The following is a 72,089-nucleotide window of genomic DNA, read 5'->3' on the forward strand; positions in this document are numbered from 1 at the left end:
AGCTGGGCTAGCTCATCCAGATATAGGTTGAATAAAGAGGGGCTGAGCGTGGCCCTCTGCGGCACTGCGGCACTGCATACGAAAGTGAGAACGTTTTATATCTGAACTTGTCTAGCGTCACAGTGCTTTCCCTATTGTTTGGGAATGATCTGAGTAGATCTAAAGCTGTACCTTTGATACCCATAGCCTTAAGGTGATGGCATAATATCAAATGATCCACCGCATCAAAGCCGCAGTGAGGTACAACAGGATCAAGGCTGCGTTTCCACTGTCATCCAGGATGGTTTTAAGTTCATCTGTGGCTTTGATCAGTGCAGTGCTCTGATCTAAAACCAAATTGAGTTGAATCCAACACATTATGTTCCTTCACGAATTGTGTAAGTTGGATATTCATGATTATTTTCAATGACCTTAGCTGGGAAAGGAAGTCTTGAAATAGGTCGGTAGCTGGACGGAATGTCAGGATCAAGGTTAGGCTTTTTTAGAAGAGGAAGAATAAGTGCTTTCTTCCAAGTCAAGGGAAAGATGCCTGATAGAAACATGGAATTAAAAATATTGATTAGGCAATTTGATACCAGCTCATGAATTTGTTTAAGAACTGAAGGCGGACATGGATCGCTCGGCGATCTGGTATTAATGGACAGAATAAAATGTTCTATCTGGGTTACAGAGGACAAACTAAAAATGGACAAGTCAGAGTGGGAGGTATTATTTACTAAAGTTTTCTGCGACATTGGGTAAAGATTCCCTGATGTGTTGAACATATTATAGATATGCTCCACCTTATTCCTAAAAAAATGGCAATGTTGTTGCAGAAGGTTTGACTGATGGTGTACCCTTTGACGAATGATGCATTAATACGTTTACTAATAACTTTAAAGAGTTCTTTAGGTGAATTATTAGAGGATTCTATTTGAGCTGTAAAATAGACTGGGGCATATTCTCAAGAATGTGTGATAACCATTGTAAAAGTAAATTAACACAACTTCCAACCTTGCAGTGTATCGCGGGAAAATGACACAGTGTTAACCAAGCATTCTTAACACGGCGATACCATGCAATAATTTCCAAATAACGCACCAACTGACCTCGTTAAAATCAATGCAATGCCGCACAAATGCGAATCGCGAGTGCAAAAAAAGCTGCGATAAGGCCAATCACGATACTAAAATCAGCGAAAGCCTGCTACAGGTCTGCAATTCACACACGTCATGCGGGAAAAATCACCATAAAAATAGAAAAAAACCTGACAAATGCCAAACAACAGCGAAGCACAATGGATGTTGTTGGAGAAAGTACGGAGGACAACCAGAACCCCACAAGCCCCCAGGAGGACCAGCCAGGGACCTCGGGGTCAGGGAAGGCTAATGAGAAGAAGAGTAGGAAGAAGCGTTTCAGTCCACAGGAAAACAGGATCCTGATAACAACTGTTTGTCACCTCCACTGTGTCATTGGCAACAAAAAATGGACTATGGCAGTCCATCGTGGACAAGGTGAATGCAGTGGGAGCGCTGAAGAGGACAATGGAAGAGGACTGGAATTACATCAAGCACAAAACCAAGCTGAAACTCGCCAACAACCAGAAGGCAGCAATGAAGACTGGAGGTGGGAGTCCTGTGCCACAGTAGGAGCAGGACGACATGGAGGAAATGGTGTCCACAGTCATCAGTGTGGAGATGGTGACTGGAGTCGGGAGACCGGAGACTGCTCAACATGACCGGACACAACAGCAACACGGTGAGTAACAACCAGGGGCCGGGGAGACGGAAGGAGATGGCCACAATGGCACACATGCACAAATGAGCTGAGCACATCTGTGGACAAGCCATACCCCAGACCCCAACTCCCACCAAGAGACCAATGTACCCAAGTATGCAACATTTCAACACTGTACAAGCACAGAAGGCAAAGGCACATCGTAGAAAAGGGATAAGGGGCAGTGAAACAGAGCAGCAGGGGCCACACTCTGAAATGCACCACATACACATAACATGCAGAGCACAGCAACACTGACAACAATGTGGCACAAAGCGCAACACATCCACAACAGAACATAGGACACAACTGGTGCTGACTGGGTGTAGACACTGGCCAATCACAAGTAGCATTGCAGGGAAATGTGAGATGACAATGTACAAGTACAAACACACACATGTCTGTTGTCGAAATGTCCATTGTCCCCCATCAAATAGGCAGCTCCTCCCAAACAGCCACGATGTACACAGTCATGCGACAACACACATGTGAACACATTGTTAAACTGCATCTCCCCTTCACATTGCAGAGGGACAATCAACACCTCCTGCAGAGCAGCCCGACCCTCTCTTCTCTGATGACGAAGAGTACCATCACAGCTTCGACTCTGATGCCCTCCAAGAGTTCATTGATAGCCTTTGCAGCCCACTCCAGGAGCAGGGCAGCCCAGTTGAACGAAGAGACCCCACCCCCTGCAGAGGCCACACAGCAGGCAGCACCCACCACCACGGCTGCCTCCCAGGACCCCCACAAAGAACACATGGCCTTCCAACGCCCTGTGTTGGGATGCCAGGAGCAGCTGGCTGAACAGGTGCGGGTGGGGTTCGACCGCATGGCAGACAATCTAAATGCCATATGTGGGTAGCTAAGTCCCATCAGGGACCACTCACAGTCCCTAACGGACACCCACAGTCCACTTCATGCTCTCTAATGAACCATGGCTGACATCACCATAGTTCTGACTCCGAGACAAGAATGACTGACTAGTCAGAGTGGCTCCAGAGAGGTCAGCCAGGAGGTGGGAAACATGCGGAGGCTCATGGAGACCATGGAGCGGGCCAATGCGGAAAGAGTGGCTTCCACGGCTGCACACCAGTGAGCGGTATCTGGGTTCCTCAATGACCTCAAAACCATCATCATGGCATTGCTGCCACAAGGCCTGGCACTGATGCATGCTGCTTCTACCACTACATCTACATCTCCACCCCTGAAGTGTCAGTGCCACACAGTGCGGCAGACCTTCCACCCCGGCCCCATAGGTATCACTGCCACAACCGGTCCCCGGTAGCTTGTCTCCTTTCTGGTGAAGAATTGGCTTGGTAGTTTAGTCTGCCCTGTTCCCATGATGCACTGGGCCAGGGACAGACTGATTTGCATATAGCCAGGTTCTGAGCTGGGATGGTGCAGTGAGATAAATAACGGTGATGGATCAAGCCCTGATCTTTGGACTGGGTAAGAGTGGTCTGCTTAATTCAAACACTCTGTTCATCACCACCCCCTTTTCTGAATCGTTTTTGGCCACTATAGGTGTGGCAGGGTATACTCAGACATGAGTCCCTTTCTCACTGCACCATCAGGATTCAAGCAAGCCGGGCCGAAGAAGGCTGGAATGCCAGAAACCGGTCCCCGGTAGCTTGTCTCCTTTCTGGTGAAGAATTGGCTTGGTAGTTTAGTCTGCCCTGTTCCCATGATGCACTGGGCCAGGGACAGACTGATTTGCATATAGCCAGGTTCTGAGCTGGGATGGTGCAGTGAGATAAATAACGGTGATGGATCAAGCCCTGATCTTTGGACTGGGTAAGAGTGGTCTGCTTAATTCAAACACTCTGTTCATCACCACCCCCTTTTCTGAATCGTTTTTGGCCACTATAGGTGTGGCAGGGTATACTCAGACATGAGTCCCTTTCTCACTGCACCATCAGGATTCAAGCAAGCCGGGCCGAAGAAGGCTGAAATGCCAGAAACCGGTCCCCGGTAGCTTGTCTCCTTTCTGGTGAAGAATTGGCTTGGTAGTTTAGTCTGCCCTGTTCCCATGATGCACTGGGCCAGGGACAGACTGATTTGCATATAGCCAGGTTCTGAGCTGGGATGGTGCAGTGAGATAAATAACGGTGATGGATCAAGCCCTGATCTTTGGACTGGGTAAGAGTGGTCTGCTTAATTCAAACACTCTGTTCATCACCACCCCCTTTTCTGAATCGTTTTTGGCCACTATAGGTGTGGCAGGGTATACTCAGACATGAGTCCCTTTCTCACTGCACCATCAGGATTCAAGCAAGCCGGGCCGAAGAAGGCTGAAATGCCAGAAACCGGTCCCCGGTAGCTTGTCTCCTTTCTGGTGAAGAATTGGCTTGGTAGTTTAGTCTGCCCAGTTCCCATGATGCACTGGGCCAGGGACAGACTGATTTGCATATAGCCAGGTTCTGAGCTGGGATGGTGCAGTGAGATAAATAACGGTGATGGATCAAGCCCTGATCTTTGGACTGGGTAAGAGTGGTCTGCTTAATTCAAACACTCTGTTCATCACCACCCCCTTTTCTGAATCGTTTTTGGCCACTATAGGTGTGGCAGGGTATACTCAGACATGAGTCCCTTTCTCACTGCACCATCAGGATTCAAGCAAGCCGGGCCGAAGAAGGCTGAAATGCCAGAAACCGGTCCCCGGTAGCTTGTCTCCTTTCTGGTGAAGAATTGGCTTGGTAGTTTAGTCTGCCCTGTTCCCATGATGCACTGGGCCAGGGACAGACTGATTTGCATATAGCCAGGTTCTGAGCTGGGATGGTGCAGTGAGATAAATAACGGTGATGGATCAAGCCCTGATCTTTGGACTGGGTAAGAGTGGTCTGCTTAATTCAAACACTCTGTTCATCACCACCCCCTTTTCTGAATCATTGGAGAAAGGAAGGCACCACCCACATGTGAGGCACATGAAACAGCAGAGGACAAAGAGGCGGCTGAAAGTTCCATTGTGGTAAGAAGGACGCAGTAGCATTCATCTCTGCCATCTGGCTGGTTTCAGCTTGGTTCTGCCCTCTGTATCATCACCTTCCACTGTCCCTAATACACTCTGCGACACTCACCTTGAACCTCGCAATGGACTGCCAGATTCTATTTTATCGCCAATGACACAGCAAACAGACAGCGGACTGAACGCTTCTTCTTCCTTTGGACTTGTCATTAACTGAAGGACTCTGGCTGGCCCTCCACGGGCCTACATTGTAAAGTGGGGTTTGCATGGCCCTGTACGGCTCCAGATGCAACACTCCACTGAATGTGCATTAAACATTCCGAATCACACAGATGTGTCGTGTCTATGGTCTTTCATGTGTAGTAGTATTGATGAATGTAGGGTCAGTGAATTCCCCCTACGTCCATGTGGCTCATGTCGTTGGACTTGGGTCACTGGGTGACACATTGCTGAATATTTTGCGGGTGGCTCCGAAACAACAGCGACACATGCATTTGTTACTTCCTTGTCCAGCCCCGTACGGAACCACGCCCAGAGCCCTGGGGTCTTTGTTCAAACCCTTACGCTGGACTGGCATACGCCAGGCCAGCCCACTATGCTTATGCTCCAGGGGGCACAAAAACGCTACATGTGCCAGGAATTCCCTGTAGTGATCTGCTGATCACAGGTCTAGTTGTTAGCATGCCTTGGCCACTCCCTCACGGCTAGTTTACACCCACACCACACCCATCCAGCACACGTGTCATAGCACATGTGACTCTGCCAATAAAAAGAGCCGGGCGCACATGCCCAATGCCATTTCCAACCTCTCTCGGGGTGTATCCGTGTAGTGTGCATGTAGGCATGGGGGCCCAGGGGCCTGTGACATCACATTCCACAGGCCCGGAGGTGACATGATGGCGTCCGCACCACAATACCCAAACAGGGAGTCCATGACTAGCAGGGCACAGACTTGGTGGCACCAGATACTCTGCGGCCGGCACAGGCACACCTCCGCGGGACGGTGATTTTCGGTGCACTGAGGTAGGAGCACCTTAAGTGCTGAGCGGGTGTGCAGCCTGCGATGATCCCCCGTCCCGGCCATCCGGACGGCTCAGGTTTTGTGTGTCCTGCTGAACCGCAGTGTATGCCTGAGCCAGCGGGCAGGGCGGGCCTAACGCCACGTGGAGGCGCCTCCTGGATCACAGAGTTAGTGGCACCTATAAAGCTGAGCAGGTGTGCAGCTTGCGATGATGCCGGGTGCACTGGTATATCCTCTGCCATTGCAAAATCAAGACCCAGTGCCAAATGTGAGACCTAGTGGCCTGCGGAGCGGGGCTGCATGATGTGGAGGGTGCCATGTCTGTGGGCCCCGGGCTAGTGGCTTGCAGCGGTACTTGGTGGGCCCTCTTTTCTACACGCCGGTGGCGGAAGGTGAGCAGTGAGGCCTGGGTGTGCAGGGGCAGCATGCACCACTGGGTGGCGGGAGGGGCTGGGGTGCAACTGCCTGGGTGCGCAGGGGCGGGCATGTACCACTGGGCAGGGGGAGGGGCTGGGGTGCAGCTGCCTGGTTACACAGGGGCGGGCATGCACCGCTGGGTGGTGGGAGGGGCAGGGTTGCAGCTGCCTGGGTGCGCAGGGGCAGACAGGCGGTGATTTTGTTTGCAATTGTATGTACTTTGCCATTCATGTATCAGAGGACTGGTCTGTCTCAGATGTGGGACCTGGTGAACTGCACTACATACCGGCACATGGTTGGAGACACATCGGTGGCAGCAGGTGAGCAGTGTGGCCTGTGTGCGCAGTGTTGGCACTCTCTCTCCCTGTTCTTCTCTTTTTTCTCCATCTCTCTCTACCCCACTCTGTCCGGCTATCTCTCTCTCCCTCTCTCTGTCTGTCTAGCTCAATCTCCTCCTCTCTGTCCGTCTAGCTCTCTCTCCCCCTCTCTGTCCATCTATCTCCCTCACCCCCTCTGTGTCTGTCTATCTCTCTCTCCCCTTCTCTGTCCGTCTATCTCTCTCACCCCCTCTGTATGTCTATCTCTCGCTCCCCCTGTCTGTCCGCCTATCTCTCTCTCCCTCTCTTTCTCTCTCTCTCCTTTGCTCTCTCTCTCTGGCCCTTGATGTGTGCAGGGCACACCTTCTCATCAGGATTTTTGTCTTGCAGGCTGTGACCTACTGATTGTCCCAAGGGTGAGGTTCTGTAATTCTCGAGTCTGACTCCATTTTGTTCTGTGCCACCATTTTGTGTTGCCCTCACGTAGGCCGGTGAAGGTAGCCTGACGAATAAAGTGGTCTGGCCTTCTAAGTTCATTTATACATTAACTAAGGTTTCTTTTTGACTCTGAAATGAACTGTAAGAAACTGACCTCTTCACCTGAAACTGACCTCGCAAAGCCAATTTCCCTGATTGATCTTTGTCTGAGATTACCAATCAATGTTCAGGACATCGTTAACTTTTAGTTTCCTTGCACATGCCTTATCTTGGTCATCATCTGCTACTGTTTCTTTTTATGTTTCTTCATTACATGGGTTATGCTTTCAATTATAGGTTTGTCCGGCTTTTGGAGGTTGAATTTGGGACATTCTTAATGATCAACTTTTGGGTTGGGATACTGTACATGTAATCATGCCATGCCCTGCAGTGCCATCTAATTCAGATTAACCTTTGTGAACTATGTAATTATAGTGTTTTGCCGATATCCTGCTAAAACCCCAAAGGCTACTCACCTGTTGACCCTCCAGATTTTCCATTTGTTTAGGAATGTAATTGGTACAACTCCCTGACATGCCTGGGGCAGGATATAGAGTATATAAGTTGTGAAGTAAGACCATTCTAGCAGACTGCCTCATTCAGTTGCTAAGGCTTCTGTGTGACGTAGTCTCACTCATTTGAGTTTAATAAAGATGTTATTTTATATTCCAGCTTCTGTGTCAATTTCTTTGTATTAGTGAGACCCGTGAGAAGTGGATTTTTGATTTCTACGAATGGCGCGGCCAACGCGGGCCTCATCAGAGAAGTGGCTATCTGAGGGAGTGATCTTGTCAGAAGACAGAAATCTACTGAGGAGGACAGGACTCTACTAAGGAGGTACTCTGTGCACGGAGGTTCTGGGGATTCTTTGTCTCTGCAGCCCAGTATATTTCTGATCCTCCTGATTTTGATCCTCCACATGATGTCACTCCTAACTGAGAACCTTTTTGACGTGAGTATTTTAAAAAAGACCGTTAGGTCATTTAGAACTTGGCAGTTAGAATTTGGACAACCATTTGTTTAGTATAGCTTTGGAATTTTGGAATTTGTGTTGGCAAACTTTGGATTTGTATAGGTTTGTATATGCGAATTGCAATTTGTGTAGGCAGGTAATAATGAGGAGATTTTTCTCTATCTGATTTTGTTGAACGGTGCACGTACGAAGAGTACTTTAAGCACTATTTTGGGTATAATATTGCATATTCTGCAGTATTTTTGGCATGCCTGTTTTCAAAGCTCACATTGAAGAATGTGTTGCTTTTTCTTGGAGGTACCATGGTGAGATGTGAATGTAATAAGCCGGCTCCCTTGAGGGAATATCTAAGTAGGTTTAGGTATAAAAACATATTTCTTCCTTGGTGATTCTGTATCCCCAGGGAATTAAAATATGGAAATAATACATACAAGGATCTTCTGTTCTGTGCAAATTTATGAATGGAGATATGCAGAGCGATTTTTTCTGGTGTTCTGCCAGCCAAAGCTAGTGAATTGAGTGTATTGTGGCTTCTAGGAAATAAAGGTCTGTGGGGCTGTTTTTGCAGTCTTTTGGAACACCATTGAGAAGCGTTTCTTGTAAATATGACTTACAACTAGTATTTACAAATGGTTTGGTTTCAGTACAGTCTGTGGGCTGTCCTTTGTTTCAGTCCTAAGTGTTTATCTGTGGGTTAAATGTGTGTTTAAATGTTTATGTGGCTTTCCCATTAGTGCAACTTCTGTAAGTAAATAGCGATGGTGCTATTTATTAAATGAATGGCTAAAGCGCGCCGTATTGTGTGTCCTGAGTGTTTGACCCATTTCTGTTTATGTCTGAAATGAGCTTAATATGTGTTTGTGGTCTTTCTTGTTGTCTTCAGTCTGTTATGCAAAATGTTAGTTAATTAATAATTATTAGAAATTAAATAAAAATCCTGAAATGAACCATGTGATATGCTAAAATAGCTATATGTTGCTATATAATTTATAGAGTAAGCAATTACACACATGTACAAACTGTTAAATGCTTAAAAAATAAAATTTAAATTCACATTCACTAGGAATAAAAAAGCCCTCAAAAACGAAATTGTGTATTTTGCAAAAAATAAACTTTCAGCATTTTCCTTAGATACATTGTATTAGATATTAACAGGCAATAACATCATCTGAATGCATTGGATTTTGCTGTATTGCACACGCATTTTGAAACTTGAAATGTCTTAGTTTTAGTTTTAAATAGACAGCCACCGTGCCCACGTTTTCAACACTAAGAAACAGCTGTTGCTGCCGCTAAGCAAGCAACACGAAGCAATCACGAATAGACAGGAATGTTTACTCAGGCAGGACTTCGCCCTCAGTTAAACACGGGTGAATCTTTGCATTTCAGAATGTTGTTTTAAAAAGGTTCCAAAACTAAGGTTCATTATTTTGTATTGCAGGAAGACATTTCAATTAAGGGTTTCCTCTCTTTAAGCATTTTTATAAGCATATTCTTGGTTCTAATGATAAAATAATTGTCCTTCTTTAAAAAAAGAAAAGTGGCACAAAAATGTGTCATGTTTCAAGTTAGGCTTATGTGCTTAGGCTTGTGAATGAATGCGTCTAAAATTATAGGCAAGGGATGCAGCTTGCTTTTATATGTGAAATTATCAAAAATGATTGAGTTTATTAAAAATAATTATTAATTATGAAAAATAATAATTAAAAATAAGTGCTTCTAAATTGTTTTTTAAAAAATATTTATAAAGCTTAATACTTATACTATGACCTCCTAGCATTAACATTTAATTTAAGTTATGTTTTACTGCATAATGAGGACATTTGTATGTGGAATTTCACTTTGTGCAGGCGTAAAAACTCATTTTTCTAAGGAATTACATGAGATATGTCTAATGTCCAATCTCTGCAATCTGTAAAGAATATTCTGAGGATGATTAATATGTAGCACAATTTTAGGATATTTATTTTTTAGTGCCCCAGCAGGTGGCAAAGTCGAAATTTGGTGAGGGCACTATTTAGGCAGTATTTTTTTTCATTTAGAGTAGCTTTTAAAGTGCCTTAGGCTTCAGTAAATGCATACATTTAGGTATAATACAAATTTGCAGGTTGTTCTCATTTGGGGTTGCTTTTAATGGCTCAGTGAGCCAATATGCCCGGTGCAGAGGTTTGAGTTTAATATCAGGGTTGAAGGTTTTAACTCTAGCTGGGCCTACTGAGACGATCATCCATTTAAGGTTGATGAAATGAGTACCATTGCATAGGGTGGCAGCAAGCATTTGTTCTAAAGCTGGTACGTTGTGTTGTTGTGTTATGTGAATTATTCACAGTAGATGTTTTTGAGTCTGGGAATAGGAGTGGATTGTGGCCCCTAAAGGGAGTAATATATATGGTATGTGGTTTTGGATAGGGTTGGTTATTGCAAGTTAGAAAGAGTTAGGGAGGTTTTTTGTCTTTGACAGCTTCAGGGTGAAGAGAGGGAGGGCTGAGGAGAAGCAGATTTTGACCTTGAGGTCAGTAAGGTGAGGGTTAGCAGTATGTTGAAACAAGATGAGTTTTTGTATGACTCCTTTGAAGAAAAAATGTTTGTGTGTTTTTCACGTTTTTGCATTTTGTCCTTCTATGAATTGTTCCTGCTGGTCCTGTGTGTCAGAAACGACACAGTAAGTTGTATTTGACAGCTGATCACCACTAACTGGTGACCAGTTGTCAAAAGGAGGGTGAGGAAAGTAAAAGAAAGTGTACTTTTAATTTTAAGCCTGACAAATTAAACAGGCCCGAATATTGGGTTTTGGGCTGTGTGAAGTGCGTGCGTCACCGCTCATTTACATGTGCTATTGTAATTTGTCTATGCTTTTTGTGCTTGGTATACAGCACGTATATCTGATGGCTTGACATGTGTGTTTTTTTATTTTATGTATGTTTTTGTTTTATGTTGTTGCTTCTGATACTATTACAAGTTTTCCTGTGTTGTAAGGATCGGATCACCACTTTAAAAGCGTACCATTCAACATGCAGGGTAGATACTGTAGTCGTATTGAGCTCAAAGTATTGCCTGAACTACTTTACAATTACATGTTGGAACACTGGGTCCTCCAGCGCCTCCACTCTTAAGCACCAGTCAGGAATACAGGAACATCCTATTTCCTAGTGCAGAGATAACAGTACTGATTTATGGTCCAAGATTGTCCTGGCCAAATATTTTATCTCATTCACCACTACCTGCACCCCAGTTGAGCATAGAAATGAGTCTAGGCAGATGTGTGGGTCATGTAGGCACGAGAAGAATGAGTAGTCCCTGTCTAGCGGGTGGGTGAGTCTCCATGAATCAATAAGCTCCATTGCACTTGCCATCCTGCAAAATTTCCTTGCTAGCCTGCTGAGCTGGGTGTCCCTCAAGGGTTGATGGGATCTATCTAATGTAGGTTCTGTGTCACACTTATAATTGCCGCCCAGGAGAATAGAGTTCCTTAGATAGGGCGCCAATACCTGGGACAACTCCTCCACAAAGCTTGCCTGGTCCACATTTGGGGCATCAACACTAACCTTATTCAAGTCCTGGCCTGCTGGACTCCCCCATACCACCACATATCATCCAGCCGGGTACACCACTTCACCAGTTTTTTTATACGGGAACCCAGGACGTACCCAGATGAGTGTTCTGTGTGTAAACACCGAGAAAGTGTTATAGTAAGTTTGGCCCTACCAGTGCCTGTGAAGTGCTAACCCTTTGGCAGCTGTGAGCTGTGTCTCCTGTAGCAAGGCCACATGCGCCCCCGCCTCCTGAGGTTGGAGTATACTTTGTATCATTTGGTTACATTGTTGAGCCCCCTCACATTACAAAACACAAGAATTTATACTTCAGGGAGGCAACATTGGTACATTATCATGAGACACCCACCCCCATCTGCCCATCTCAGAGTCTCGGCCACGTGGATACCCAACCAGTGCCACAGCTCAGCCTAAGAAAAAACAAAACAGTCCCAACTTCTTGAACGCAGCACAAGAAGGTAACATACCCCCATCCAAACATCATCACATCTTCAACCACACGTCCAGTCAATGCATGCAAACAAGGTAAGGGGACAAACACCTGTACACGTGTTTCCCGTTCTCACTCCACTCCACCCATGTATACCTTTGTCAAACATCCATATGGCCGAAGGGCCGACCCACCTATAGGGGGGAACATCCATTACAACGCAGATTTTAGACCGCAGTGGCATTACAACGTGGGATTTACAACGCAAGTCATTCCCACGACTTGCGCTGCAGAGCGCTCTAGACAAAGGAATAGTAGATTTACTATTCCAACACCTTCCCTACTGTACGTAGGCTGGTGTTGGAATAGTACATTTTACTATTCCTAAGTCCAGTACCCTACAGCGCAAGTCGTGGTAACGACTTGCGTTGTAAAACCTGCATTGTGATGTACCGCGATCTAAAAGATCGCGTTGTAACATCATACAACCCCTATAGGTTACTGAAGTCTCTGAAGGCACTGAAGATATTAGCTGCCCGCAGGCCGCCAGAACAGCCACCCTCAATCCAGGATCTACAGCTGGATTCAGAGGAGATCATCCACTGTTCAGGGCATTACTCTGGGCAATGCAGCATTGGAGCCCACTGTGGATATTGAGGCCCCATCAGAGTCAGTGTCTCTTGTCTCATAATCTCCCGCCATCATGAAATGACTTGCCCCATCACACTCAAGATCAGCTCCACCGCCACTGCCTTCAATTGGTTTTGCTATGTCTGTGTTTTAGAAGGTATTGTTTGGCCACCACTGCGTATCCTCCTCCTAGATGATTTCTGAGAAGGCTGACATCCCTAGGCCCCCGGGAGAGCCCTCTGATGCGGTCAGCTATAAATCCATTTCCAGGCCTCTTGCAGTGAGGTGAAAAACTGAACCAATCCTTTGTGACCCCCCCCCCCCCCCCCCGCAATTTGGCCGGAAAGAGCATTGCATACTGAACTCTCATCTGACAGAGGCTTTATTTAGCTTCTAGGAATGTGGCCCACTGCTTCTGGACGTCTCTATTAAAGTCTGGGAACACCATGATCTTCTGGTTGTCAATGTGCAGAGCCTATTCTGGCACTGAATATGATCCCAATCCTTATAACGAAGCAATTTGGTTACCCAGGCTGCACACCAGTCGCTGCTCGACCCCAAGGCCAGAAGGTTACCACAGTCCCATCCGTGACACGTTCAAACCTCCAGATGTCTAGCGCCAGCAATGTCCAGTGGCTCGTGCAAATTTCCAGGAGCCCTCTAAACCCCCCGCCACCCCCTCAAGTTCCACTCTCCCAGGCAGGGGTCAGTTCCTCCAGTCCACCCTGGCTCCCTTGGTGCTAGTAAGCCAGTCCCCCAGTCCAGAACCTGGCTCACCCCTGCTCACTTCTTTCCTCCTTGGGGAGGCAGCAAATTCAAGCGACCCAGGCTGATAGTGCCTTTCCTTCTCCCCTCCTGAGGACCTTTTGCTGTTTTCCACTGCAGCAGCCTCCCCTGGCAGTGCGCAGGCCTATCAATTTTTCAGGTTGGGGCCCCTGGCTCCGATAACTAAGGCCAGGCCACTGTTCAGCAGTCACCAGTGTGGCCTGCTCCTAGGCCTCACCACATCCTCTAGATCTCCAGAGGGGGGGCACCTTTATGTGAGTGCCACCCTCATCGCACTGCTATGGTCCATCTCATTGAAGGCACTCAGTTTGGAGCTCTTCCTTCTCTGTGCGATTCACCCCGGGGGTGGGCCTTGCATCATCTGCTCTGGTCAGGAGTCTCTCCTCGATTCCCACTGCTGGAGCGTCACCTTTGTCTCTGTGCCCTGCAGGCCCAACATAGTTCCCTCTAAGCTCAATGTGTGCTAGATGGGGCCCCCGCAGTCTTGATCAGTGGTCAGCGCTCTGGGGGAAGTCTTCCTGACTGCAGCACCTTTATAACTCCCAGTCTTTTCATGGCTGTGCCACCAACATCTTGGTACTGCGTGGCTAGAGTCTCCAGCACTGTGGAAATAGGTGTGAGGACAGTAACTTAGGCCCCGTCAGGTAGCCCCTACCTAAGCAGGGCCTCATAATACAGTGGGCAGTCCCCTCGACACAGGAGCCCCACAGGATGGCACTGGTTAGGAGTATTTGGCCTGGATCACGAGAGCTCCGAACCTCAATCCATTGGCGCCAGGCACAGTCAAATTTTCACAATTTTTGTTGAAAAACATACACATCTTAACATGTATGCTAGAAACTCACATTTTGCCATGTAGCTCCAAAACAGCTAACAGGATTTTCATGAAACCAAGAAAAGGCAGCAAAAGACCACTGAACCATTTCGGTTTGGTCATTATCCATTAAGCTTGTTCAGAGATGCACACAAAGGAAAAATTCCTATGTGGAGTCATATTAAATTGTTTGATCTTTCCTTATAATTTATAAACTGCATGCCAATCAGTGGCAAATTTGAAAATGTCTTAGATGTTACTGTAAAATGAGTTCTCTCTGTTGCAGCAGATTGGTCAAGTGGTGTCCACAATTATTACTGATACAAACATTGAATTTCCTATGAACCAAGAAGTTAACCTTAACAGCAGAGGAACAACTACAAGTAGGTGTAAGCCCCACCATCCCTAAAAGTAATGGGGAAAATATTATCCTTTTTCAATTCTCCTCTTTGACTCCACTTCTTTGAGCTGGAGAAAGTTCTATGGAAGGGAAGCCTTTAGTCAGAAAAAAATATCTATTTGGAAAATTCTTGAAAACCGACTGCATGGCGAGTTGCTATTTGGCTGGGTAGTAATGCTAAATTCCTGGCTTTACAGGATTAGTGAGCATGTCATCTTTCACTAAAGCTTCTGGCAGGAAGTCAAGTTAGCAGATTCATTTATACTGCAGCAAGGGACGGATCCCTTCTTCCCCTGACAGCTTCTGGCTTCCAGTCAGTAAACAGGTGATAAGAAGCCAAAGAAGCATGACAATTGTCTGCATCCTCTTACCTCATTTCACCCAGAGCTTCTCCGGGGGTTGTTACATAAGCAAGAGCAGAGAAACCGTCATGAAAGGTTGGCAGGGGACGCGGTTCCTCATTTGTTTGTGCTTTGTTACATTTTGCAACTTAGAATATTAACCGTTAGTTTGGAGTCCTGAGCCTTTTCTTTTTAGCTGTGAGCAAACTCAGACATGGGAAGCACAAGAGATGAATGCTCCTGTGCACAGTTCCAGAGCAGTCCTATGTTTTAATTTTCATAGAAAAGAGGCTGAGCAGAGCCCCATACTCTGAATAATAATTTAGGTCCAGATGTACTAACATTTTGTGTCAGGGTTGCGTCACATTTTTTAACGCAGACACAGGCGAAATGTATTTCTGAATTGACTAAGACACACAAAGCCCGATATGCGTGGCTTAGTAAAACCAAAGGTATCGTAAGGTGCGCTGCCTTGCGCTAGTTTGCATCAGGGAGGCATTCCATGGATAGAGCATGGGTGTTCCCATACATTCACACATAGATGCTGAAGCAAATCTAGATTTACTAAAGTCAGCAAATCTGAGTTTGCCCTGAAAGAGTGTTCCTATCCGACGCCGGTGAAAGGAGGAGAAATATCTTCATTTGTCCTTGTTTCTTCCTCTTTCTGTGTGTGGTGCTGCAGCATGCACACAATAAGGAATATGTCTGCAAGTGTTGATTATGTGCAAGAAGGTATCTCTTCCTACACAAAAACAATCATGCCCATTATGTAGGCACCCATAACCATAGTGCAATTTTGCCTGGTTTGGCAGTAGGATGGCTGAAGTGTGCCAGCACCATAAGAGTAGAAGTGTGCCACATCTCAGTAGAAATGGTTCATTTCTGTGCTCTATCTTTTATGTTATTTTGTTGCGTTGCATTGTGTGAAAATTAGTAACATTTATTTTTGCAAAATAATACAATTCATCCATCTATACACATCTCCTTATGTACATTGTTCTCCAGTTCCACACGGGGACAATGAACATTTTCAAACTGTTCCTAAAAATGACGAATAACTAAATTCAGAAATCTTGAACAATCCATAACCTCTTTCAAGTAAACCAAAGGTTTGGGGAACTCCATAAACCCAAAACAAACTACTATTGCCCGTGCCTCAACCATTTCATATGGGGTCACTCCATATATCAGACTGTCTCCTCAATATTTTATGTAAAACCTATTCATACTTCATTGCTCTGAGCTCTCATTGGCTTGCCATAAAGCCTCATTGGCACGATGTGTTTTAAAAATAGATTCTATTTTAATTCTTCACACATAACTCATTTACAAACTAGAAAAGTATTTACATGTCACAAATTAAAACAGGATATCAAAAATACTTTTCCAATTTTAACTACTTCACTCCCCTCTCAAACATACTTTATATTCATTTTGTTTACTCATCACTCATCGGTTTGCAGTTGGATCAAAAACATTTTTGTTGATGCATATCAGTGGGAGTACACTCTTCAAAAACACCTTACTCAGGAAGATTCCTGATATTCTCAATGTAATACAACTTAACACTGATTTTGCAGCGGATAATTTTGTTCAGGAGGCCACCTTGATCTTCACAGCTTTACCACCATAGTCTTACCCATGCTTCAGGTATTTGGAATATACTTGACACTTAATCCACTTTCCTATCTAACAGTCATGCTTTTTAAATCATCATCCCCAAAGTTGTATGTTCCCAGCAAAATACTAGAATGTGCTATTGCTTGATTCCTTGCCAATTATAAGAGAAATGGCCAGCAAGGGGTTTTATTGATTGTCTATTTTACAGCACCATTAGGACCTGTATTGAATCATCAAGGTACCTAAGTCTGAGATTGATCAGTGGCTGTCTTGGATTATTTAATTTTTAGGAAAAGAAGTCCAGTAAAATCAGGCCAAACAGTGTTCCCACACTAACACGATATATACAATGAATGATGAATAAAAATGAGAAAAACCAGGATTTTGTATTATCTGAAAATTATTATTCAAATCAAATAGTACATTTATATACAGAAAATAGGGTACATACATGGATATTATTTAGATATTCAAGGTAATAGTTGTATCTTCCTTTGACATATCTAAACATTAAGTCCAGACTGCTCAAACATAAAGAACATTGATTTCAACTTAATACTCAGAAGAAAATCAAAGTATGACAAGGAATCAATAAATGCAGGGATGGACTAAAGTAGTCGACGTTTCGGTCTTTTTGAAGATTTTCACAAGACCATCATCAGGACAGAAAAGTTCTGTATACAATTGATGACCCTTTTTGCTTCTTAAATGTACGTCTATTTAGATTTAAGACGACAGCAGCACTTTCAATCGTGGCGTTGTTTAGGGGCAAAGAATGATTCTTTTGTACCAAAATTTCACTCTTATTCTACATAGGAGTGCTGTCTATAATTTCCGACAGGGAATCCAGATTCGGTCGATTTCCAAACACTTGTATATTTTTCGAGTTTTGAATGTGACCGCATCAAAAAAGGCTTCCAACGAGTCCGGTAACTCGTTGGAAGCCTTTTTTGATGCGGTCACATTCAAAACTCGAAAAATATACAAGTGTTTGGAAATCGACCGAATCTGGATTCCCTGTCGGAAATTATAGACAGCACTCCTATGTAGAATAAGAGTGAAATTTTGGTACAAAAGAATCATTCTTTGCCCCTAAACAACGCCACGATTGAAAGTGCTGCTGTTGTCTTAAATCTAAATAGACGTACATTTAAGAAGCAAAAAGGATCATCAATTGTATATAGAACTTTTCTGTCCTGATGATGGTTTTGTGAAAATCTTCAAAAAGACCGAAACGTCGACTACTTTAGTCCATCCCTGCATTTATTGATTCCTTGTCATACGTTGATTTTCTTCTGAGCATTAAGTTGAAATCAATGTTCTTTTTTGTTTGAGCAGTCTGGACTTAATGTTTAGATATGTCAAAGGAAGATACAACTATTACCTTGAATATCTAAATAATATCCATGTATGTACCCTATTTCTGTATATAAATGTACTATTTGATTTGAATAATAATTTTCAGATAATACAAAATCCTGGTTTTTCTCATTTTTATTCATCATTCATTGTATATATCGTGTTAGTGTGGTAACACTGTTTGTCCTGATTTTACTGGACTTCTTTTCCTAAAAATTAAATAATACAAGACAGCCACTGATCAATCTCAGACTTAGGTACCTTGATGATTCAATACAGGTCCTAATGGTGCTGTAAAATAGACAATCAATAAAACCCCTTGCTGGCCATTTCTCTTATAATTAACCTTGCCCGAGCCCGCAAGGGTATATTGGTTTGCTCACCTACATATTCAACTGATTCCTTGCCAAGCACTCTCTTAGGAGTTGTATGATGTCACCATTATTTCTTTGATTTATTTAGTCATTCGCCTGGAAATGACCATACACCCACAACTCTGTATCTAGAATCTTTTTAGGCAGAATATTCTGTCTCCAATACATTCACTGGACCCTAAGTGTTCGTGATTCCCTTGCGTCCTTCACATAATGACGAAACAGAAGAGGGAAAGGAATATGTAAACTTAAACATTTGCTCTTCACTTTGCTAATGTCTAATCATTTTACAATGGCATGGTTTGGTGTCATATTTCACGGATCTCTGATTCCGAATGATGTAATTGGTACAATTAAAACCCTTCAGGCAGCTTACCATATTCAACAGGAGAACCCACCATTGTACCAAATAATATATATGTATATATCAAACTGCCACTATGTATAAGTGTTTTGTAGGTAGATTTACACACTTTACCAGTCAAAATTATCTCTCTAAATCATATCTTACAAATACTCCTTAATATGGAAAATATTTCAAACCCAAACAAAACACATAATATAGAAAACGTTTGTCTCCATGGCTAAGTGACTCATGAACTTTATGACAAAATATTTGTGCACACAATTGCCTACACAACCATAGTCCGCCACTCTTTAGGTCTGGCATAAGCTGTCTTTCCAATCAAATCCTAGTAAAAAATCGTTCTATCGAGAGTAAAAAGTTTAAGCCACTTGTATTTACCAGGGACTGCTAATGTCTATGTATGGTAGGATGTTATCAATTTTTTCCCTAATACTTAAGACATTTATTGAAAGTTGCAATGCTAACTCACCATCATAAACCAACTTTGACATTCTTATCCAACAGAAAACAGCTGCAGATTATTAGAGCTGCAATGGAGTGCATGCATATTTCTAGGTTGAAGACACAGCCCCTGATCTTTATGAATGTCATTTCAAGCAAGTGCGTGTGGCCCTACAGGGAATCCTACTAACACCTAGGTACTGCAATGTTGTGAACATCTTCAGACTTCTGCACCTGACTCAAGAGGAACATATAAGCCCAGATTTACTACTCTTTGGGGCAAGGCAACTCTTGGATTTTGGTACAAATCCCTGCCTACCAATGTTTGCAGACAGAGATTTCCGTCCAAACCCATGGGTGGTTGCATGGGAACACCCATGCACCACCCATGGAACACTCCCTTGATTCAAAGTAAAGCAAAGCAGTACATAGCACAACTTTGCATTATTTTGGGAAACTATCCAATTAAAATCCAGATTTGTCTGGTAAATCTTACCCAAACTCTTTGCTTTGAGTTTGCAACACTTTGCAAAGCATAAATAAATCTGGACATGAGTAAGTAAAATGTGTTCATGGGTGTGTGGGTGCGTGGGTGCATGCATGTGCCTGAATGTGTTTGTGTGAATATATATTTATATATGCATATATATATATATATATATATTACCTACTGGCGGTCACCAGTAGGTAGTTATAGTTAGGACCTAGTTTCCATAGGAAAAGCATTTTTTGACTTGCCTATAACTTTGGCATTGTTTGACCAATCTTCATGAAATTTCCCCCAAGAAGTTTCAAAGTAGATTCTTTTTGTCATGGAAAGTTTGGGGGTGATCCGTGCTGTGGAGACCAAAAGTTAGATGTGCGAGTAAAGGGTGCATTTGTAAAGTTAATTTTCATAGGAACTCGTTGTCGAACCTATAGCCCGAACCACTGCATGGAATTACACGAAATTTGGCAGAAAGTTAGATGGTGTTACGCAGATTGTGCTTTTTGTTAATTGGTGCAAACCTGTTCAGCAGTTTTTGTGAAAATAAAACAAACTATATAGTGATCGTGGATATTTCGTGGTGGTTTTGCGGTGATCGCGGTGACATCATGACGAATTCAAGTTAATTGAAATAGGGTGCACCAGAAGGGATGTTTTGATTAGCTGGACGCAACCTGAACAGAAAGCTTCGTTACAAATAAAGGGTTAACCCAAAGGTACTGGGACCTGGGTAGTTCAATGTTACATGTAGGAAGGGGTCCCAGTTTCCTGAACAGAAAGCTTCAGCGGTTTTGCGGTGATTGGGGTTAAATCACGAAATGTTCTAGGTAAACCGCTAAAGCGCGCCAGCTGGAATGCCAATTGGCTCGATGCAACCTGAACAAAAATTTGTGGCAAGCATTTTATCGATTGAAAATGGTTCCCGGGGGCTAAAAATGTTTCTGAAAGCTAAGATAAGGGCTAAGGGTGGAGACACTCTGACCCTATGTTTGAGTAAATGGGGGTATTAGTGACACAAGTTTTTTGCCCAAGATTTTTTTTTTGATAGCGTGTGATATTCGCAACTCCAGCTGCGATCACCAGCGCAGCCTGCAGTGTACCATTGCGTGACATCGCAAATATCATGACATCCTATCACAAACCAAGTAGTGGGCACAGTGCATGAAAGGAGTAGCTCCAGTCGAAACCGCACTGGGAATGAACCTATATGGATAGGAGGAAGTGTGGGCACCGCAAAGAGTATAGACCAATCACCCATTCACCGCAAAAAGAACACCCGTTTCAAGTAGGATCAAAAGTGTACATATAAAATAGAATAAGTAAAATAAAAATTATTTAGGAAACTGGTGCAAGATTCAAGCGCGACAAGAATTCAGTTAATACACCGGATGGTGTGACATTGCAAATAGCAAGGACTCAAATTGAAGACCCATTCTAAAGCCTTTTAGAATTAACCCTTTGAGAATAAGAAATGGATGAAAGAATGACAAAATAGAGGTGGAGCACACATTTAGTCACACAGGGAATTTGAGTAAATGAACCCAAGAGGTGGGAAAAATAAAACATCAATACAATGGGTCAGGGTTTTAGAAAAGGCCAGAAGGATGGAAACGAAACAATGGTGGGAAATAACCTCTTTTACAAAATATTTAGAACACAAACGAGTCCCAAGAGTTTTGTGAATAAAGCTCCATCCAACCTATGAGGACATGGACAAAGATCTGATTTAAGAGTGGTGTGAAAACACAGGAGAATGTTCCATCAAGTTAATACACAACTTTATTAAACATGCTAAAAGAAAGATGGAACAACAGACAGCCATCATTAATGAAATAACGAAATAATTGGAATCGCAGAAAAAGGATCTATCGGTTAAAGATCTGTTTATAAAAATGGAAAAGAATCTCCAGAATTATGGAGCAGAGATCACAGAAAGAAAAGCGTGTTAATTCACCAGAAACAGACTGGATTACCAACATGGTCGAATATTTACCTTTGCCAGGAGATTTGTCCACTTGAGAATGGAGGAGAAAGTAGAAAGATCTCGCAGTGAAAGACCAAGTGAAATCAAAATGAGCTCAGACGCAGGCTCTAGTGCAGACAAAGCACCTGAAGAGCAACTGGATTTTCACCTGGCACTAAAAATATTGCAAATATCTACGTGACAAGGCGGGGTAAATCAAGGAACACAAAATCAAGAAAAAGACGGAGGAGAACAAGGAGGGGCAAGAGGCAGAGGAAAGAGCAAAGGGAGAGGGAGAATTTAATAACCAACGAAGGAACAACCACTGGTGGGAATCATCCCCGAAGCACAAATTCCACCGTAATAAATTTATCAAAAGTTACCCTCAATCCGAATAAAGAAAGGATTCTCAACTTAGGCCTCACTTTTTTCCCTACAGCAATCCCAGATTTCATGGACACCCGGATTGAATTATATAAATACATCAAAAAACTGAAATTGCATGCACATTTTAAATTAAAACCAAAGCAGAACATAGAAAGAAAGATCCAGAAACAAAAACCTACATCATTTAGAAAGAAGATATAAATGAGCTATTGGAAATCCAGGATCTGGACCAAAGAAAAGAACAACTGAGAGAAGTGATGAGACACCTGGAGAACACATATGAAAGAAAAATAACAGATTCAGAGAAACTAAAACGAGTGGGTTTCATCATAGATGAATCTACTTCAAGTGGATGCAAACTAAAATAAAAATCCTGCCCACAATTACCTCCGGGTAATAAAATTAATTTATTCCGTGAGTTAACAGTTGATGACTTGAATAAACTGAGATGCAAGTGGCGTAAGGTAAAGGACCGAGGACATTTCTCTCATAAAGATTGGCAGGACATCATCTTGAAAAAAGCCTTCGAATAAGGGAGGTAACATTAACCCTGGGCGGGCAGCTACGCTCCGTGCACCGAGTGTGCGTAGTGCTGGTTCCTACGCATTTTGCGTAGCATGCGTATCTGCCAGCACTACGCACGCTCCGCAGACGGTGCGTAGCTGGCCGCCACCCGCCTCCCTCCCACCCTCTCTAAATCCCCCCCTTAAAGGATAAAGTGGCATAAAAGTAAGTTTAAATCACTTACCTGGTCCGCGGCGCGTTCCGGGGCTCCCTCTTCTATTTTGCTGCACGTCGTCAATCCCAATGCGCATGCGCGGCCGCCCTACATCCATCAATCATAAGGATGGCATCATGGTATGCAAATATTTTTGAAGAGACAGACACACTGAGCACTTGGAACACACCCAAATGGTGATGGACATGTTGGAATATGTTATAACAACAAAAGGATCCTTTTCCAATTTACTAATTAAAGGAAGAAGATTCACTTATATCACAGTTTCAGCAACGGAGTAAGAGGCTTTCACAAATTACCAAATTCACATAACTACTAAATCAAACATGTGACAATTTCTTTTTAAATTTGGTCATTATTTGTGATTGTATTTTTATTAAACAATATCATGTGAAATTAAATATATATATGTTTTTTTGAATGAATGTGATGAATGTACATTTTTAAAATTGAAATGGTGATGTTTTTAATATATTGACAAATGAACAACAATGAAAATAAAAAGAGAGATAACAAATTCTGCTGTTTCAGTAAATTCAAAAATTCAAATTCAAAAGTACTTTATTCGGTTTTTTATATACAAAACCATAAAAGTTCAAATTACAGTAAAAATAGCATTCCAAGCTACAGTTAAAAAACATTCAAAACAAAATACAGCATATGGGGAACCCACGATTCATGACAGTGGTTATTCTGCAATTGCACTTTGAATAAGAAACAGAGTGTACGGGGTTTAACTCTTATTGGTTCTTACATGTCCAGGCATTTCCTATACTTCATGATACATTTTAAAAAACCCGCCACGTGGGGTATGATTTCTGGGTTCAGCATTTGTAGATAAAATAGTGCAGGCCGGCTTTGTTCAAAGTTCATCCTTTTTAAAATGGGTTTAAGGTAAAAGATCCTAGGGAATTCATAATATTTACAAAAAAACATAAAGTGAAGCAGATCCTGTGGAGACTGAGAGTCGCAGCCACAGGGTGCTAACACCATCCCCTTATGGCAGCCCCTGGGGACTGCCAGTTAAAGATGAAACATGTTAAGCCTGAACCTGATTAAAAGAAAATGATCATATGCTGGTATGGGCCAGAGTAAATATTGCTCCTCCACAGGCGAAGTTTTTAACAAAAGGAGGAGGCGCACACTAGACTTCAATAATTCCCTGCCCTCTCTATCCAGCTTTTTGCGGGTCATAAAAGACTGTTTAATGAGTATAGGATCTTTGTTAGTTATACCAGCCGGGTTTAAAAAAGATCTACTCGCCCTTCTTTATGGAAGGTGTCTTTAAGATAGCTCAGCCAAGGAATTTTGGACATATTGTCTAGGCTAAGAGTTTCTTTTAACAAGCTATGTGTTAGCACTAGATGCTTATTGAGCCAACATTGCAGCCAGAACAGAAGAGGGCGCAGTGACAAGGTGTCACATAAAAAAGGCATGCCAGTTTCTTCATGTACTGATAAGTTAGGGGTTCCCTGTGGGACACATAAAAGTTTTTATTTTTTTTTATTATATATATGGGCACCTTGGTACCGTTGACCTTAAATAAATGCTGTTTTCAAGCTGCCTTCCCTAGCTGCATGATATAGGATTTGGTATTGTTTATGTGCAGATCTCGTTTTAACATGAATCCGTAAAAGGCGTTCAGTAGTGTTTGAAGCCCATTGGGGGTACGGGCTAACAGGACGGCGTCATCGGCGTATAATAGAACTGATAGGCCCCGACCACCCACATACGGGTAATCCGCCCCCGTCTTAACCAGATGGTCTTCTAGGTCATTAATATATCAATTAAAAAGAAAGGGGGCAAGGATGCACCCTTGCCTTACCCCCCGACTAGTGCTAAAACTTTGTGTGACCTTGAGATCCCTGGTTTATCTGACGTTAGCCTTTGTGTCACTGTGTAAGCCCATTAAAAAGTTCACGAGGTGTAGCTCTACCCCCATGGCCTCCATGGACTGCCACAACTTTCCTCGGTTGACACAGTCAAAAGCCGAGGAAAGGTCCATGAAGGCCATGTATACTGTTCCTGGTTGTGCGATGGTATATTTTACCAGGAGTAGGTAGAGGTTGAGGCACTGAGCCAAGGTGGAGGGCCCTCTACGGAACCCATATTGTATGTCAGAGATGATCTTATTCTCTTCAGCCCAAATGGACAGCCTCTTCAGGATAATGCCCCCTAGGACTTTGACAATGGAGTCTATCAGGGAGATAGGCCTATAGTTTAGTGTGCAGTTTCTGTCTCCCTTTTTAAATACAGGGACTATTGTAGAGAGACCCCATGAGGCTGGACAAGCCTTTTCTGCGGCAGCATTTCCCACAGCTGTAAGAATTGGGGCCCAGAATGTAGGGTCTGATTTATAAAGGTCTGGGGGAATACCATCTGGGCCCAGCGCCTTTTAATTGGAGAGGTTGCTTATTCCCTCCAGTAATTCATCAACTGAGAATGCCAATACCTCCTGACCTGGTCTCTCATATGAGGGGGCTGGTTCTAAGTTGTTATCCTGAAAGATAGCAACAAAGCGATACACCCATTCCCCCTCCGTTATGTTTGACCCGACTACACTGGCCCCAACCAGGTCTAGAGGTGATTGATTGATTGTATTCCAGAACCTGGAGCTGTTAGAAAGGGTCAGTGGGTTTAGCAGTTCCTCCCATAATGCATTTTTCAACTCAGACTTTCTTTTTGTTAGCACCTTTTTGGAAGTTATCCGAAGCGAGCTCATCAAGACTTTGTCTCGGGGAAGTGTTTTGAGGGCTATTTTCAGATCTCTTGCTGCTTTGGAGTAGTTTTTGCAGAACCACTTGGGTTTATCCATGGTGGTTTTCCCCCCGTGCCTCCAACATCTTTAACTCCTTTACTCTCGGAATTGGAATTAAGACATGTATAGAAGTCCTTTTCACAAGCCTTTTTTAGTTTTTCGAGGAATTCGGACGGTACCACCTCATTCCATTTTTTTCGTCTCCCACCGTTAATAGGTTGCAGCGTGTTATCTCGCAGTATGTTGTTATTTTTTTACTTTTTCATAAGGTTTCCACCTAACAGGACACAGACTGGGTTATGGTCGCTAAAGACACTAGGGACTATTTGAAAACCAAATAAAAGTGTCAATAGATTTCTATCTACTAAGATGAAATCGATGAAGGTGCTGTGGCTCCCTCCTTTAAATGTAGGTTCTTTTTGGGTGACCGTTGGTAGTGCGATGTTCATAGAGAACAGAACATCTTGCTCATCTAGTAAGTGGTTCAGAGTGTTACCCTCTGGGGTATGTTCAAAATGGAGTCCTGGTAACAGGGGAAATCCCATGTCTGATAAAGTATATAGTATGGGGTCACCACATAGGTGGACATTAAAGTCCCCGACTAGCATCAAGTTCCTCCTGGCAGGTCCCCGGCATTGAGTGATTAAATTGTGCAGTTCGGTGGTCCTATAACCCTCACCCTGACAGGTAGCATTATAAAAGTTGATCACACACATGCTATTCTCATCTTTACCCAGCGAGATTGCCTGGAAGTTTTTGTTGCCTGAGGGAAGGACCTTAACACTACATCTTAATGCCAGGGAAAAAAAGATAACTAGGCCCCCGGAGGCCCACCCGCTTCTAGAGCTTGTTGCCGGTACAAAGTATGGTTTATAACCCTCAATAGCGAGGTTACAGTCAATTACCCAGGTCTCCTGAAGACAGATAATGGAAAAGTGTTTCACAAACTGGATCCATAAAGGGTCTGAGATCTTACTTGCTAGCCTCGCTATATTCCAAGAGAGGATATTATATTCTAAGTTACCCTCTGTGTTTACCCCAGTATTTTCAACATATATACCAGGCCATACTGTTCTAGGGGTGATTTCCTCACAATCCCTATCTATTTCTAAAATACCAGATGGGCCTGCACCATCCAGGGCACTACTGGCACATGACGCCCCACTGCCAGTGGGTATTGTGGGACAGACGAACTTAGGGTCAAGGCCATCGGGCGGGGGAGGGCGGTGGACTCACTCAGTCAGTCATAGTCACTGAGACCTGAGAGGATGTTAAATCTGTTTGTGACCTCCAGATGTGATAGAGTATTCGATCTGCCCCACGTTTCCCCCCTAAACGACCTGACCGGGATTGTGTTCCATTCATCTGTCCCGTTACTGCACATAGTAGGGTACCTCCTAGTTCTGTTGTTGTTGGCTCGTACTTCCCCTTGTCTATAAAAGAACCGCAGGTGTAGGATTTCTATGCCATGTCCCCTCGATGAGGTCCATGTCTCTGCCTCCTTCAAAATCTTTTCTACAGGTAGTATGCTGTTAAAATTTACTACTATGCAGTCACCATCTCTGCATTTCCTAGTACGACCCAGCCACGAAACTCGGCGTGCCATAATTATATTGTGCCCTATATTGTGGCTGCTATAGGTGTTGTTTGCTAGCCAATGGGTGACTTTGTTTTTGAGCTGTGGGAAGTCCTCCCCCCCCCCTGTGGCAAGGGTGGAACGTTCCCCAGAACTATAACTAATGGGGCACTCTGTGGTGGTAAGTCAAGGGTAGATCGATTGCCCACGCCTTGAATCAAGCGGGTGGGCTGTGTGGGTCCTTGAGGCTGTGTGGCTGGGTTTGGGACCTCTACTTGGGCTAATCTGGGACCCTCCGGTGCTTTACTACTGCCTCCGAGGATTTCAGGGCTACCCTTGTTTCCTGCTAGTCTAGTGTCCCTCAAGTCCAATTTTCTGGATGGTGGTGCTATTGGCAATTGACTAGTAGGTGGTCTAGTTAATTTGCTGGTACCATTCCCCAAACTTAGGTGATGTACTTCTACTAACGACCTCTTGCTACCCACCAACTCTTGTAGCAAATGGTTGTTACCTGTAGTGGTTTGCTGTAGCTTATCTAGTTCTGCACTAACCACTCTGAGTCTCTCTAGGAGTGGGAGTGTAAATGTCCTTACCAGGTGTTCTATCTGTGAGATCAAACTGTCCCCTCTCTGAGTGAACGGTGATGAACTATTTGGCGGGAGGTGGTCCCTGGTATTAAGCGGGACTGAGACGGTAGGATGTTTAGTAGGAACTGGATTTTTACTATTAGTTCCCAGGGAATTGGTATTCTTGATCACAAGCTTGGGGATTTTGGCCCGTCTACATCTTTGAACTCCCCCGCACCGTGTTCTTTTCCCTAGTTGTTTACTGCGAGTTGACATGGTATCTGCTACGGGGCATACTTTGATCTTTATGGGGGAGGTGTTACCCTGTTTTTTATCAGCTTTGCCAGTTAAGCTATCCTGTGTGCTATTCCCCAATGTAATGATACTATGCTCTTCCGAGACGATGCTAGTTTCTGGTAATCCTAGGTCGGTAAGGCGTTGGCTAATTCGCCTCTCAGGGGTTACACTGTTCAGAATACTGCCCTGGGATGATCTTTTGGCACAGAGAAATTCTGATGATAATCTTTCCTCAGTGAGGGCAATTTCTCGTTCCAGGATGGCTACCGCCCTGGTAAAGTAGCCATCTAGTGTACCAGAGAAGCTTACCCCACTACGTTTTGGCGGAAGAGATCCCCCATTGTCATTGGTGAGGGCCATGATCTATTTTGGGCAAATATTATAAGTCAGCTAAAACAATAAAGACAACGTCCAGCAATGTCCAACAGATAGAACAAAGTTATGTAATTGATTACAAAAATGGATCGGTATCACCTGGTCAATGATGTTAGCAGAGTCTGAGGTTTTAGGGGGGTGGCCCAGCCCAGCCTTCTGTGGCCTCCGAGGGCCACAGAGGGCCTGCCATTTGCCCGGGCTTAGCCCAGCGCAGACCCGCGCGCGATCCCGCGATGCTGAGGCTGCAGGGATTTTAAGTGTCCTCCAGGCACAGGGATGAGGTCGTCAGGCGGCACCCCAGCAAAGGATCCTGGGCAATGGAGTCCCCCACTCAGCGGCCGCAAGCGGCAGCGGGGGGACTCTCGAGTCAGCGCAGGCAGAGGGACCAGATGTAGAGAGGAAGTTCGCTCAGGGCACCACAAGGTAAGCAAAGGAAAACGCCACCCGCTCCACCGGGGCTGCAGGGATTTTAAGTGTCCTCCGGGCGTGAGGATGAGGTCGTCAGGTGGCGCCCCAGCAAAGGATCCTGGGCAATGGAGTCCCCCGCTCAGCTGCCGCAGATGACAGAAAGCGGCAGCGGGGGGACTCTCAAGTCAGCGCAGGCAGAGGGACCAGATGTAGAGAGGAAGTTCGCTCAGGGTACCACAAGGTAAACAAATGAAAACGCCACTGTTTCAGTATTAAGTATAAACCTCAATGTTTGATTTAGTAGTTATGTGAGTTCCATCTGAGATCACACTCAACATGGTCAACCTCTATTCAGTGGCTAACCAGAGGGGCGGTATGTTTCAGTAACCTGATATTGGATTTGTGCTCCCTAATTCTTTTTCTGCATTCTCTCCCCGTTTCGCCAACATAAGCCAAATTGCAGGGACATAAAATTATGCATACTATATTCGAAGAATGGCAGTTGGTCATTTCTGAAATAAAGACAGTTTTTTCGTTTATTCGAATATTGTCACTAACGATGGCATTGGGGCACGCTTGGCAGGAGCCCCATCGATGGTTGCCTTTGATAGGCTTACTTCCCATAATGGATTTCTGACAGAAGGTGTTACATTCACGAGTCTTGGCTCTTACCAGAAAGTTACAGCAGTTTTTATTCCTCTTAAACGCAAAAAGAGGTCTCGGTAACTTTTGTTTGTGACCATCAATGTTGAGGAGATGCCATTGTGAATTTAGAACTTGGCGAACCTTATGATCGAAGTTCGAGTGTTTAGTCACGCAAACGAGTTTGTCAAGTTGTTCAGTTTTCTCAGATCTGAACATGGCATCGATCTTTAGAGAGCCTCTTTAATCAGTTTGGTAGGATATCCCCTCCTCATCAGTTTTTCTTTCAAGATTTCAGCCTGCTTCAAGAAGTCACCAATGTTAGTACAATTTCTTCGTAGGCGAAGAAATTGACTACATGGTATTCCCTCCTTCTGGCATCAAGGGTGGGAGCTACTGAATTGCAATAGGATGTAACTTGCTGTGGGTTTGGTGTACAAAGAGACCTGAAGATGGGAGTCCTGATGCTTAATCCAAACATCAAGGAATTACACCTTGTTATTGCTCGATTGGACAGTAAATTTCAAATTCGGATCAGCCGCATTGATCCAAAGAGTGGATTCGTCTAGAATCTCCTGGTCACCTTGCCAGACGAAAAATATGTTGTTGATAAATTGCCACCATTGCCAGACGTTCTTAAAGAAAGTGGCCCGTTAGTTGTATATGTTATGGGTTCTGAAAATGTGCCATGTATAAACAGGCTACGCTGGGGGCACAGGCAGCGCCCATACTCACGCCCTGTATCTGTTGATAATAGGTGCCATTAAACTCAAAAAAAGTTCTCTCCAAGTACGATTTCAAGACTTTGGAGGATAAAGGACGGGTTGGTTATCGCAGGATCTGATTCAAGGATTACTCTAAGCACTCTCATAGCTTCCTTTTGGAGAATATTGATATATAGGAACTCCAAGTCCATCGTGACCAATAGTTCTTTTCGCTGTTATATGGAAGGTTTTCAATCTTGGAGATAAAATGACCAGTGTCCTTCACATATGAGGTTAAATTACACACCAAGGGTTTGTGGAACCGGTTGACGTATTTGGACAATGGCTCCGTGGCAGCCCCAATGGTGGAGACTATGGGCCTTAAAGGCGAGTTGCAGACATCTCTGTGTGTTTCTGGAGCCCCATATATGATAGGTATACGAGTGCAAGATGGGGTGAGAAATTCTGTCTCTTTTTTACAGATATGTCTGCTTTCAACTGCAACTTCCACTGGCCTTAAAATTCTACGTTTCAAGTTGGTTTCATGGTTACTGGTAAACTTTTTGTAATGTCTAGTAACTCCCAGTAAATTATTCATCTTCTCCATATACTGAGGGGTATCAAAGATGACTATGCCACCTCCCTTGACACAGGGTTTAATGGTGAGATTCCTGTTGTCTTTGAGAGACCGGAGGGCAACATTTTCCCCAAACTTAGCCAGCACAGCTGGCATATATGACCAACCTCAAGTATCAAACGCTTGACATAGGTTAGTGACAGGCGTCCCGCTTGTGGTGCTGACGCAGAAACTGGGGGGAGTAGTCTTGACGCTAATATTTTGCTAAGTATTTTATATTCGGTATTAAGTATTGAGAATGATCTATATGATGTGAGATCAGTATGGGCCTTATCCAGTTTCAATAATGATGTGACTATGGCCTCTCTAGTAGTGGGGGGTAGTGTGCCTTCTGTAAGTGAGGAAGTATAGATTTGCAGTAGTTTTGGATTCCATGACATCGCAAAAGTTGAATAATATCCAATGGGAAGGGCCATCTGCACCCGGAGTCTTATTACGGGCCAATGCTTTTATTGCCATGCGGACCTCGGCTGTGGTAAGTGCGGCTGCCAATCCCTCAGCAATGGAATCTGTTATAGAGGGGAATTCAATCTCCTCGAGAAAGTGTACGGTTGCTTCTTTCACATCTTTGGAGGGAGCTGTGTAAAGATTTATATAATGTTCCTAAATAGTCCTATTTATTTCGGCTTCAGTAGTAACCAACGAGTGCTGGGTATTATATATCGCTAGAACAGGAGTGGGTATTGCTTGAGGTTTGATCATTCGTGCTAATAATTTGCTAGCCCTGTCTGCTTCAGCATGTGTGCATAGTGTGTAAGCATTAAAGTCAATCGTTCTTAAATGCTCCAAAACTTCAGCATTTTTTATCCAAGCTTCTTGTAGTCTGTCTGCTCCAATCTCGTCAGCTTGTGCTGCTACTTCCAATGCCTGCAAAGTGTCCTCTAACGTTATTTTATCTCTAACTACCTCCCTTCTAGCTCCTACTAAGGACTCCACAAAATTCCCCGTATCATCACTTTGAAAGCCTCCCACTCTAAAGACCTGGTCGAGGCTGTGGCTTCATTTTCTTCAAAGTATGTGGTTATGGTTGTAGCTAAGGTGGCGCAGAATACTTGCTCCTCTAAGTGCAAGGGCTGTAGCCGCCATGTTGGAAAAGGCATGGGGACTCGGCCCCAATCTGGACGTCGATTCCGATCCGGTAAAAAAATCCGTTGTACGACACGTATTTGTAGCTGTCTCCGTACGATTCATAAAAGACTGTCCGAACTGCGAAGTACGATCCATATCCCGAAAATACGTCCGAATACAAGCGACCCATACGAACCATAACCGAAGAGACGTATGAAATGGCGTCGGATTTCTAACGTTTTGTAAACATGCCTTACGACCAAACTAGTAGGATCCTGAACGGTAAACCAGTACGCGATGTGTACATGCAAACGTAGTCACGCTTGACGCCTGATACGTAGGGAAAACATCGCGAAATAAGCGAGCCGCATCAACATATACGAACCGCACACCCCTCAATAAAGCCTACGCGAACCCCCACACCCACAACGGCCCATAGGAGCGAGCCGTACCAACACATACGAACCGCACACCCCTCAATAAGGCCTACGAGAACCCCCACACCCACAACAGCCCGTAGGAGTGAGCTGTACTAACACATACGAACCGCACACCCCTCAATAAAGCCTACGCGAACCCCCACACCCACAACGGCCCATAGGAGCGAGCCGTACCAACACATACGAACCCCACACCCCTCAATAAGGCCTACGAGAACCCCCACACCCACAACAGCCCGTAGGAGTGAGCTGTACTAACACATACGAACCGCACACCCCTCAATAAAGCCTATGCGAACCCCCACACCCACAACGGCCCGTAGGAGCGAGCCGTACCAACACATACGAACCGCACACACCTCAATAAGGCCTACGCGAACCCCCACACCCACAACCGCCCCTAGGAGAGAGCCGTACCAACACATACGAACCGCACAACCCTCAATAAAGCCTACGCGAACCCCCACACCCACAACGGCCTGTAGGAGCGAGCCGTACCAACACATACGAACCACACACCCCTCAATAAAGCCTACGTGAACCCCCACACCCACAACGGCTCGTAGGAGAGAGCCGTACCAACATATACGAACCACACACCCCTCAATAAAGCCTACGCGAACCCCCACACCCACAACGGCCCGTAGGAGCGAGCCGTACCAACACAAATACGAACCTCACACCCCTCAATAAGGCCTACGCGAACCCCCACACCCACAACGGCCCGTAGGAGCGAGCCGTACCAACACATACGAACCGCACACCCCTCAATAAAGCCTACGCGAAAACACCAATAACGTCCCGTATGAGCCGACAGCATCAACAAATATGAATCGCACCCCCCCCTAATAAAGCACACGCGAACACCTAAAGCAGCACTAGGAGTGTGCAAAAGACTCTCACAACCACAAAAAACATTACTCCTGTGTGCACACCATTAGAAAAAAATATCCTGGCCACATCCAAACAGCCAGAGGCCCCAAGTCACACCCACCCCTTATCACACACCCAGCAAAAATTCAAAATAAGCCACACCCACAAATGGACCAATAAAAGGGCCCACACATACAATCCATCATCCTTTGCAACATACATTTTAGCGCAAACACACTGAGAACACACCAACTACTGCACCCATACACCTTCACACATACATCCTATCACATTCACACCCACACACACCCTTCTCAATCAGACCCACACACCCTCATCCATACACACCATCACCCCTCCAATCACATAAACCCCACACCATGACCACACCCAAGAATCTAAAGTTCACCAACTCGGAGATGGAGATCCTTACAGATGAAGTCATCAGAGTTGAGCCACAGCTGTTTGGTGCATTGGTCAGACAGACCAGCGTAGCGGAGAAAACACGCATGTGGACGAGGATCATCGATAAGGTGAATGCTGTTGCACCCATCAGGCGCAGCAGGAGGGATTGCCAGGCCAGGTGGTATGATCTGCGGAGGATGGTCAAGAGGAAGATGACCGAAGACTACGCCAATGCCCACTACACTGGAGGTGGTGGTCCCCGCAGACCTCCAACATACCATCCCTGGGAGGAGAAAGTCATGGCCCTGCTACCACCGGTGGCAGGCCACGGAATTGAAGGAGCCGTGGAGCCTGGTGAGTATACAAACAACTCATGTGACATGTGTGGACTCCCAGAAGTGTCTAACAGTATGTGGGTGGGTGGCTATGACTCCCAGCAGTGCCTAACAGTATGTGGGTGAGTGGCTATGACTCCCAGCAGTGTCTAAAAGTATGTGGGTGGGTGGCTATGACTCCCAGCAGTGTCTAACAGTATTGGGGTGGGTGGCTATGACTCCCAACAGTCTGTACACATATGAGGGGTGAGTGGCTATGACTCTCAGCAGTGTCTAACAGTATGGGGGTGGGTGGCTATGACTCCCAGCAGTGTCTACTAGTATGGGGGTGGGTGGCTATAACTCCCAGCAGTGTTTAACAGTATGGGGTGGGTGGCTATGACTCCCAGCAGTGTGCACACATATGAGGGGTGGGTGGCTATAACTCCCAGCAGTGTCTAACAGTATGGGTTGGGTGGCTATGACTCCCAGCAGTGTCTAACAGTATGGGGGTGGGTGGGTATGACTCCCAGCAGTATTCACACATATGAGGGGTGGGTGGCTATGACTCCCAACAGTGTCTAACAGTATGGGGGTGGGTGTCTATGACTCCCAGCAGTGTGCACACATATGAGGGGTGTGTGCCTATGACTCCCAGCAGTGTCTAACAGTATGCGGGTGGGTGGCTATGACTCCCAGCAGTGTCTAACAGTATGTGGGTGGGTGGCCATGACTCCCAGCAGTGTCTAACAGTATGGGGGTGGGTGGCTATGACTCCCAGCAGTGTCTAACAGTATGGGGGTTGGTGGCTATGACTCCCAGCAGTGTCTAACAGTATGTTTGTGGTTTGTGGGTAGCTATGACTCCCAGCAGTGTCTAACAGTATGTGGGTGGGTGGCTATGACTCCCAGCAGTGTCTAACAGTATGTGGGTGGGTGGCTATGACTCCTAGCAGTGTCTAACAGTATGTGGGGGTGGCTATGACTCCCAGCAGTGTCTAACAGTATGGGTGTGGGTGCAAGGGGAGTGCCAGAAGGCTGCAAGGGGGAGGGTGAGAGGGTGCAAGGTGTAGGGTAGGAGGCTGCACTCATCCCATGTGGGACAGGTACACACCCATGCACCATGCTCAATGCACAGGGAGTGTGAAAGTACTGACAAGATTGCTGACCCTGTCCCTGGTGTAGGCAGGACAAGGGCCTAGTGTGACCAGTGCAATCACCAACACCAGGACAAGGTCAGATATCCTGCACAGGAACTCACTACCACTGTCATGGCAGCATGCTTCATGGGGGGACAGACACAACACGAGAGACACTCACTTTCTAATCACACTCAAACTACTAGCACGGGCAGTCACACACACCCCTGACAGAAACAGAGCCTCTGGGTACAGGCAATGGAGTGCCACTATGTCACAATCGTCATGTAACACAACCAAACTAATACAGATCAGATGACACATCCAAGTAAATAATGCACAGTGCTGAATCACTAGTCCATTGTGCCCCAACACAATGCAGTTGCCACAGCTTTTTGACGCAGTGGATGCACGTAAGTAGCACCACAGACCGGGGTATTGACAAGGTGATGCTTCTTGGAGAAGTGCCATGTTCTAAAGGCCTGTGCCAGAAGTAGGTGTACTGGTCTTGTGGGGTTGGCAGTGGGTGGCCGTCAAGGCACAGCAACACCTCTCAAAAGTTGATGTCTGAAAGCTGACAAATTACACTCAGGCTCTAACATTAACAAGCAGCATTCAAACCCTGTGCATGCTTGAACCAGACATAAGGATTGTCGCTGCATTGTGCAGATAGCCCCACACAGAGCCCAGCTGGATCTGTGTAGTGCTGGCGACACAAGCCACAACAATGGCTGTGCAAGTCATCGTAAACAGTACCGAACATGTCAATGACCCCTGAGCACATGTCAATATGACCACACAACATACCCATACATAAGTAAACAATGACAACAATCTACATCAGGTGGAACAGTGTGAATGACAATGGATCTCCAATTTGGATGTTGCATGATAGTGAATTAACAGTGTCTCTCTCTCTCACACCCACAGGGCAACGTGTGGAGCCCCACCCCAACCAGGGGGGTGAAGGATCCCAGTCCCAGGCTCAGCAGGACCCAGACCCCACTGACAGCTACCACTCTCAACACACTGTGGATGACCATAACCAACCTGGCCCCTCTGGATCCCAAACCCTTGTAGCAGCTGGCTCAGACACATCTGTACCAACCGCCACACCCACTCCCGCCACATCCCAGCAGACAGCTCGGAGCCCTGCCCATAATCCACACCCGAGCCGGACTGAAAATGAGGGACTAGGTTCGGCGGACACCCAGGAGAAGGCAGACGACACCACCACTGCCATCACTCATGGGTCCCGTCCATCCGATGTGCCCACAAGCGCATGCCCGGCTCGTGTGGGCAGGGGTGGTGGGAGTGGGGCACAGCGGAGGTGAGAATCTGACCAGGAAGCTGCAGGATCCGGTATGTCTTAACTCAGACACATCTTGGAGTCATACCAGGGAGTTCAGCCAGGTAGTGGTGGCCCTCAACGATATTAAAAGCCAGCAGGCCGAGCAACATGCCAGTCAACAACAACACCAGGGACGGATGGAGGTAAGACTGGATGAGCTCTTGACGGTGCATAGGGAAATTAGCCAATCACTCCATCAGATTGCTGTCAACATGCAGCACCCTCCCTGTGTCACCAGGCCAGAAACATCAAGGCAAAGACCAACACCAGCCACAGGGAGGGAGGAGGAGGAATTGTCTGACGGAGCGTCCCAGGCATCGTCAAGGCCTGCACGTGAGGGTCCCACAAGGAAGGTGGGTCGTCCACGGCTAAGACGTTGAGAGTCAGTGGGCCATGCACAACTCCCAGGTCACCTGATCTGCCATCTTGCCTTTGTGTGCAACAGCATCACCTTATTGACTCTCCCACATGGACTTGCTGGTCGCAGTGTGCCCAATGATGCCAAGCACTGTGGCCTGGACTCGGTTGACTCATACTGTAAGGCATCACATTTCCCGCTGTGAACTTTGGATTCCACCCCTTTTTGTATAGCACCTACTCACATTTCCCGCACAAGACCTGAAAATAAATCCAAATAACATAAAACGCTGTGGTGGAGAGGTTTTGTACACAGAGTCAAAAACATATGTGTGGGGACAGATATGAAATGCCAGAGTGTATAATAAACTGCAGCCATCAACACACTGGGATCTGAGTCTGGTTGTGGACACACATAGGTCACACTATTCAAACAACTACATACATGGATGCCAATACACAGCCGTGAAGGTTAGAAAATGCTGAAGGAGGGTTTTGCATGCAATACTGCAATTACAGACAGGTGTAGAAGAGTCACTTGGAGGTGTACAGATCCTGGGTAATAAGTAGGTGTCCTTGGAGGAAGTTCCAGGATCGGTTTTCAGAGGGATGAGATGTATCTGCCACATGCAGTTGTACTGTGGATGTGATTAATGTTGCCCAGGCCAAGAGTGGCAAAATGGACTGTGGGTAATGGGGTGTTGGATGGTAGACGTACATATTACTTCATTGGCCTGGGCCTGTGGAGTGCCCCTGAATGTGGCTGACTAGTATTCAGGGGAACCTGCAGTTGACTGTGAGACTATTGTAGGTATCTCAGGTGGACGGTCTTGTGGCAGTACCAGGGGATGTTGAGGATGAGTGGTGTGCATGCACCCAGGATTTGCACAATGACTCATGGAGTCTGGTTCATGTACCTGTGCAGAGGTTGTTACTGTATGTGGGCTGGCTGGTGTTGTTGACGGCGACCAAGCTGAGCACCACCTCGTCAACAGACATCGCCATAGCCATCCCAGAAGGCCATGAGATCTCATGCAGACAACGCACAAACTGAGTGGTAGTGTGAATCAACATCATCCACATGAACACTCCCCGAGACACTACCAACACCAACGACACCCTCCCCACCACCTGGCACATGCACTTACAGATCAACACTGATGCTAAAAACACCCTCAGAGGAACACTCAAAGCAGCTCCTGGACCTCAAGCACAATTCATCAACTCAATCACTCACCTCATCAGCACGCACGCCCTCGGCTAAAAGGATAACATCCTCCTTGGGGATACAAACATCCAACTTGAGACCAAAAACGATCCAAATTCCACTGCCCTGGTAGACAACCTTGGACTTTAAAAAATCCTGACAACACCCGCCAACAACGCTGGACACACACAGGACCCCATGTTCTCACAAACTCCAAACGTTACCTTCAACAACAACACCGAACACCACTGGACAGGCCACAGATGCCTCTACTTCAACTCCAGTAAACCCATCACCCCCCACCCGCACACAGCAGATGCCATGCTGCTGCTGGTGCAAGGCCACTGTGGACTAACTGACCAGCCCCCTTGCCCTGGGACCACCCGACAAACACACCTACCCCGACACTGCTGCCATCAACCTTAAACATTGGATCATCGACTGCGCAAACAGCATCACCAGACTGCAGACCTCTACCACCTGTCACAACAACAAGATAGCTGCATGGGACACCGAAGACCTCAGGACCTCCAAGTGCACATGTTTAAAGCTGTAGAGGGGCTGGCTCCACAACCAAACACCAGACAGCCACACCGCACATGAGCACCACCTGCAGAGACCACCAACTCATCCGGAACACCAACAGGACAGCCTATACAGCAACGCACACAACTGTAAACAGCACATCAACATCTGGAATGGACTCTCTCCTCCCACCTACAACACCATCGACATACCACCATCACAAGACCTGTGTGACACACTGGCCACCTTCTTACACCGTAGATTCCTCTACATCCACAACAGCTTCCAGCTCCGCTACCCCTATACCCACAAACGAGCCCACACCCTCTAGATCAGGGTTCTTCAATCTGTGGGGCGCGCCCCCCTGGGGGGGCGCGGCGCCATCCCAGGGGGGGCGCGGGCTCCACTTCGATCTTCCCTTTGTGCCCGTTTCTTTGTCTGGGTGATTCTCCCAGGAGGGGGCCAATTCACGGACACCTTCGGCTGCGTGCAAGGCAGGGGTCTCCTCTGCTAAAAACGAAAGCAAACAAACAGACACGCTTTCAGTTTTAGCAGAGGAGACCTTGCCTCACACTGCAGCTGAAGCTGTCAGCTCTGTGAATTAACCCCCTCCTGGGAGAGTTAGCTCTTCCCAGAAGGGAGAGAAGGTTTCACAGAGGTTTTGAGGCCCAGGCAGGGTGGGCTCTGGTCCAGGGCCCCAGCCTTTCAAGGGGGGTGGGAGTGAGGGGGAGTTGCGGGGGGGGGGGCGGGAGTCCTTCAGCTATTTTGGGAAGGGAGGGAGAGGTTGCAATCCGGGTTTGGCCATGAATCGGGACAGTGGGCTCTGGTCTGCGGTCCTCAACTCATGAGGATCTTTGTGTGGGCACCCAGTGTTCAGGGATGTTGGTCTGCAGATTCGAATTTGAATCATAAAAGGTGTGAGTGAGGGTGGAGTGGTGGATGTATGGGTGGGGGTGGATGGATGAGGGAGGGGATGGATGGTGAGTGAAGGGGTGAACGGATGGTGGGAGAGAGGATGGATGAATGAGTGGAGGGATGGATGGGAGTGGATGATGTGTGTATGGTTAGAAGGGTAGATGGATGGGTGGAGGGTTGGATGGATCAGTGAAATGGTGGATGGATCAATGGGGGGTGGATGGTGGACGAGTCGGTGGGTGGATGGATGAGAGAGGTGATGGATGGATTGATGTATTGATGGGTGAAGGGATGAATGAATGGATGGATAAGTGAAGGGGTGGATGTGGGGATGGATGGGTGATTGAGGAGGGTGGATGGACGGGGGGATGGATGGAGGAGTGAAGGGGTGGATGAGTGGTCAATGGATGGATTCATGAGTGGATGAGTGGATGGATGAGTGGGTGGATGGGTGAAGGGTGGATGGAGGGATGGGTGGCTGGGTGAGGGGGGAATGGAGAGAGAGGGGGAGGATGGATGGATGGATGAGTGATGACCTGGATGAATGATTGGCAGAGTGGATGGGCAGGTGTGTGCATGGATGGGTGAGGAGAGGAGCATAGAGATGGATGGGTCAGAGAGTGCATGCATGAGTGGGGGGGAGGGTGGAGAGCGGGATGGATGGGTGGATGGATGAGTGGGGGGTTGAGTGGGTGGACGGATGAGTGGGTGGGGGGATGGCTGGATGGGTGAGAGGGTGGGTGGTTGGATGGATGAGTGGATGGATGGATGGATGGATGGGTGGAGGAGTGGATGGATGGGTGGAGGAGTGTGGGTGGAGGAGTGGATGGATGGGTGGAGGAGTGGATGGATGAGTGGAGGAGTGGATGGATGAGTGGGAGGATAGCTTGGGTGAATGGTTGGATGGATGAGTGGGTGGATGGATGGGTGGAAGAGTGGATGGATTGGTGAGGGGATAGATTGGGTGAAGGGATGGATGGATGATGGATGGATGGGTGAGGGGGTGGATGGAGGGATGAAGAGGTGAGATGATGGATGGAATGATGGAAGGTGGATGGGTTTGCAAGTGGTTGAAGGGGTTTGGATGTGGATGGGGCTCAGATGGAGGGACGGAATGAATGGTGGGGGATTTGGTGGATGACAAGGTGTACATGATGGATGGGGAGGGTTGTGATGACTTCCTTTGCTTTCTTGGTGCCATGAGAGCTGTGGTTCAGAGTGGAAGGTATTTGAATTGTTTGGCTGCTCCCTTGCCTATGTGTTACTGTTCTGTATTCTATGTGTGCTCATGTGTGGGATCTATGCATCATGCGTGTGACATTTTGCGTGACGTCCAGCTGCTACTTGAATGCGGGGCCCCCATGGGCAAGGTCGGGTTCCATGTTTTGGGTTCCGCTTGGTGAAGCACCCATGGTGTGTTCCCTATAGTGGGTTCATCACGGCGGTCCTCCCTTTGGTTCACTTGTGCATGGTGCTTTACATCCTACAATGTATTTGTTTATTTGTTGGGGAATTTGTGAGATTGGGTTCTCAGCATTCGCAGTGTTGAAGACTAGGTACCGTTTAGAACTGGATGTGGAGCACAGCCTGAGGATGGCAGTGGCAGGGATTCACCCACAGATTGAGAGTCTAGGTGTGGCTGGGCACCGGCACACCCGTCACATTCATGTTGGTGGTGTTGTTGTTGTTGATCTGTGTCCTGTGTAAGGCAGGGCATCCTAGTGGGGAGAATTTGCGCACATTTTGTCTTGGAGGATTGTGTTTTGAGCTGTCTGGTACGCCTCTGTCGTTTCGTCACACCCACTCACAGGCCTGCAGTTTGCTAGGCACTCTTGTTGTGTTGAGCATTGTTTGCCGGATATGGCCTGTGGTGTGCGCGTGGCAGTCGATCATGTGGTGTGCCGGATTCCCGAGGTTTCTGTCGGGTGGTGGGGGGGCCCAACATCTGGGGGAATTCAGCTGGGGGGGCTCAACCTGGAAAAGTTTGAAGACCTCTGCCCTAGATCAACACCCACACAAATAACTTGACCGCATGGTACAATGTCAGCGATTTCAGACCTGTTGATGATAGTTACAATGAAGGTGGTCTGGCTGTTGGTGTGATACCGGATGTGCAGATGTTAGCCAATGTGGAGTGTGTCCTTTGTGTTGAAGTGACTCTGATGGTGCACCTCTTTAAGTCAGACCAATCATAATCCTGGTGTTGGTGTGTGGTCCCTGTGTATCTTGGACTGTCGGTCTGCGATGGCTATGTAGAAGTGGTGTGCTGAGGTTAAATACTACCACGTAACATTAATAAAGGCAATGTGTGTGGCTGTTGTGTTGAGGAGGTAACAGTACGATGTGGTGTTGCTGGAAGTTGTACATGTGCTGTACAAGGAACATTACCTGGTTGTACGTAGACGCACTGTTATGTGGGGATGCTTTGTGTTGGCAGTATGAGTTGCACACACAGGCTGAGAAGCTGTCATGGGTGTGTTTGGGGTTGCGTGATACCTGGTGGATGAATGCCTGGTGTTCACTGTGTGGAGGGTGGCTGGAGCATGAGTCTGTGGTGTCACATGAGTCATTCAATGAGCTGAGTGTCTTGCAGTGTGCATGTTGCATGTGCTGACGGACTGTCGGCTGTGTCATGGAGGTTGGGCAACAGTGGCACAGACAAGCAGCGGCATGTATGAAGAATGGATGGTTGGAGGTGTATCTTGAAGGCGTGTGTGGTGCAGGATCTGGCCACTTGGTGTTGCGCAGTGGCTGGGGATGCAGCAGCAGGAATGAGTGAATACATGACGGCAGAAGGGTTGAGACAACAAGGCAAACAAGCACACAAAACCAAGGATTCGTTCAAGTCACAAAGTTACATGTGCATGTGAAGGCAGGAGTGTCTGGTTACCCATGGTTCACTGCGTGCAAAACTGGTGAGCAACCACCAAAAATCATGGACACAGGATTCGGCACCCTAAGGCCAAGCGGGGCACAGGACACACAGCGTCAGCAGGTGTAGCCTGCATGGTCTGGGTAGCAAGCTAAACAACACATACACAACCATGTACCTCACACACAATATGGTACATTTGCCATTACCAACAGCATGCATGTTGTCACTGTACATCTAACCACATATGAGCAATCATAGTAAAGATTGGCATATAGATCACATGCAAACTGCCAAGAGAACTGCGGTGACAGGTATGAGGCACAATGTACAGTGTGAAAAAGACTTCATACACAAAAGGATACAGTTGGTTGTGAGGCCATGCTGCATTAGCCAATGTACATGCCCAGTGGCATTGCTCTGAAGACAATCACAGTCATGCTATGAAGTCACCTGTAATGCTGATGAAAGATTGTCCACACGACTGCCAGGGACTGTCCGTACCTTTGATCATCAGAGTGGAGCGATGCTGAAAGGGTTCCATCTCCAAATAGCCCCTTGGTCTGAGTACAAATGACAGACACAAAAGGGAGATCAGGCGAGGGAAGGCGAGGATGGGAACAGCAGGGAGGGAGATCTGAAACAAATGAATACAAGCATGAGGATTCCATACTTTTGTCACAGATTCGCTGAATACATCCGGAGATACACTGTGACAGTCACACCTGTGAAGTGTAAGCACTGCCACGGTACCCTACGTGTGATCCCAGTCTTTGCATTGAGACAAGTTCAGATGCTTGAACATGGACACATAAAAGGTAGCACAGTTAGTCACCTACATGAAGTATGTGTAACGCTCACAAGGCAGCTCATATTCAATTGGATCCATGCGGCCAAAAAGTAAGTCCCAGTGTATGATTGAGGGTCATAATCTCTGGAAATGTAATGTATAGCAGTGATACTCACACAAAGCAAACTAACTGCAGGTAGCCCTGTGAATCTGTATGGTTCATGAAGGGAAAGTACACATCACCCACAAGAGCCATAAGCAGCTCCTCCTATGAGGAAGGAAATTACCGAAACACAAGGAAGCCCCACATGAGCCACTCATTGGCTCTTGCAACTGTGCATCACTATGCTAAACATGACAAGCAAGTGTAACCAAACTCAACAGCGAGTAACGAGGAACAAAGCAACCAAAATACCCTACCGTTACCATGAGCTGCTCCACGGCACTAGATAATCCTGTGAATAACCTCAGTCCACTGGCGTAATGGAGATTTAACATTTGCTACAGCCCAACGTTGTCATGGCATCAGCGAAACATACCTTGCATCATTGAAATGGAAAGTAAACATTAACTCACAGAGAATGCTAGCGAAGCAGTTTTATCCACCGGCACAGAGGTAACAACATGACAGTGACATGACATACTGGCACAAGGGGCAATGCATCCATGGCAACAGACTCACAGGACAGTTGACAGAACTTGTGGGACATACACTGGGCCACACCTACACAACATGGTTTTAGGTCAATCAAACTGTACTGGCCAACAAGGTTGAGGAGATGATCCAGACACATCCTGTTGCACACAGAGAGGCAGCAATATCCCACAGACTCCGTGGTTGTGATGTCACCCACGATGTCATACCCTGCCATCTGCAATGTGTCTGGGTCAAGGTTCACACACATTGATGCAACCACCAGAGTCTAAACTCAACTACAGATGACTGTCAAGAAGGGTGACAGTCCTGTCATGGGAGTTGGGCAACATGAATCTTGATACATTGTTATGTGACATGTATGTATGGTGCTCCAACATGCACATGAACATTTACCATACAATTGAAAGCATACCAGCACAAAAAAGCCTGTTTGTAATCCTTACCCAAAATGACATTTCACCATGTCCGTGCATGTCCAGCTGATTCGGCTGACGTTGCTAGCATCATGAGGAATAGCAGGAGGACTAAGATGACCTTGACGGACAACAGGCAAGGCGACCTGGGAATGACAGGTACACAGGGGTCACGTTCTGTACAAACGATTTCAGACATGGCCATGTATGATACAGTAACAGTGTAGTACACATTAACATTCCAAAGCCACACTTTGCACATATGTGTGTGGCATTACATCCGCACCTGTGTGACACTGCACAACAAACTGCAAAATGACATTGCATAGAGTCAGCTGGACACACAGTATGCTACACAGGCCACTCTATGGTACAAGCTCCCACACTATATTCCTACCACTCACCATTATGAGAAAAAGTTGCGTATGAGCACACTACGGATATCATCCTCCTCCTCCACATCGCTAGCATCCTGCCCAAGGCCTTCACCCTCAATGGGTGGATGTGCAAGATCGTCAGGATCCAGGATGAGTGGGACTGCCTCCTCCACTGCCATGTCGTGCAGCATGCAGCACACGACGAAGATGTCACACACCTTGAGCGGGGCGTATGGGAGGGATCCGCCAGTCTTGTCGAGGCACCTGAAACGACTCTTCAGGAGACCAAACGTCAGCTCAATGACTCTCCTGGTCTGCTCATGTGCATTATTGTACCGCTGGTCTGCAGCTGTTCTGGGGTTGCGCAGCGGAGTCATGAGCCACGGCATATTGGGATATCCTGCATCTCCTGCAATTGAACATCATGGCAATGAGGGTGGAATGTGATGCGGTCGGATGTATGACGTTACAACGCATACTTTTACAACGCCTACCTTTACAACACGGTTTTTACCACGCATACCATTACAACGCATAATGCTTTTAGGCACTGGATAGTGAATAGTTTAATTTACTATTCCAACTCCAGTCCCCGTGGATAGTAGGGAAGGTTATTGGATAGTAAATTAACCTATTCCCTATCCTAGAGCGCCCCCCAGCGCAATGCGTTGTAATAGTTTGCGTGGTAAAAGTTGCGTTGTAATGGTAGGTCGTTGTAAAAGTTGCGTTGTAAAGGTTGTATACCGATGCGGTCACATAAATGATTTAAATTAAGACATACTTAACAAACAGAGTATACCCACCAACAAGACATGCCCTATGGTTGCACAGCTGCAGCATCATCTCTGGTACCCTGCTACGCCTCATGATGAAAGCATCGTGGCATGATCCTGGAAAACGGGCACAGACATGGGAAATGATCATGTTAGCAAGACACACCACCAGGGCATTTAAAGAGTGGTAATGTTTCCTGTTGCGGTAAGCCTGCTCATCAGCATGTGGTGGCACCAGAGAAACATGTGTTCCATCAATGGAACCAATTACATATGGCATGTGTCCCAGGGCATAGAAAGCAACCTTGACATTGGTCAACTGGTCTGGAGTAGGGAATGTGATGAATTCATCAATGTGCCTCAACATAGCAGCCAAGACATCACGGAGGACACGGCTGAACACGGTCTGCGACATCCCACCCACATCTGCTATGGTAAATTGGAACGTACCTGTGGCAAAGAAATGTAGGGCTGCCATAACCTTTACCTTGGGTGTCAGCGCAGTTGGATACCTGTGTCGTGGTTGTAGATGTGCTTCCAGCCTGTCCGTCAAGTCCTGTATCAATCTCTGAGGGAATCGGTAACAGCAGATGCAATCATGTTCCCTTATGGCATCCAAGTCTGGCAACTGCCTTGGCAGAGGGGGTGCCCTGGACAACAATTTTGGGGGGGAAAGGTGTACAACAGTCAGCCAAGGACAATTACAACGTACATCGCATGAACAACACTGCTTCAACACATCAATTCACGATTGACTCTGGCGTGGGCTATACATCAAGGACACATATGGCAGACAGCTGCCACTCCTCCATGACAACTGATACATCTGTTGTCTTTGAAATGCAACTGACATGCACACAACTGATCTGCTGGGCTGGTCTGAGTGATCAGGACAATGTCTCACGTCAGTGACACATGTCACATGACCTACATGAGAAGGTTGACAACCCATCCAGACAGCTGACTGCATGGCACACACCCACTCCACATGTGCCATCTATTGGACATATCTTTGATAATGTGAAAGGGGTATGCTTTTGACAAGACTACACCACTGCCATTCACTGAATGCAGACCTGTATGTGAGGGGAACTTATGGTCTGTGATGCCATCACACACATGAGTTGTTTCAATGCCCCAGTGGCATGGTGTGCGTATATGTGAAAGCCTTCAAATCACTGCACAGACCCATCATAGATGCACCAACAGCAGATTAAGTTTAAGTGACACAAACAGCCTGGCTAATATTTCACATGGCACACACATGACATCGTCACACAGGGTCATGCTGTGCGTCATTTTGACAAGTGAGACAGTGACCCCAGACCCTGGCATCATGTGAACAATGTCCGTACTGAATATTGTGCCATCCCATTGTTGACGTGCATCACAACATGTTAATGATGTAAATAATGTGACTATTGTTAAGGTAATGTTAACCACACAGTTCACCATCCCAATACACTTGTCTATACATCTCATCAAACATCAACTGTGACACCTGATCACATGCCCTGTGCTAATCACTGTGTACTACACCTAGGGCCTGCTGGCTTAAGGATGCCATGCCAATATATACCTAGACATCCTCATTGTGACCTTACACCGCGATCCCTGCCATGTATTGTCCTGGTATCTCTATTGTAATAGTGCCATGCGTGAGCTTGAGAACGCACCGTACACATGCATTCACTACAGCTTGTCAAACGGCCCGTACCCCTATAGTGCGTGTGCGTGTGCGTGTCATTTCACTATTGCAATCGAGACATACACGTGCATCCCGTACCCCTATAGTGCATGTGCGTGTATGGGTCGTTTCACTATTGCATTCGAGACATACGCGTGCGGCCCGTACCCCTATAGTGCGTGTGCGTGTGCGTGTATGGGTCGTTTCACTATTGTATTCGAGACATACGCGTGAGGGCCATACCCCTATAGTGCATGTGCATGTACGGGTCGTTTCACTGTAGAAAAATTAGCTTTTGCGACGCTAAACGCACCGTACTTGTGTGGGGATCATAGAAAATACATAGGGAACATCTAGGGGACGACTCGAATGCCCAAAATGCAGGCTAGTTGTCAAGGAAACAGAAATTTGAGTGTGCTGCAGGTGTCCATTAAAATTCAGTTGGCCAAAACTATAGAATGTTGCAAAATGTGTTGTGGAGCTAGAGCTCAATGTTTGAACCATGCAAATGTGTGTCATGGCCTTCTGCTGGAATGGTATTGGATGAAACATAGGATGCAAAGTAATCTGGCCTATCACACTGTACCCCTGAGCCTGCCAGCCCCTCTGCAACACTGATTTAAGGCTGCATGTGGCTGTGAGAGGGCACTTGCTGCACAACATTTGAGTGGACCACACTGCTGCTGTCACTGCATTCCCTGGAGCTGTATGTCAAGGACCATGGAGAGGGCACCTGCATTCAGTGAGGAGGAGAACCAGGCACTGCTGGATGCCCTCCTACCTAACTACAGCAAGCTGTATGGGACACCAGAGAAGCCGGTTAGTGATGAATGTATGAGTGTCACTACAGCCATCGTGTTTTTATGGAACAGAGATGCAATGTGGTTTAGAGTGAGTGCCAGGTGTGTACATTGTGTTATCTCCCATGCAGTGAATGATGTTGTTAAATACTATGTATTGCTTACCGGCATTGTGCTAACTGTGACATTCAATGCAATGTGGATCGCACTTTGTGCTGTGACACACCTTGCATGTTTGTCTGCCATGATTCATTGAGGTGCAACAGTGTTCCTTCCAGAGTGACATATGAATGTACCCACTGTTGTCAAATGTGTTCCGTGACCTGTGTGTATGTTTCACAAATGCATGCTTAGAAGTCATGGACATTGAAGAGTGTGAATGTTATTTGTTACCAGGCTCATTGTGTGTGTGATGTTTGGCAAAAGTGATGCATGGCGTATGCCACAGCTGTACCCATCTGATGTGACAAGTATACAGTGCCGTGTGCATGACTCAGACAGTTAGCATGATGCCTGTGTCACATCTTTGGAAAGTGTGACATGTGCAAAGTGAAGATTGGATACACTGTTGACACTGACAAGCAAATGATCTGTGCCTGGGCGTGCATGTGTGGTGTCCTGAGGATTCTTAGGTGTAGTGTGATATGTGACAGCATGTCACGTGCTGACCACCAGCCTGTAGTTGCATAGCTTGTTCAGTGTTTGCCATGCTCAGTGAGTGTTTTGCACCCCTATGGGATATTTTGCCTTTCTAAGGCATGTAGTGCATTGCTGTGTGCTCACATGCCACTTTCACATGGACAATGATGCAAGTCCTGTCAGCATCCTAGGCCCTGATGTAATCGTCAATGTGGTGCAAGTGTGTGTGTTTGGGAAATGGGGCAGGTGTACTGATGTTGTTCCACTTTGTTTCCCTCACAGGTAACTGTCTATGAGAAGGGGGAGATCTGGTTGGACATATCCAGGGCTGTCAGGTGTGCGGGGGGCCCTCGCCGGAGGGTAAGGAACATCCGCAAGAGGTGGCAGGATATTCGTGGCTGGACCCGCTGTATCGCTCGGGTACAGCTGAAGCTGTCACCTCCACGCAAGCATGGCGGCAGCCGATGCCTCACCCCCCCCCCCCCACATGCGCAGGGTCCTGGAAGTGTTTTTTCCGGGTCTCCATAGGCAGTTGCAGGAGGGACAGCAGCAAGGAGGGGGTAAGTACTTGTCTGTTTGTTGTCATGTGTGTCACATGCTAACTGCAGTGCTCAGTTGCCTGGTAACACTGCCACATTTGGGGTGGTCTGGTCGAATAGGCAATTTAAGCATTGTCATTTCAATGCCCCATATTCAGCTGATACTCTTTTACATCCCTTCCCCTCCTCCACATGTGTACCCTGCTTTGGTTCTTTCATCTTTGCGCATGTACTCCTCGGGTGCAATGTGTCAGCATGCATGTTGCTTAGCACATCATCATGTTGGAGGGAGGTGTGTGACACATGTTGGTACCTTACCTGTTCCCCAACCTGTGCACTGTGTTTTCCATTCATGATTATTTTTGCACTGATCCTGAGTCTCAACATGGAGTTCAACAACGGTCTGCCTCAGTGGCCTTTGTCCCTAGTATAGTTTGGATATCTCATGTGTTACCTACATGTGCACACTGTCCATGTATACTTTGCTTGGCTTGTGCATACTCACACTGGGCAGTGCGTGTGTGCATATTCACAAGATTATGTAGCTGTTTGTTTGTGACTCATACGGATGGGCAGCCACACGAGGTGACCTCATGTTCATTTATTTAGCAGCACAGTTATTGATGCCCTGTTACAAATTGGTCACTACTTGCGCTGTATCACTCACATTGACGCAGTGACGGGGGGTTGGGCAGCGGAGGTGTGATGGCCTTGCCTGTCTAGCCTTGTCTGTGGTGAGCTGTGTATGTAATTTCTGATGGGAACTCATCACTATGCACTTACCCTGTGATGCTGGACAATGCTGTCATTGTTGGATTTAGAGGCTATGTTCTTGGCTCACAGAGATGATTGTTCCACATAGATTTGTGCCCCATGTATGTATTGGTGGTGCTACACTGTTTTGTCTTGGTATGCACACTACTGTATTCACATTTCCAATGTGGTTGAGAGTGTGACAACAATGCAAATTTGTCGTTAATATTGACAATTGCAAGCACATTCGCTTAGGCCTTTCCAGGATTTAGGACATGTGGGCCACTTGACTTGACAGCCAGTGTGTGTTATGTGCTAGCAACTGTATGATCTGGTGATAGATGCCCCTGTGAGGAGTGTCACAGTAGTGTGTGGTGATGGAGGGAGACTCTGTACCAATCATATACTCACACCCAGTACACAGGTCAGGATTGTATCCATCACCTTTCTGTTGCACACTCTGCCCCCAAGTCCTAACATGGTAATGTGCAAATCTGTCTGTCCATGTGCCTCATGGGAATAGGCCAGCCAGGAATGTCAAGCCATGCCTTCCCTGGACTGGAAAGAAGGTACCTGGGACCACTTTCTGGCATTCCAACCGTGTTTGGCCATGCGTGTTTGCTTACACATCAGTGTTTCACGCAAGCATGGCTGTAGATGGTTGTGATGCCACTGAGAGGTGATAGAAAGCTTGTCTCTGGTCCAGGGATGTCATCACATGGCAGTTTGGTCTGGACTGTTCCTATGTGGCACAGGCTCACACAGATTTTGACATGCACATGTCTGTACTGGGGTGGCAGAGTGGCCAACAGGACGGTGATGGATAAACACCTGACCTGTTGACATACAGTGGCTCATAATTGTGACTCTGATTTGTTGATCATATGTCTGATGTGTACAGGTGACTGATATATTTTTTTACTTTCTCTTTGCCAACAGCATCATCACCCGGGGGTGGAGGAGACACAAGCACGGACCAGGCAGAGGGACCCAGCTACAGTGCCACCAGCTTCGAGGTGTCCAAGGCAAGCAGTGGCACAGAGGGTGAGGGGAGTCAGGCAGCCAAACCTCATGAGCACTACATCTCCTATCATGCAGACGGCTCGGCTTCGGACTCCCAGGAGAAGGGGGAATATGCAGCAACAGCATCTGCACCCACTATGTCCAGCCACCCCTCCTATGTCTGGGCACTGCTGGGAGACATATCCACCCACCCCTCCTATGTCTGGGCATTGCTGGGAGTCCTCTGCACCCACCCCTCCTATGTCTGGGCAGTGCTAGGAGACATATCCAGCCACCCCTCCTATGTCTGGGCACTGCTGGGAGACATATCCAGCCACCCCTCCTATGTCTGGGCATTGCTGGGAATCCTCTGCACCCACCCCTCCTATGTCTGGGCACTGTGGGGAGACATATCCAGCCACCCCTCCTATGTCTGGGCACTGCTGGGAGTCCTCTGCACCCACCCCTCCTATGTCAGGGCACTGATGGGAGACATATCCACCCACCCCTCCTATGTCTGGGCACTGCTGGGAGTCCTCTGCACCCACCCCTCCTATGTCTGGGCAGTGCTGGGAGACATATCCAGCCACCCCTCCTATGTCTAGGTATTGCTGTGAGACATATCCAGCCACCCCTCCTATGTCTGGGCACTGCTGGGAGACATATCCTCCCACCCCTCCCATGTCTGGGCACTGCAGGAAGTCCTCTGCGCCCACCCCTCCTAAGTCTGGGCACTGCTGGGAGACATATCCACCCACCCCTCCTATGTATGGGCACTGCTGAGAGTCCTCTGCACCCACCCCTCCTATGTCTGGGCAGTGCTGGGAGACATATCCACCCACCCCTCCTATGTATGGGCACTGCTGGGAGACATATCCACCCAGCCCTCCTATGTCTGGGCACTGCTGGGAGACATATCCAGCCACCCCTCCTATGTCTGGGCAGTGCTGGGAGACATATCCACCCACCCCTCCTATGTCTGGGCATTGCTGGGAGACCTCTGCACCCACCCCTCCTATTTCTGGGCAGTGCTGGGAGACATATCCAGCCACCCCTCCTATGTCTGGGCACAGCTGGGAGACATATCCAGCCACCCCTCCTATGTCTGGGCACTGCTGGGAATCCTCTGTACCCACCCCTCCTAAGTCTGGGTACTGCTGGGAGAAATATCCAGCCACCACTCCTATCTCTTGGCACTGCTGGGAGTCCTCTGCACCCACCCCTCCTATGTCTGGGCACTGCTGGGAGACATATTCACCCACCCCTCCTATGCCTGGGCACTGCTGGGAGACATATCCAGCCACCCCTTCTATGTCTTGGCACTGCTGGGAGTCCTCTGCACCCACCCCTCCTATGTCTGGCCACTGCTGGGATTTACTCTGCACCCACCCCTCCTATGTCTGGGCAGAGTTGAGAGACATATCCTGCCACCCCTCCTATGTCTGGGCACTGCTGGGAGACATATCCAGCCACCCTTCCTATGTCTGGGCACTGCTGGGAGACATATCCACCCACCCCTCCTATGTGTGGGCATTGCAGGGAGTCCTCTGCACCCACCCCTCCTATGTCTGGGCACTGCTGGGAGACATATCCACCCACCCCTCCTATGTCTGGGCACTGCTGGGAGTCCTCTTCCCCACCCCTCCTATGTCTGGGCACTGCTGGGAGACATATCCACCCACCCCTCCAATGTCTGGGCAGTGCTGGGAGACATATCTACCCATCCCTCCTATGTCTGGCCAGTGCTCGGAGATATATCCAGCCACCCCTCCTATGGCTGGGCACTGCTGGGAGACATATCCAGCCACCCCTCCTATGTCTGGGCACTGCTGGGAGACATATCCAGCAACCCCTCCTATGTCTGGGCACTGCTGGGAATCCTTTGCACCCACCTCTCTTATGTCTGGGCACTGCTGGGAGACATATCCAGACACCCCACCTATGTCTGGGCACTGCTGGGAGTCCTCTGCACCCACCCCTCCTATGTCTGGGCACTGCTGGGAGACATATCCACCCAACACTCAGATATGACGCACCGTACGCCGACATTACAGAGGTTTGTGCGGTACGTATCACTATTGCAATGGTGATACGCTCTGGCGTATGGCGCACCGTACTCGGACATTACAGACGTGTGTGCGGCAAGTATCACTATTGCAATGGTGATACGCTCTGGCGTATCGTACCCCGACATTACAGAGGTGTGTGCGGCACGTATCACTTTTGCAATGGTGATATGCTATGGCGCACCGTACCCGGACATTACAGACGTGTGTGCGGCACGTATTGCAATGGTGATACGCTCTGGCGTATGGCACACCGTACCCCGACATTACAGAGGTGTGTGCGGCATGTATCACTATTGCAATGGTGATACGCTCTGGCGTATGGCGCACCGTACCCCGACATTACAGACGTGTGTGCGGCACGTATGATTTTTGCTATGGTGATGTGCGCGTGTGGCGCACCGTACAGGTATACTTCGGTAGTGGAGGTAGGTTGTACTCACCGTCTGCTATGTCGTCGGTTTCGATATATGAGGTGGTAGGCGTACAGGGCTGGGATGACACGGTCGATGGGGTTCATGTTGTGTATGTCACGTACCGAGGTGCGGGTCGGGCCGAACTCAGCTTTTACGGCTGTTTCCAGCTCTCGTAGCAAAAGGGCAGTACGGAGTGTCGTCAACAGGGATCGTACTTCCTGGTTCGGTAAGGTCGGCCTATTTACGTCCGGACGTGGCGTACCGCGACACCCGCATGGAATCCATATGTACTTTCGATTTGTATGGTGTTTGATACGAGTCGTACGGAGTGGCGCTTTGGGTTACGATCGTACTTGCGGGATTGTATGGGGACGTTGTGGGTTTACGATTTGTACGGGAAATACGCTCCAAATCGGAGCGCTTTTTCCAGGATCGGAATCGTCCCCTTAATGTCATTTCTAGGGGATTATGATCAGATATGGTTTTGCCCAAGTAGGTACTCTGTTTAATGGCCGGGGACAAATATGGTGTACAGAGAAAGTGATCTAAACTAGTATGCAAGCTATGCGGGTGGGATTGGAAGGAATATTCCTGCATACTCACATGTTTTAATCTCCAAACTTCAATGAGATTCGATCCCTGTGCCCACAGAGTCAGGGTAGCAGCTTGTGTAATAGCCTTAGTATTCAGTAAAAGGGGATGGGATCGGTCCAGATGCACATCAAACACCGCATTAAAGTCCCCACCCAGGACCCATGGGTATTGAGACCAGTCTGAGAGTGTCAGGTTTTGTAAAACAAGCAATCTTACCTGTAGAATGACTGTTGAAGTATTCGCAGAGACGCTATGAGCCAACCTCCCAGAACACTACCTATAACATGAGTTGTTAAATAAGTGTCTAAGGCTACTGGGTGAGGCCTAGGGAGGAGGGCCCTAGGTCCTCCTTACTGAAGAATTATGCCCTGTGATTCAGAGGCTCGTGAATCTCTCACTAAGCTCAGGTGACGTCCCCAGGGAATGGAAACGGGCCCTGGTAAGACCAATCAGGAAAAACACTGCCCTACCTTGGACCGAACTAGCCAATCTGAGGCCCATTTCCCTGCTACCATTCTTAGGGAAATTGACCGAAAAACATGTTACCCATCATCTGTCTAACTACATTGAACCTGCTGGCGGCCTGGACTCTTCTCAATCAGGGTTCAGGCCAAAGCACAGCACGGAGTCCCCCCTTTTGTCAGTCACGGACGACCTGCATATGTATCAGGACAAAGGCTACGCCGTGATCCTGGTACTACTAGATCTGTCGGCAGCGTTCGACACCGTGTCACATACCATCTTAACTGACCGGTTAGCTAACATTGGACTAGAGAACAAAGCCCTCGCCTGGCTAAGGAGCTTCCTATCCAATCGCACGCAGAGTGTCATCATGGGTGCATATCGCTCAGAGGAGGTAGAGATTTTGAAAGGGGTGCCACAGGGCTCCTGTTTGAGCCCAACTCTTTTCAACATCTACGTGGCACCCCTGGCAAGAGTGATGCGCACGTATGGTTTCATCCCAGTGTCACATGCGGATGACACACAGCTCCTCTTCCCTTTCAAAACTCTCTCCACTGAAGTAAAAAGCTCCTTCTCAGCAGACATGAAGGCTGTAGCACAATGGATGTCCTCCAACTGCCTCCAGTGCAATGTCAGCAAAACAGAAGTCATGTTGTTTGGGGAGGCCAAAATGCTGTGGACTCCTGACTGGTGGCCAAAAGACCTGGGAGCAGTTCCCGAACCTAAACAGGTCGTTAAAAATCTAGGGATTCGTCTAGATCAAGAACTATCGCTGAATCAGCACAGCAACTATGTCATAGGCTCTTGTTTCCACATTATCAGCCTGTTGCGCAAAGTTTTCCCCCTGCTCCCAGACTCCTTCAGGAGAACTCTGGTACAGGCTCTTGTGCTAAGTCGGATCGACTATTGTAATGGCCTATTACTTTCTGCAAATAAGGGTGTGCTGGCTAAGCTCCAAGTAATCCAGAACACGGCGGCCCGCCTAGTCCTGCATGTCCCCCCGAGAACGGCATCTAAACCTCTTCTGGAACAACTGCATTGGCTCTCAATCCGGCAGAGAACGAAGTTTAAAATATGCTGTTTAATACATAAAAGTCTAAACGGACAAGGGCCCGCCTACCTGGAAAATAAATTTCACTCCATATGTTCCGACCCGATCTCTCAGATCCAGCGACCACCTTCTCCTGGTGGTACCCAGTGCCAGAAAGGCCAGGCATGGTGGCAAAGCTCTATCTGTAACGGGACCTTCACTGTGGAACAAACTCCCTTTGTCTCTCAGACAATGCTAAGAGGATCTAAAATTTAGAAAGAAGCTCAAAACCCTGCTGTTCAGAAATCAGATCAAGATCCAGCTGATATCATTTTTGCTCTGTCTTTGTTTTCTGGCTCCTAAGCGCAGAGATACTCCAATGGGAGTCAATTCAAGCACACTACAAACCCGCAAATAAATAAATAAATTCAGGACGCTGGCGTCTTCTTGTTGTCGATCTGCGAGGCAACAAGAGTTAGATTTTAACACCCTATTCTAAATTCTGTCTAGTGATGCAATAAACTAGTTTTCACTTCTTACGCCATTCAGTTTAAAGAAACCCTTCTCTGGTTGTGTCCTACATGTGATTATTTGGAAATGTGGTGCAACGTCCTTGGAGTCTCGTGATGTCATACAGTCATTGTGGAAGTGTTGATTTGATGATTAGATGTTGATAAGTGGTTGATGGTATAGTTCTATTAAGCAATAAAAAAACTAACAGGAATAAGTTACCTAATTTCTTATATTCTTAAACAACCTTTTTTCCTCTAAATATTCACCAATCGTCGCCAATCACTTACTTGAGATTCCACTGACCGACTGTTGCTTTCATCACATACTCTTGTAATAAAATTGGTAGAGATACATATGTACATATGGCATCCAAATTAGAGTTGGACCTAACAATAAAACTAGTAAAGTCTCATAAAATTCTGATTACAACTTCTTTGCTTTTTTGTCCTTTTAACAATGATTCTTGCTAAAAGTAAATGTTCCAAAAATTGTCTTTACTTCAAAATGCTTTCTTGCGTCGGGCACCTTACTTCAGAAATAACATCAAGAAGAAATTGTTTCACTTAGCTTTCTTTCTTTTCTTAGGAGCGACAAAATGCTCTTGGCAGTTCCAGAGTGCTTTTCCAGGAAATTCGTCCTTGAAGAAACTGGACCGGAGCTGGCAGGTAAGCGGGTGCCTCTTCCAGATGAATGATTAAGGTAAAGAGAAGCTACAAGGGATTTTATTTGTTGACTATGTTTGTTTCAGTAAAAATAGAAGGTAGGGTCCATCAGTTGTTTAGACCCATAAACATCCATAGGATAGTTGAAATATTCAAAAAATTATACAGGTCATACATTCAATGAGTTATCAAAGAGAGGAGAAATAGTAAGAAGCACACAGAAAAATAATTAAATCTGAAAAAATTATTTATATTTGACAGAAATCAAAAGATCTGTATCACGGGGTTATATAAGATTCAATCATATAGTAAAAAGTCATGAATAGTTGTGTATAAAAATTAGCAAATCAATTCATAACATGTCATTCAGCTCCAATAATTATAAAGGAAGAACCAATTCATCAATGTAAAAAAGGTTTCTTTCTATGCACAAATGTCGTGGAGATGATGTATTGGTCGACGTTTCGGTCTTCCTTGTTCACATCTGTGAGACCATCATCAGGACTAGATTTTTCACAAAGAAAGCCCCTTTAAAAGACTGAGAGCTGGCGCGACTTGGCTTCTATTTCGGATTTATATTCATCCACTGGATCCGCAGTGACGTTATAAATCAGTCAGCGTTTGCAGTCGATAGTACACTTCCACCAAATTTCAGAGTGGCAGGCTAAACTTGTGGTATAAATCGCACGGAGCACGGCCTCGTAAAGCACAATCCTTCAGTGTCTCGAGTTGGAGAGCAACGGGCACCTTACTTCAGAAATAACATCAAGAAGAAATTGTTTCACTTAGCTTTCTTTCTTTTCTTAGGAGCGGCAAAATGCTCTTGACAGTTCCAGAGTGCTTTTCCAGGAAATTCGTCCTTGAAGAAACTGGACCGGAGCTGGCAGGTAAGCGGGTGCCTCTTCCAGATGAAGGCGGAAGGCCAAGCACCTTCGAGAACTCAGGTGTGGCCACACCCGAGTAGAAACGCATGTCAGACGCTTTGAACGCATGCGTCTATTACGGGCAATGAAGCAAAGGACAGCAGCTTCTTGTGTAATGCACGTAAAGAAAAATATTTCCTCAATGCTGACATGTCTTTTGACAAAACCGGTCTACTACGAGTACATTGCCTCATAAATGCAAGATGTTAAACAATAACACAAAGTGATATCTACTACGAGTACATTGCCTCATAAGTGCAATATGTTTCACTATAACACGCAGTAATAACAACACCGGAATTATGCATAAGAAAGATTAACACACTTTGACATATATACCAAAATTACGTACTTTCAGAACAATGCAAACATAACACACTATGGAATGCAGGATGCACGGGACAGGGATGGGTTTTAATGAGGGAATAATCAACCATTACGTAAAGTAATGGTCCCTACTTTATGGTCTTTGATCTGTTTTGATGCTCAAGGTTGACAGGTATAATGGAATTATGACAGAGAGAGCCTGAGATACCCGCAATAGGAAGGCATCCTGGTCCACATGTGGAGTGTAGATGGAGCCTAATACTACTTGCTTACAGTCTAGGGCCCCCATATAAACACATATCTGCCTTGCTCGTCTATTCTACTCTCACTGTGGGAAAAGGTGACTCCCGCCTATATCCAAATTGCAGCCCTTCTGGAAAAGGTGGAATATGTTGTTGCAAAAAAGTTGGCCTCTCCAACGTTTCTGCAATTTGCTAGTCTCTAATGGAAATAAATGGGTCTCCTGGAGCTATACCATTTGGGCTCTAAGACGTGGAGTTGTGCAGCTATTCTGTGCCGTTTGTGGATCAACCCCATCCCCGAACATTCCAGGATATAACAGTGTAAGATTTTGTAATCGACATCATCTGCAATTATTTGTAAACTCCTCCCCAACCCCATCCCCAACTCCCCGGCCCTCACCCCTCCCCCTTATAATCCTCGGAAAGTGTGGCAACGATATGAACAAAACAACCTTATCCCAATACTGGGTCCCACGATTTAACTCTGCCCGACCAAACTGTGCAAAAAAGGTCAACATAGTACACTTTAAACTCTTGCTATTTGCTTGTGGGGTAAGCTGCGTACCTAATTCACAAAGAAAACATTATACAATGAGTGGAAGTGCCCAGGACAGGTCAGGCCACAGGACTTACCACACCATCCCTTTGTGTGTTACAGACTTCATATCATAGTAATAGTATCATATAAACTGGCTAAAGAGTCACCAGGGCCAGATATGGCCTACCTGTAAGGCCGATTTAATTTGCTTAAGCTATACGGAGGTACAGTTCTTCTTTATACACTATTGGGACAGCCCAAAGGATCTTGACTAAGCTGTGTAGTTACTGATGTGAATAATGCAACACTCCCTCCTGAGTCAGAGTCTGTATTCGCTTCATCAGAAGGACTTGTACTGATAGGCGGTAGCGGGATGCAGAGAGCCTCAGCGGACCGTAGGGCCTCTTGCCTGCCCTCCATTACCTGTTGGTGAGGTGGGGGACTAGATCCTGTACTCTGCATGGTGAGCCCCCTCCTGTGCCTTCGGGAGTCACATTGTGACTTCAGTTGCGTTGTCTGCGGACGCCTGGTAGGCAAGACATCGGGGAAGTTCCTGTCCAGCCAATCCCATGTACTGTCTGGTGTATCAAAGAAGAAAGAACGCTGATTGTAGTTGACTTTCAATTTAGCTGAGAAAAGCAATGCAAACGTGAGGCCCGCTGCCCGGACCCATGCTTTGACTTCCATGAGCGAAAAGCAGTTACCCTGAACTGCCAGTGTATAATCCGGAAATATGGAGGTTCTCGCATTATCTTCCTGTAGTGGGCCATTGTCCCTTGCTGCCTGCAACACATGATCTCGATCTCTATAATTCAAAATCCTGGCCTATATTGGACGGGGGTTTGCACCAGGTGTTGGGAGACGTGTGGTGTGTTGGTGGGCTCGTTCAACCGTGAAATGTGTGGATAAACCTATAGGGGCCACTGTAGATTTCTGCCACTCTTCTACCTCCGTTCCCTCAGGAAGGCCAAGGATGTTGAGATTATTGCGTCAGGCCCTCCCTTCTGCATTATCCGCGCTGGCTTGTAAGGAGTCAATTTGTTGACGCATTTGTTTCAATTGTGCATCATGTTCTTTCACTTGGGGCACCTCTGTTACCAATGTTTGCTCTGTAGTCTTGACTTTATCCGACAGCTTTCTGTGATCGTCTTTAAGCAGATGAAGTTCTACTGAGATTGTGCCCAGCTGATATTCATTTGAGGATCGGTAATTGCAAATTTCTTTCAGAATCATGTCCAGCTTATCCACTGAGAGATCAGACGTGGCCCCCCTCCTCCAGCTGCCAGGGGCTTTCCGGATGAGGTCTTCGAATGCAGTGAACATGATCCAGCCCACCCAGACCTTGAAGTTGTTCTAGTCTTCCCTCTGCCCATGATTACTAATAGTCAGGTTGGTTAAAAATTATGCACTGAAATGTTAGGGTTACACCCCAACCTAAACTCTGCCTCCATTGGTTCTCACCAGAGCGCAACCACCAGGCTCTCCCAGCTCTTTGGGGTCCCAACCCAGTAGTTCTCCACCCTATTCCAGTGATCAGGGCCCATCCACACATGACGGTGCTGGTGACTCCACACAGCAGAATGTCTCGTCCAGGCCAAACCCCAGACACAGCACGTGGGTCCCTTACAGGGTCATGGCCACGCAGTCCTCTACACCCCTGTGAGAGCGCCTGGTATGTTGTAAGTCTCTAAATGCTGGTGGCGAGCAATATTATACTGGATCACACCCAGTCGCTCTTGGAGCGCGCCCACAGAAAAACACCACCCAATCTGGGGGGGGGGGGGCAGACAATGGGGATTCAGGTGGGTAGAGAAAGAACAGTCACACAGCCTCCTCAAATGCCCCCCTCTGTGCCCTAATAGTACCTCTACAGTAGTCTCAGCTCCGCCGAGAGCGTCTCACCATTAATGAAATGGGGCAACTCAGAAGGATACGGACCTGGGTATTATGCAATAAGGATAAACAATGGTCCAGAACCTGTTTCTTTCTAATCTGATTCAATCAGTATATGTTCATGCAATTTAAATGTTCCTGGGCGTTCCTACAGAATCTGCTCCAACACATATATGGACTACTTCACACAAACAAGAAATATCACTACAACAACAGTATATCAACTCAGAGTACAATATTTAATTCATTGTCTCTACTCAAATAATTGATGATCAATATTTTTAGAGTAAAAAAGTTGCCCAGAAGAGCGTGCACAAAAAAAGTGATCAAAAGTGTGTACAGTGAGCAAAGAAAGAAGGGAAATTCAGGATAATTGATAGACAAAAATATTCACATTTGAATTCTATAATCACGGTCTCACAATTTTCCGTGTCAAAACAACCTGGCCCACAAAGTAATACTCAATAACAACTGATGTCAGTATAAACTAAACACAGACAACCATGTCAAATATGTGCACTTTTTGGTATATTGCAAATGTGGATCCTAGGTGGGAAAGATATCGTCGACGTTTCGACTCGACTTATGGTCATCCGGTAAGTTAGACCTGGACCGTGCGAGTCTTCCTCAGGACAAGTGGTAGGGCAACCAAGGGTTAAAGATGACCCTATGAAGAATAAAAGGGGGGGATTACCCTATTGTAGTGATATATAATAAATCAATTAAAAACCCATGAGGGCAGTGTGCTTACCCAAGGGTGTAAGGCCAAACACAGTGTATCTTCGAATCAGCCGAGTGAGATTAACTCCTGCAAAACATAATAATGCAGAATATGGACTACTAGTACTATTGAGCCATGTGTACCAAAGAGTCACATGGGTCTGTCCATTAAATTACCTTTTTACAAGGTGAATCTATCATCCATCAAAGTATCATCCAGAGTCCTATGTCGAAAGTGCTTCCAACCAGCCGTGTCAAGGACTCAACTTCATTCCCTGTACCACTGGATCAGGAAACTGTTTTTCAAAAAAAGGAATTTATATAAGGAATTGACCAATCAGGCATTATTTTTAAAGGCTCAACACTTAGAGGTCACAGTGCATAGGGCATTTACCTTAAATCGATAAATTAATTCTGAAAACGCTCCTGTCGCACACCGATCAGGAAGCTGTGTAAAAAAACGAGAAATGATGCCACATTAAAACAGAGTTCACGTAGTCAAGCGCCTACCAACTCACACGATAGCACCAACCTTCGAAAAACGAACGGGGTGTCTTACCGTGCTGCCAAAGTTGCAGTCTTCCACACTCCCAAGTTCGCTGGAGTTTCCGAAAGTTACCGCGTTTCGGAGGGTGTCACCTGACGCCTATGCTGGGTATCTCTATAGTTGGATGGTGAACATAGACGAAAGACTATTCGTCAGACTGATATTAAATAATTGTCTGATGTCTCGTTTAGTGAATTTATAAAAACGGTACTCAAATAAGGATCATACCTAATTCAAACAATGAGTACCCACGAACAACGACCGTAATATAATTTTGGCCGCAATACTGGAATCGCGGGAGCCATCTTGAAATGGGACAATTACGAACATTTAAACAAAGGTACCTGGAAGAACGGAATTGTTCAAAGCAACCTCCAGCATAGATCCTTTTCATTTAACATTAATTGTCACAATACATTTTTTCAAAACCTTGGTTAAGTTGTCATTCTATGGTAATGAAATCGCGGGGCCATCTTGTAATGGGACAACTCGGGACATTATGCCCTCATGGGTTTTTAATTGCTTTACTATATATCACTACAACAGGGTAATCCCCCCCTTTTATTCTTCATAGGGTCATCTTTAACCCTTGGTTGCCCTACCACTTGTCCTGAGGAAGACTTGCACGGTCCAGGTCTAACTTACCGGATGACCATAAGTCGAGTCGAGAGCGTCTCACTTCATGCCTCAATATCCTAATCTTCAGGCGGTACTCATATCTGCCACAGCTCCCAGGTCCCAGCGCGAAGGCACTACCATGTCATCTGCCTCATTCTGGCCAGCCGGTTTCGGAAGGATCTCTACCACTGGCAAGGGTGCCCCCGTTCAATCAATGGCCTCGGGGGGACACGTCTATGTGGAGGGGCCGCCAAGCAGAGAGGAGCAAGAGTCGGCCTCACCGGTGCCGCAATGGGCTCTGCCTCCGATGTCCAACCAGGACTTTGCTAATGTCTCAGCTTCCCAAGGAAAGAATAATTATTTGCAATATGTATAATGTCATGTATGTGTCATTTATCTGAAATACTAGAAAAGATTTTAATTAATATATTTTTTAATAAATGTGACGTCTTTACATATAATTATGTTCAGTGTGTTGATATTGGAGCATTTGCCAAATGCAGGAATGGAAGAGGTCAAATTAATTCTTTCCTCAGATAGACAAAGCCAGGAAACATGTCAATAAAACAGTTTCTGCATTCCTCAGAGACCTTAATATGGTCTCTAGCTACAACAACAATTTATGCTTTGACATGGATGGTATCTATAGAAGTGATGGAGTTCACTTCGCAGAGAAGGGCAACAGGGTGTTTCTCAATAACTTGAAACACTGCATTCTGTTTTGTAAGTAGTTATCATCTACACACAACAAACACAATGGCACTTCTCAGACCCACACTATTTCCCAAACACTGGTTCATTGTTTAAAAAAAAAAAAGAAAAAGTTGTTTTTTCAAATTTGTGAATATGTTGCAAATTCACAAAACAAAACCTGACATTTAATAGAAACCAGCACATTTAAAATTCACAACTATATAAGTGTCTCTGTCCATTTGACTGTGTGTGTTAGTGTCTGAATGGATCTGTGAGTGGGTGTAAGAATGTCTGAGTGGTCTATGAGTGTGTGTGTGTTTGAGTGGGTATGAGAGTAGGTACATGAGTGTTTGAATGGGTCTGCGAGTAGGTGCATGAGTGTCTGAGTGGGGATGTGAGTGGGAATGTGAGTGTCTGAGTGGGTCTGTGAGTGGTTGCTTGAGTCTCTGAGTGGGTCTGTGAAAGGGTGTATGAGTGTCTGAGTAGGTCTGTGAGTGGGTGCATCCATCAATCAATCTGTCAGAATTTATAAAGCGCGTCTAATCACCCGATAGGGTATCCAGGCACTTGAATGTCCTGTAGGCTTATTTGAACAGCCCTGTCTTGAGGGTCATTGAGAGTTCCTGAAGTTAGGTGATGGTTCGAAGGGGCATGGGAAGGGTGCTCCAAGTCTTTACTGCGATGTGGGAGAAGTAGCGTCCTCCACTTCTGATTCAGTGTGGGCAAGTGAAAGAGAGGCAGAATGTAGTCTTCTAAATGTTTGGTGGAAGTTCAGGCAGTGGTTAAGGTAGGCATGTCCTTGGTTGTGTGGAGCCTTGTGTGTGTCCGTCAGCAGCTTAAATTGGCATCTCTTCTGTACAGAGAGCCATGGAGTTGCCTGAGTTGGTGTGTGATGTGGATCATCTGAGAAGACAGAGGATAAGGCTGTCTGTGGTGTTCTGTATGTTCTGAAGTCTCTGTAAAAGGAGGGTGGCCATTCCTATGAAGAGGGTGTTGCCGTAGTCCAGTCAGCTGATGGTGAGGGCTTGTGTCTCAGTGTGTCTTGTATGTAGGGGTTCCCCTTCAAGATCTTACATAGCATGCGCAGAGTTTGAAAACAGACGGAGGAAGAGGAGATGGAGTTGATCTTTGATTTCATGGTGAGCTTGTTGTCAAAGATGATTTTGAGGTTTCTGGCGGGTTTGGAGTTGTTCTTAATCCAGTCAGTGATGTTTGTCGTGCATTTGTGGAAGTTGGTTCTGGTGGTCATGGGGTTGTTAGTGAGTGTGAAGATGAGTGGGGTATTGTCTGCATAGGAAATTATGTTGAGACTCTCGGATCTGACTATGTTGGCCAGCGGGGTCCTATATGTGTTGAAGAGTGTGGGCTGAGGGATGAGCCCTGGGGGAACACTGCAGGTGATCTCCTTGGGTTCAGAGGTAAAAGGTGGTAGGTGGATCCTCTGCGTTCTTCCCATGAGAAAGAGTGCATCCCCTTGGATGCTTATGCGGTGGAGTATTTCGATCAGCATGTGGTGAAGTGATATGGTGTTGAAGGCTGCTGAGCTGTCAAGAATGATTAAAGCTGCTATTTCTACTCAGTCAAAGAGGGTTCGGATGTTGTCGGTGACTGTGATCAGGGCAGTTTCCATACAGTGATTGATGCAAAAACTGGTTTGGGAGGCGTTGAGTAGCTGGTTCTGCTCCAGGTCTGTTGTGAGTCTATTGTTGATGATCTTTTCCAGGTCCTTTTCTGGAAATGGGAGAAAGAAGATTGGCCATTACTATTTGAGTTTGCTGGGGTTGGTGGTTGGTTTTTTAATCAGTGGGCTGACTTCAGCATGCTTCCAGGCATCGTGAAATGTTGCAGTGATGATAAAGGTGATGAGTAGGGTGGTGAGTTCCGGGCTGACTCCTTAGTTTCCATGATTGAAGATGTGGTGCAGGCATGTGTCTGTCAGAGCTCCAGAGTGGATGGATTTCATGGTGTAGGTGGTTTCCTGCTTGGAGAGGATATTCCAGGTAGTCAGTGTGTGGTTCATGTTGATTATAGTGGTGGCATATCTGTTGAGGAAGTCCATAGTTGTGGGATGGGGTTCAACGTTTCTATATATAGTTGCGATCTTGTCATGGAAGAAGTGGGCCAGGTTGTTGCACAGCTCCTATGAGGGTGTGATATTATTTTTGCTGGTAGCTGGGTTGGAAAATTCCTTAATGATGTTGAAAAGTTCCTTGGTGTTGTTGGCGCTGGTTTTGATGCGTGTGGCAATGGTAGAGGTTGAGGGAGGTCTTTAAGACTACTGTGTTGGAGATGTCCTTGCTGGTGTGTCATCTCTATCACTGGGCAGAGTATGCAGAGTGTCACTCCGCGGAGTTCCACTGAGTAAAAACAAACTCCTCCGTGGAACTGTGCCACAGCCCCACATTTTTTTTTAAAAGGGTAATAAACCCACTTACCTTGTCTTCTCTGTCTGGGGCTGCCCTCCTCCTCACTGCAGTGTCTCCTGGCTCTCCTCCTCGCCGTCCTTGTTCTCCCCCTACATTTTACATGATGCGCAGTTCAATCAAGATGTAAAACGTTGGGGGGGGGGAGGAGGACGGCGAGGAGGAGAGCCAGGAGACACCGGGACTGAGCACGGCCCACTGTCGACAGTGAAGACAAGGTAAGTGTTTTTTCAACCTTTTTTCAGGGGCTGAGGGGCATTCTCCGCACCACCGCGGAGTCGGCGTTTTGCCTCAACTTCGCATTCCCAGCGTAGCGCGGAGTTAGTAAAACTCCGCAAACTCCGCTGGTGGAGCAGAGTACACCTCCCGTGGTTAGTCATGTCTTCTCCAACTGTTTGCTGTCACTTTTCACTGTTCTGAGTTGTACCAGCTGGCCTTTTTGAAGGATTTTCTCAGGATGTTGCTCGTGATGGGAACAATGCTGCCTACGCAATTATTGATCCTGGCAATGTCGTTTTTTAATCCCTGTTTGAGGTTGGTGGCAGTAGCAGGGTTGAAGGTGTTGAGGGCTTTCACCCAGTTGGTCTCTGAGATTTTGTTGGTCATCTTGGGGGTGGTGGTGTGGGGGCAGGAGATGCTGAAGTGGACGATTCAGCGATCTGTCCATTTGAGTTCTGTGACATGGCAGTATTTGATGTAATTGCTGGAGGTGAAAATTGGCAAGCCAGTGGCACACCAGCAGCTCAGTCGAGCTGCGCTCTTCCTTAAGTAGGTCCGGGGTAGGCAGGGCTACTGTTGGCCGAAAGAATGATGAGTGAGAAAAACCGGTCGGGAAAAACCCAGGCAGCTGCAGTGCCACTGGATCAATCTGGAACAAGCAAGAACTGGAGGCCACAGGCAAGTAGTAGGCCAGGTGTCCAGATGCCTAGTCTGAGTGGGTCTTTGAGTAGGTATGAGAGAGTCTGTGTGGGTCTGTGAGTAGGTGTGTGAGTTACTGAGTTGCCCTGTGAGTGGATGAATAAGTGTCAGATTGGGTCTGTTAGTGTGTACAAAAGTCTTTGAGTGTGTCAGTGAGTGGGTGCAGGAGTGCCCGGGAGGATCTGTGACTGTGCCAATTAGTGTCTGAGAGGGTCTGTGAGTGGTTACATGAGTGACTCAGTTGGCCTGCGAGTGGGTTCAATGGTAGATTAGTAGGTCTGTGAGTGGGTATGTGAGTCTCTGAGTGGGCCTGTGACTTGGTGTGTAAGTCTCTGATTGCATCTGGAAGGGAGTGTGTGAATCTCTGAGTGGATGTGTGAGTGAGTGTAAGAGTGATAATGTGACTGTGAGTGAGTGCATTACTGTCTGAGTGAGTGTGTGAACAGATTTATTTATATTTTTGGCAATATTTGCGAATACGTCATGATGTTACAAGGGGGTGCCATGTTGAGCGTCATCAATCAATCAATCAGTACATTTGTAGAGCGCGCTACATACCTGTGAGGGTCTCAAGGCGCTGGGGGGCGGCCACTGCTGCTACCGGTCGAAGAGCCAGGTCTTGAGAAGTCTTCTGAAGGCCAGCAGGTCTTGGGTCTGCCGTAGGTCAGAGGGGAGGGTGTTCCAGGTCTTGGTGGCAAGGAAGGAGAAGGATCTGCCGCCAGTGGTGGTTTTCCGGATGAGTGGAACTGTGGCAAGGGCGAGGTTGGCCGAGCGGAGGCTGCGGGTGGGGGTGTAGAAGCTGAGTCAGTCGTTGAGGTATGCTGGTCCGGCATTGTGAAGGGCTTTGTGTGCGTGGATGAGGAGTTTGAAGGTGATTCTCTTGTTGACGGGGAGCCAGTGTAGGTCTCTCAGGTGGGATGTGATGTGGCTGCATCGGGGGACGTCGAGGATCAGTCGTGCCGAGGCGTTCTGGATGCGTTGCAGCCGTTTCAGGAGCTTGATTGTTGTTCCTGCGTAGAGGGTGTTCCCGTAGTCCAGTCTGCTGGTGACAAGGGCCTGGGTGACGGTTTTCCTCGTGTCGGAGGGAATCCATTTGAAGATTCTGCGGAGCATACTAAGGGTGTTGAAGCAGGACTCGGAGATTGCGTTGACTTGCTTGGTCATTGAGAGGGTGGAGTCGAGGATGACCCCCAGGTTGCGTGCATGGTCAGTGGATTCTGGTGCAGTTCCTAGTGATGTAGGCCACCAGGAGTCATCGCAGGCTGATGGGGTGGGGCCAAGGAGGAGGACCTCCGTCTTGTCTGAGTTCAGTTTCAGCCTACTGTCCTTCATCCATTTGGCGACGGCCTTCATTCCTCTGTGGAGGTTGGCTCTGGCGGTGTGAGGGTCTTCGGTGAGGGATATGATCAGCTGGGTGTCGTCGGCGTAGGAGATGATGTTGAGGCTGTGTTGTTGTGCGACGTGGGCGAGCGGTGCCATGTAGATATTGAACAGTGTAGGGCTGAGGGAGGATCCCTGTGGGATGCCGCAGATGATCTCGGTGGTCTTGGAGTGAAAGGGTGGGGGCCGGATGCTTTGGGTTCTGCCGGAGAGGAAGGATGTGGTCTAGGCCAGGGCCTTCTCTTGGATTCCGGCGTCATGGAGGCGTGCTGTTAGGGCTCGGTGGCAGACCGTGTCAAAGGCTGCCGATAGGTCCAGGAGGATGAGGGCGGATGTTTCTCCTTTGTCCATAAGGATCCTGATGTCGTCGGTGGCGGCGATGAGGACGGTCTCGTTGCTGTGGTTGTTGCGGAAGCCGGACTGGGAGGGGTCCAGTATGTTGTTGTCTTTGAGGTGGCGGGTCAGCTGTCTGTTGACGATCTTTTCCGTGACTTTCGCTGGAAAATGCAGCAAGGTGATGGGCCGGAAGTTTTTGAGGTCTTTGGGGTCCGCCTTTGGTTTCTTCAGTAGGGCTTTGATCTCGGCGTGCTTCCAGCTCTCTGGGAAGGTTACTGTCTCGAAGGAGTAGTTGATTGTTTTCGGGAGATGGGGTGCAATGGCTGTACTGGCTTTGTTGACGATGTGGTGAGGGCATGGGTCCGATGGGGATCCGGAGTGGATGGAGTTCATGGTCTTGATGGTCTCTTCGTCGCTGACGTTGGACCAGGCGGTCAGGCGATTGGTGCGTGTGGGGGTCGCAGGGGTGGTGGTCTCGGCGGTGGAGGTGGGATTGTCGGTGTTGAAGCTGTTGTGGATGTTGGTGATCTTGTGGTGGAAGAAGTTATTCAGTGAGTCGCACAGGTCTTGTGATGGTGGAATGTCGTTGGTGTTGGAGCTGGGGTTGGCGAGTTCTTTCTCGATGTTGAAGAGCCCTTTGCTGTTGTGTGCGTTGATGTCTAGGCGATCCTCTTAGCAGTCCTCTTGGCGGTCCTGATGAGTTGGTGTTGTCTGCAGGTGGCGTTCCTGTGGGCTGTGTGGCTGTCTGGGGTTTGGTTGCGGAGCCAGTTCTTTTCCAGCCTCCGACAGGTGCGCTTGGAGGTACCGAGATCTTCAGTGAACCATGCAGCTTTCTTGTTCGTGTGATTGGTTGCAGAGGTCTTGAGTGGGGCGAGGGTGTCGGCGCAGCTGCTTATCCACTGTTTGAGGTTAAAGGCGGTTGTGTCGGGGTCAGTGGGGTCTGCGGGAGGTCCTAGGGCGAGGGTGGTGGTCAGTTGGTCCTTGGTGATCTTGCTCCAGCAGCGGCGTGGCCACTGTTGGGTGCGATGGTGTGTGGTGGGTTTCCTGAAGGTGAAGTGGATGCATCTGTGGTCTGTCCAATGGGGTTCAGTGGTATGGTTGAAGGAGACGTGGGGTCTTCCGGAGAAGATGGGGTCCAGTGTGTGTCCAGCGGCGTGGGTGGGAATACTCACGAGCTGTTTGAGTCCGAGGTTGGCGATGTTGTCGATCAGGGTGGTGGAGTTGGCTTTGTTGTTGTTCTCGAGGTGGAAATTCAGGTCCCCGAGGATGATGTAGTCCATGGAGGCGAGGGTGTGGGGGCTGACGAGGTCGGCGATGGTGTAGCTGAACTGTGGTCGGGTCCGGGAGGTCTGTAGATGAGTGTTCCTCTGAGGGTGGTGTTGGGGTCGGTGTGGATCTGGAAGTGCATGTGCTCGGCGGTGGTGAGAGTGTCGTCAGTGTTGGTCGAGACTCTAAGGGTGTCCTTGTGGATGATGGCCATTCCCCCTCGTGTAGCCCTCTGGGATGGCTGTGGTGATGTCTGGTGCCAAGGTGGTGTTCAGTCAGGTCTCCGTCAGGAAGGCAACGTCGGGCGGTTGAGTCTAGAAGGTCCCAGAGTTCAATGGCGTGCTTCGGGCGGAGCGGGTGTTGAGGAGGATGCATCGGAGGTGGTTGAGTTCTCTGGTTGATGGTTTGGCTGGTCAGGTGCTGGTGAAGCTGCAGTTACGGCAGGTGAAGGATCCTTGAGTGCACTTCGGGATGGCTTGTTAGCAGGAGTGGTTTCGTCCGGGGTTGAGTGCATGGAGGGTGCCTGAGTCGTAGTGCAGTCTGGTGTTGTGATGGCTTCAGGGTCCAGGGGTTCTGGCACTGGGGCGGTCCAGGCACGGATGGGGGCAGACGGGCTTGCCTTTGGCGCGCAATCGGCGCGTCCGCTCCGCGCGTCCTCTGCGCGTCCTGTCGGCGGTCGCCATTAAGGCGACGAGGGAGGGAGGAGCAGCTGGGAGGTGGGAGCGGGGCGGCGGGGGGGCGTGTCCTCAGGAGGAGGTGGCGGGAAGGAGCTGGGATACAGAAGGCAAAAGAAGGGGATGGGGGTGAATACAGGCGGGAGTGCAGAAAAATGCAAGTGAGAGCGAAACAGATTTAAGAGAAAATAGTGCAGTACGGCGGGTGAAAATGCAGTGAAGAACAATTGGGAAAGAAGCACAATTAGGAAAATGTTGCACTACCACGGGCGGAGTGCAGAGAATACAAGTGGGAGAGAAGTACAGTAAGCAAATTATGGCACAGTACAGCACAACTCAGAGGCAGCTGATGAAGCGGTAGGAGGCAGTGGCAGCGGTCACCGCAGGCGTGAACTCATGCTGTGGAACACCGGCGAGGCGTCAGCAGGTGGCGCTGACCGGCGGTCAGGGAAGCGGCTCGGCCTGCAGGCAGGTCAGAAGTCATGATAAATTTGTGACGATCGGAGGGGGAAAAAAATGTTTTTCAACATCTTAGACACATAAGGGGTCCGACAACCAACCCTATATGCAACACATGGGGTCAAGGTACCTCTACCCTTACCCCTTCTATCTTTCTCAATATTCTCTTTCAGCCCAGAGACCGTGTACTGTTACACAAAATGGTAGCTGCAACTTTCTACACAGCTTGCAGCAAGCCAATCACAGCATTCCTGTTGGCGCGCATATTCACAACATGCCGCGAATCATTCGCAAAGTATTCATGACCATAGATTTTCAAATTTGGATTTTTTTTAATATGTTGAAAACAAAATAACAAAACAGGCTCTTTCTGGAGCAAGAGCTACCATTCTTCAAAAAATTGGGTAATTTTGCCCAGTGGTTCAGGCGTTAGTCGTGCTCAATAATCACTATGGGGATTAGCATAGAAAACACACTTTTTTACCCCCCACCCCTTTTTCTCAGCCCCAGCTTGACGGTTCACCCCTAAACTTTCCATTCATAACAAAACCCACCTTGACACTTTTTGGGAAAATTTCATGAAGATTCTTCAAACAGCGCCAATTTTATAGGTAAGTCAAAATACGATTCTCCTATGGAAACCAGGTCCTAACTATAACTACCTATTGGCGACTGCCAATAGGCAGTTATAGTTAGGACCTAGATTCCATAGTAAAAGTGTTTTTGTTTCGATAATAACTTTGATGCAATTTGACGAATCTTCACGAAATATTCCAAACTAGTTTGCCACTTATTTCAGCTGCTGTTTGCAAAGTTTCAGGATGAATCGTTAAGCGGGTCCCAAAATGTGTTTTTCCCGTGCAATTTCCCATAGGAATTTAATACATGGCTTGCAGCTCTGAACCGCCTGATGGGATTACACCATATTTGTCAGAATTCAAGCGCTTGGTCCAGAAAGAGCCCTTTTTGTAATTTGGTGTAAATTCATATAGTAGTTTTTGTGTTATCAATGAAAAAATATTTATGTATGATGCAAATCCTCCGCGGATCAGTCACATTTCTTGGTGAGATTTGTCAGCCATCTTGGGACTTGGACTCGACTGAGTCCCAAGAACAAACAGGAAAAAAAAACATAAGGAGGCAGGGAATAACCTGGTGGTGGGGCACACAAGGGCCCCGCCTGGGTTTACCCAGTGGGTCCCCTCCCAGGCCAATTTCAGCCAGAATAGTAATGAGGAGGTTGCCGCATGTATGCCCCCCTCCTGGGCCGATTTCTGCCATGGGGACTCCATCCCCAAGGGCCTGCCATGTGGTGAAATGGGGAGCCAGGTGGCCCCCCTCCTGGAGCCATTATTGGCCCTGTGAACCCCAGTCCCCAGGGCCGGCTCCAGCTATGTCTCTGGGGGCCCTCCCCCAGGACATAGCAGTTTCCCTGCCTGCACTTGCACAGGTAGGGAAACCTGTGTTTGCTCTTGCTGTCAGGAACAATTTCAAAGCTCCCGTCAAGCAAAAGCAAACATGAAGTCGGCTCCCAGCTGGCGGGAGCTTAAGAAATGCTCCCACCAGCTGGGAGCAGACTTCAGATCTGTTTCCCTGCCCACAGTAATGCAGGGAGGGAAACCAATCTGTATATTACTTCTGCCCACATGGAGCAGCATTTTTAGCTTAACCCTGTAGGCAGGAGAAAATCTGGGTCCTGCTGGAGGCGGTGAGCTGGTTAGGGCTGGGGGGGCCTTGGGGCTCCCTCCATGACCACTAACAAGAACATGGTGGATGTCTTGGAATGGGGCCCCTGGGGCGAAATCAGCCCAGGGTGGGGGCTGCATGGGCACCCTCCCTTTTTCAGCATTGGTAGGGCTCCTAGTGATGGGGTCCCCAGGGCCAATATTGGCCCTTAGAGGGGGGCTTCATGC

The sequence above is a fragment of the Lissotriton vulgaris genome, chromosome 2_1 (assembly GCF_964263255.1).
Source record: "Lissotriton vulgaris chromosome 2_1, aLisVul1.2, whole genome shotgun sequence".
NCBI classification, from domain to species: Eukaryota; Metazoa; Chordata; class Amphibia; order Caudata; family Salamandridae; genus Lissotriton; species Lissotriton vulgaris.